The following is a 72,089-nucleotide window of genomic DNA, read 5'->3' on the forward strand; positions in this document are numbered from 1 at the left end:
GAACTCTAGAACCAATATTCACTGACCCTCAGCTCAATCACAGCCCTTCTCTACCTCCTACCCTACCTACATTGAGGTTGCATCAGAAAGCCCAAGGAAACAACACACCATCTTAGCTAAACACCCAACTCTAAGCCCTGGTTGCCCCCCCTTTCAAAGGTCACAGAGACCCCAGCTTCATGCTTGGAAGTTAGACCAAATCTTAGCAGCTAGTGTGTCTACAGTCTTTCAGTAGCAGAATTCTTCCAGGGCCTAGAAGCCAGGACACTAATAATAGTGCTGGGCAACCTCCACCAAGTGTCAGGAAAACAAAAAATGACAACAAAGAAAACAAAACAGACTCTGAACTGCCTGTGCCAGATCAGAGAACTAAAGGTCAGAGGGACAGGTCCCCAGGATAGGATGCTCACTATGCATGGAGGGAGCTGGGCAGCATTCCACCCACCTGAAGGAAGAACAGAGTCCATCTGGGGCCATACTGACCACCCACGGGTCAGTTGAGGCCGAGACCCAGCCTAATGAGTCATGAACTGTCCAATGTGAGAAGGGGCTGAAACACTTTGAGATCCAGCCCCCAAGAAAACCAAAATCAGCTATAAAGAAAAATTGGAGGGGTGAGAGTGGGGAGGGATGAATGGGCAGGCTGAAAGTACCAAAAATTCCAGGGACAAGAAATCTCAAAGGCTTGTACCATAAATGGATAAATCAATGGGAAAACAGTAACAACAAAGAGAAATATGAGTTAGTAAGTGAGTTCAAGATCCTACAAACAAATACTGAAAAGCAAAGGAAAATTATTCCATCGCTTGATAAGAAAGAGAACTCTGTGGAATTTGAGCAACACATTGAACAATAGCGTGCTATTCCTGAGTATTTAAATGAGAAGTGAGAAATGATAAAGCTATCTCTTTTTACAGACAATATATTGATATACTTAAAAACACCAAAAACTCAACTAACAAGATAGGGGAAGCAATAATTTTAAGAAAGTTAGTAGGACAGAAAGCAAAGCTACCTAAATCATCAACATTCCCATATATCATAAATAAAACCCTGCATAAAAGATAGCAAGAGATATCACATTAAAATATGTTGACACAGTCTGGGGTACAGAACTTATGTTCTAAACATTAAAACGAATGAGCAGAATCTGCATTGGCAAGCCTAGAGAGAATAACAGAAAGGGAATGCAAATTCATAGAGGTGAAAGACAATCTAGGAGAAGAGAAGAAAAAATAAAAATATTAAAAGAAGAGAGCTGCCCAGAATTTCTGAACATAGAAAATGAAATTCCAATAGAAAGAATTCACAAATGGTATAGAAGGAAAAAATCTAAGTCTGGGAAATCCAAGACACAGAGTAGATTAAACAATTCAATTAAGAAGCAGAAAGTTCTACATGTCATCTGGAAAAAAAGTCTTCAAGTAAAAAGGAAGAAAAAATATTTACATATTGCAAGATTATTCTGCACCCACTAGAAAAAGGAAGAGGGAATGGAATAATGTGCTCTAAAGAACAGTGAAGTTCAGGATCTAGTCCAGGGGGGCCTATCCTGCAAATCTGAATGAAATCACATAGGACAAACTATGATCATTCAATGATAAAGTAGAACTTGAAACATTTTTTAAAAGGAAACTAGACCTGAAGAGATCATTTGTATTTCAAACATTCCAAACAATATAGCTATAGGAAGGGGTGGCTAGGTGGTGCAGTGGATAGAGCACTGGCCCTGGAGTCAGGAGGACTTGAGTTCAAATTTGGTCTCAGACACTTCATAATGACCTAGCTGTGTGGTCTTGGGCAAGCCACTTAACCCCATTTGCCTTGCAAAAACCTAAATACATGTATATAGTTATAGTTATAGTGTTATAGTTATAGTGATAGTTACAGTTACACTTAGACTTACATTTTATACTTATAGTTGTAATTGTAGTTGTAGTTGTAGTTATAGTTATAGTTGTTAGAGTTATAGTGAGAATAAATAATTGCAGGTAGTGGTAGCCACAGAGTAACAATGGAAAACTGATGTTACTTCTTTCTGAAAGTACACAGAACCAGTAGAAGTTAATAGTGAAGAAGACAGGTCATTATGGACAAAACTAGGTAACACTTGTCTACAGGAGAATGTTTCTTGTGTAGGACATTATAACAAGGGAATGTATAAGAAATGGGGGAGGGGAGCAGGGAAATAGAAAGGAATGAGAACTAGAGGAATCAAATCAAGATTTATTAATTAGGTAAAAAAGAACCTCAATGGCTCAGAACTTTCAGCAGAGTAAGGGTTGACGGATTGGAGGTGGGAGAAGATTCCAGGGAAATTAAGCTTTCCCAATGGATAAAACCTGGGGATGAAAAGTTTAATAAGTCTACTTGTCCTGGGAGAAGAGAATTAGAACCCTTGAAGGCAACTGGTTCCTGTAGAAGTGGGAGAGCATGGAAACATGTAAGAGATTGCCAGGTAAATGTAAGAAAAAAAATCAACAGGGAAAGGCTGAGGTATCCTAGTATGGGATAGTGTTTTCTCTGAAACCTGCAATTATAGGCATGCTCTGAGAGTAGACACACTGAAAGGAGAATCCAAGGCTTAAGCCTTAAACAGCAGTGGCAGAAAGTCTCTTCTAAGGCAGAACCTAGATTATCAAAAATCTTGAAAGACTTAATTATGGGAAGAATGTAAAAATGAAAGATCAGATGGTTATAGGGGTCTTCGATTAGAGGACTGGGGTCTAGACTCTAGACTATGTCGAAAAGTAAAATGATGAAAAGAGTAAAAGGAAATATTTTTGGAAAGAAGTGCAGAGAATGAAATTTTAAAATTTAGTAAATAGAACTAGCTGAAGAGAGAAGATGGGAGAATAAATCTGATGAGGAAAAAAGGGAAGAAATATATAACTTGATAAAAGCAAGAAAGAGGAATTAAAAGTAAAATCTAAAGGGAAAGTGGTAACAAATGAGAAGAGAGGATGAGGGAGGGAAAGAAAGACAGCAGGAACAGGGTCACCTTGGGAAAAAACCAGCAGATTAAAGGAAAGGAAGGAGGTTAGGGATGATTCAAAGCACTATGTAATAAGCCAACTTCTGTCTCCATTACTCCTATTTCATTGTGCGTCCATTGAACTGTCCATCTTCAGTTCTTTTCCTCACTAAACGTACTGTTAGACCAAATAGAATAGTTATCTCATTTTATAGCATAGACTTAATAGGAAGCATTCTTCATCCCATTTAGTATTTCTGAGTTGAATGGTTAATCATAGTGGATTTCATTCATGAGGCCTTGCAATGTTCTGGGTCAGGATGAACTCTAAAATGTCACCTGGAAGAAGAAGCATTGAGATTCCCAGATCCCACCTGATAAGCACAATGTAGCATTTCTACTATTCAAACCCTAGCCAGGTCATCCTCAATGACACTGGTATGCTCAAGTCAAGACATCATCCTTGTGATGTCATTGGGCCTCTTTCAGGGAGGACCTCCAATAATAGCAATGACCTATATAACACTATTTTTTCCAGAGAGGGAATTGAATCAGTAATTCTATGATTCAGCTCAAGTTAATAACTAGCCAACAGACCATTATCTTGGACAGAGTATGTGCTTAATAGAAATCTATTCAAATGAATCAAATTAAACCTCTTCCACGAAACAGGTATTTGGTACAATGGATAAAGTGTTAGATTTATATTTCTGATGTTCTGACTAGAAATCCAGCCTCATATACTTACTATCTGTCATTTAACCTCTTTGACTCAATTTCCTCAGTTATAAAATGAAGGTAACAATAGAACATGCCATATAAGGTTGCTGTGAGGATAATATGATATATTTATTAAGTGACTTGTAAACCATAATGCTCTATAAAAATGCTAGCTGTCATTATAATTATTACCATGCTCTATTAGCTTGGGGCCATTGCCCAATCTCCTGCCCTAGCCCCCTCTGAAAAACCAGGGAATAATAATATTACAACGTTTTGAACAGTTAGAAGAAACAAAGAAAATGAAAGGATCTCAAATCATTGAAACCACTCTCCTAAAACAATTCTGTCTTTGTTCCTCTGACCCTAAGTCTGACTTTTCAAAGTCTGCACTGGAGACTAACTTGTCATACTTCTGAAAGGTTTACTCTATTGGCCACACATGAAAGCCAATCACTCTACCAAAATGAAAATTTTCTGCTGCAATGCCCAAGCAGGGGCTCTCTGCAAGATCATAACAGAAAAAGGAGGAAGGGAATCCCTTTAGGCTATGAGGCAAGTTGGCAAATTAAAACTGTCTCTAAAGCATAATTCTATCAGTGGCATAGCTCTATGTGTGTGTGTGTGTGTGTGTGTGTGAGAGAGAGAGAGAGAGAGAGAGAGAGAGAGAGAGAGAGAGAGAGAGAGAGAGAGAGAGAATTCTCACTGCAGTGTTTAATGGAGAGGAACTTTATATTATACACAAAATTAAAGATAAATCAGTATTAAATAGACCATTGCTTTCTTTTCTATCTTTAAAATAAAAGTTCTTTGAAAATCTAATGTCCATAGCCCATGTCCATAGATTCTAAAAGCAAATAAACAAACAAAAAAAGAGTCGAATCATTCAAAGTCAGCCTTAATGAAACTGGAAGGTGGGCCAGGAGAGAGAGAGAAATGGTGTCTAGATGCTTCAATCCCTCTTGATTAAGTAAGTATCTGGGGGAAAGAGCTGGAGGAAGAGGAAAAGAAGATGAGAACATCATCCATGTGGTGGGCTATTCATATAGCACCTACTACGTATCAGGCAAATATTATCTCATTTGATTTGCACAAGAACCTTGATTCTGACATGTAATATCATATTAAACATCTATCTCTTCTAGAGAGGAACAGCAGCAGAGAAATGGATTCCAGGTGAATCCAATTTTGTGAGACTGATAGCAAAACCCCATTGTGTAAACAGGAAAATAGACCTGTAAAATTGAGATGACTTCTTAAAAATCTTGTATTAATGATTTTTATGCTTATATTATGGTAACTTCTAAAAATACCGACAGATTGAATCTTCTCAAGGAATGATATATATATATATATATATATATATATATATATATATATATATATATACATATACATTTATACATGCACACAAACATAGAAATGTGCATACATGTCTATATTGTACATTCAGTACATGAAAAATTTTGTCTGTGGCTAGTTTTAGAAGTGATCATAATGTAATCATAAAGGTCATCAAAAGAACAAATTTTTCCAAAGAAGTCAGTTTGCCTCTATAAGTCTCTGTTTCAGGGTATGAGTATGAAAGATCTTGAATGTACCTTCATATAATAATACATATCTACCTATCTATCTACATATCTATCTATCTATCTATATGTATGGGCGTATGTTTTCAGACACACATACACACACACACACACACACACAACCTATCCTACTGGTAAAAGTCTTCTTCATTTTTTTATTTGTTTCCCAGCATTTTTTTTATTAACGATATTATTTGAGCTTTACAATTTCCCCCCCCCATCTTACTTCCCTCCCCCCACTCCCCCATGGAAAGCAATCTGTTAGTTTTTACTTTGTTTCTGTGGTCATTGATCCAAATTGAGTGTGATGAGAGAGAAATCAGATCCTTAAGGAGGAAACATAAAATATAAGAGGTAGCCAGATCAGACAGTAAGATAGCAGGGTTTTTTCCTAAATTAAAGGGAATAGTCCTTGAACTTTGTTCAAACTCCATGGTTCTTTATCTGGATACAAATGGCACTGTCCATCACAGACAGTCCCAAATTGTCCCTGATTGTTTCACTGATGGAATGAATGAGTCCTTCAAGGTTGATCATTGTCCCCATTTTGCTGTTAGGGTGTACAGTGTTTTTCTGGTTCTGCTCATCTCACTCAGCATCAGTTCATGCAAATCCCTCCAGGCTTCCTTGAATTCCCATCCCTCCTGGTTTCTAATAGAACAATAGTGTTCTATAACATACATATACCACAGTTTGCTAAGCCATTCCCCAATTTAAGGGCATTTACTTGATTTCCAATTTTTTGCCACCACAAACAGGGCTGCTATGAATATTTGTGTACAACTGATGTTTTGACCCCTTTTCATCATCTCTTCAGGGTATAGACCCAGTCGTGGTATTGCTGGGTCAAAGGGGTATGTTCATTTTTGTTGCCCTTTGGGCATAGTTCCAAATTTCTCTCCAGAAAGGTTGGATGAGTTCACAGCTCCACCAACAGTGTAATAGTGTCCCAGATTTTCCACAACCCTTCCAACAATGATCATTATCCTTTCTGGTCATATTGACCAGACTGCGAGGTGTGAGGTGGTACCTCAGAGAAGCTTTAATGTGCATTTCTCTAATAATTAATGATTTAGAGCAATTTTCTTATGGCTATGGATTGCTTTGATCTCCTCATGTATAAATTACCTTTGCATATCCTTTGACCATTTGTCAATTGGGGAATGCCTTTTTGTTTTAAAAATATGACTCAGTTCTCTGTATATTTTAGAAATGAGTCCTTTGTCAGAATCATTAGTTGTAAAGATTGTTTCCCAAATTATTACATTTCTTTTGATCTTGGTTACAGTGGTTTTATCTGTGCAAAAGCTTTTTAATTTGTTGTAATCCAAATCATGTAGTTGGATTTTGGTGAAAAGTCTTTCTTCTTATTAGTTGAGATGAATGTCCTGCCAGGTGTGATGGGTGGGGCAGTCTTGGCGGAGTTGGCAAGGAAGTTTCAGATTTTAGCCTGTCCCCCTTCCAGACTCCTCAAGTAGCAAGTTGCTTTGGATGCTTCTCACATCCAGTTGGATCTCGCCCCAGGAGAAACTGAGGACAAGGAAGTGTTAGAATTGACTAGTTCCTCTCATATCTTCCCAAACTCAAGCTATGGCACCAAATACAGTGAACCCATATGACAATTTATGCAACATTCTGTTCTAGTGGTCTTGACTACAATGAAGAAAAATATCCATCTCATCGGTTTTAGGGGCTGGAACTGAGTTTTCAGTTGCTCAGACTTCAACTTCCTTCTAGTGACTTTTGATCTATATTATTCTAGCCACTATGAATTCTGCTTTAATTTATATAAATATTACATTTTTCTGGGAATTACTCATTTCTAGCTGAGTAATAGTAACCCATTACATTTTTAAATCCCTTTGCTCAATCATCCCCATTGGTTGTATACTCATTTATCCAATTCTTTGCTAATGCAGATAGTGTTGCTAATATTTCTGTAATATGCTGAGTTTTTATTTCTATCTTTTGTATCCTCGGTGAGATTTTGTCCAGAATGGGGATCAACGATAAAATAGCAATTACAGGCAATTACAAAGGGATAGCCAGGATGGATAGAATAATTCATTGCTTTCAGCATTAAAGATATCTTTTTAAAAATACCAATTTCCCATTGGTAGGCTGTGAGATAAAATATCAGCCATTTTCATTTGCATTTTTCTTGTTATTTGTCATTTATAATTGTTATTTTTCCAAATTGCTCATGCACCTTAAGAACTGATCTTTTGGGGGATTGTCTTTAACTTTATAACCTCATGTTAATTCCCTATAGATCATAAATATTATCAGTGTTGTTTGATGCAAATATTTCCCCTATTTGATCTGATCATTTGATTTCCATGTTGCCTGTACTAACTAAAAACAAAACACAACAATATTTTATCTTCCACAATGTCCACTACCTTTTGTTTCCTGAATGTAAGAAAAAACTTCTTGGGAGTCACATAGCTAGTACATTGTGAAACAGCAATGTGGCTTCAATATGAGTGGTTTTTTCCATGATAGACCCTTTTTCACTAATACAATGTTGAAGGGAGTGGAAAGTTTTGTTTTCCTTGCATATACATTGTATCCCAAAAGTTTTAAAATCTAATAGAATATATTTACACTAAGACTTTGGGGATACAGAGCATGCATGCATAGATGCTTGCATAATATATGACAGATCACATTTGCATTCGTGTATTATCCATATCCATAGACTTGTTTGTTTGCATATGTATTTGATCTTTGTATTTCCATCTAATTCATTTCCTTTGTAAACCTATGTATTATATTTTGTGCATTCAAGAATAGGATTCCAAGAAAGGGTCTATAAGCTATACCAGATGGGTCCAAATGGGTCCATCAAACACACACAAGCATATACACATAGACATACACCTACATACCTATATACATGAGCACAAAGAGTTTAAGAGCCCTCATTATTCCAACACAAGCTTTGAGAGACAGAATGGTATAGAGAACTGACCTCAGAAGCCAAGAAGACTGGGTTCAATTCTCAATTCAAGTATATACATAGTTTGAGTGACCCTGAACAAGTCACTGAAACTTTCAGGGTCCCAGGCAACTTTCTAAGATTGTTAATTATTGATTGGGAACCAATCTGTATTGGTTGTAAGGGATTTTTCCTGTAGCAGGAAAATCATAACTCTGGATCAAAACCAAAAGAAAATATAAAGTTCCAAGAGTCAGTCTAGGGGCAGCTAGGTGGTGTAGTGGATAAAGCACCGGCCTTGGAGTCAGGAGTACCTGGGTTCAAATCTGGTCTCAGACATTTAATAATGACCTAGCTGTGTGGCCTTGGGCAAGCCACTTAACCCCATTTGCCTTGCAAAAACTTAAAAAAAAGAGTCAGTCTAGAATAGTTAATGGAAGGTCTGTCTAAGAGTCAGGGAGATCCTGGTTTAAAGTTGCCAGGTGGTGCAGGGGATAATTTTTCAGACATGAGTCAGGAAGACCACTGAGTTCAAATCTGGTCTCAAACTAATTACTAATTATGTGAACCCTGGACAAGTCACCGACTGTCTTTTTCTCAGTTTCCTCATTGTAAAATGAGCTGGAAAATGAAATGGCCAACCACCTCTATACCTTTGCCAAGAAAACCCCAAATGGGGTCAAAAAGAATCAGAAACAAGTCAAAAAATGATTGAATTGTAACAAATCTGAGCCCCTTAGCTGTTTTGACCTACTCAAGTCCTTGAGCCTTTCTGTACCCTTAAGTGCTAAGGTTTTCAAATTGATGTGAGTTCTTACAGCAAGAATCCCTTGGTGTTTTCTTCACCAGTGAAATCCCATGTCTGAAAAGAAAGCTCAACATTCCTGCAACAGAAAATGTAATTTTAAAAATAAATGCTATTGATTTATTTTTTAGTAGCTTAAACTTAACATCCAATGAGAGTATGATGTTTTTAAGAAGGGGAAAAATTTAATAAAATTGATCAATACTTTGAAGATATCCAGAGTGACTCTTGCTCAGATGAATTTGGAGTGCTTGGGAAATGTTGTTCTGTCCTTTTCAGGAGGAACAATAGGGGGAACATTAGAACAGAATGAATGAAATGACCCTGTTTCTCAGAGTAGCACTTTGGTCTGGCTTTTGGTTCCAGAATTCAACTGTAACCCCATCCCCTTGATGAAGTGGTCCTCCTTCTTGTAAATGCAATACTGTCTATAAGAGAATAAATGACCCATTCAATTTCATCTTCTCCAATAATTTGGGTCATCTATAATCCCCATGCTCTCATGAATTTTCTAATGCTTTCTGCCTTCTAGTTAATTCCTTATTGCCTAAAATAAGCTCATTTCTCTGTCATTTTCAAAGAGCTCTCATTTTATCTGTCTATTCCCAGTTTTTCTCATTCTTTACATCTATCCACTTTTTTTTGAATAAACTACTGGAAAAGTTCATCTACAATTGAATTATTCACTTCCTCCCCTCTGTAACTCTTTAAGGTCTGATTTCTAACTAAGCATTCAATCGAATCCACTCTCTTCAGTGTTAATGAGAACCTCTTCATTGGAAAATTCAAAGCCTTTGTTTCACTCGTTATCCTTTGATGAAGCCAAGCATCCTATCCTCCATGATAATTTATTGTTTCTAGTATTCTACAACACTGGACTCTGCTAGTTCTCCTTCTTCCTGTTTTTCTGCTTTTCTCAGGTTCTTGTACTGAATTTTCATCCATGTCATGCCCACCTCCAAATCTTAGTCAAGGGCCTTCTTCTCTTCGTCCTTTATATTAGTTTACTTGGTGATCTCATCAGCTCCCATGGATTCAATTAGCATCTCTAAACAATGAGAGTCATAGCTAACTTTCCAGCCTTAACATCTCCATGCTTAGATCTCCAACTATTTATTGGACATCTTGAACTACCTCCACTTACTCAAAAAAAAGTCCCTCTTCTTTCTAACTTCCCTATTGTTCTTAAGAGCATAACAATCAGACTAGTCATCCAGCTCTCAATATGGGTACCATCCTTAGCTCTTCATTCTCTCTCATTCTTTCAGTCTGTTGCCAAGACCTTATACCATATTTCTAATGTATTTCCTTCTCTCCTTTGTCAGTGTTACAATCCTAGAAAAAGGCTCTTATCACTTCATACCAGGACTATTGCAATAACCTGCTGGTTGATGTGCTGGCCACGAGTATCTTCTCAAAGTAGGTCATCCATACTCTATTCAATAGTCAAAACACTCTTCCTAGACTTTAAATTTTACTTTATCATCTCCTCTCATGCATACATAATCCAGTAGCTCCTTATGAAATCTTCTCTTTTAAAGGTTTTCATAGCCTGAACACTTGCTAGAGTCTCAGTCTTATACCTTACTCATCTCCATGTGTGTTGTGTGACACTGGCTTCCTTGCTACTCCTTAGAAAAGACTCTCTATCTCCATTTTACTTGTATTCTCACTGACTTTTGTCTGGAATATTCTTTGGCTGTGTCTCTATTTGTTGACTTTCCTGCTTACATTCACATCTCAGCCAAGATCCCCCAAACCTTCAGCAAGATGTATTTCTCCCTTCTTATAAATGATTACACCTTCTCCTGTGATCATCTACAATTTATGATATAAATATACACATAGGAATGAACATATAAACATTTATACAAGTCATATTTAGTGTGTAATATATCATATACATATATGATTATAAAAACATAGAGATAATAGAGCTATATAATATATAATTATATATATATATGCATAGTCTATGTGGGTATATGTGGGTATATATACTCATACATATTCACACACACATATAATCCCAGACACCTGCTTTTGCCTTTGTTAGATCATCTTAGCCCGATCATCAGCACTTAGCTGGATCATCAGCACTTAGCCCAATATAGATCACATAATAAATACTTAATGTCAGCTGTGGGGGGATGTTGGTGAAAATGCCCTATTATTAAGAGTCAGCAAGGTCTTTGTTTCATCTCTTCAGACCTCTATAGCTCATTGCAAGTGAACCTGAACTCAATACAACTTCAAAAAGTGTGTCCCCTCAATAGTGCACTCCAGATTTGGGATGGGTTTTAGCCTCCCAGTTATGATGATTTATTTCTCAGAAAAAAACTTTTCTTATTCTCCAAGCCACTAAAGCTTGAATTCTTGTAAACATTGGGGAAAGAGAAGTATGGTAATTAGCATCTGTAGCCCCATGATGGTTGGAAATATTACCTAAACACTATTTTCACAGTTTAGCTGAAGTATACAGTAATATGGACAAGAAGAATTCATTCAAAGGCCCAGGCAAAAGCTAATAAGTTGCTTTGGAATGAGAAGAGGGTTTTTTAAGGTGACATTATGGAAAATTCCAAATACAGAAAGGATAATCTGATTGCCTCTATTCCAGATTTCAACTTGTTGCCTACCAAATTGATCTGATTATCAAGGATGACCCCAAGTTCCACAAGGGGAATCAGTCAATATATATTTATTAATCATCTACTGCATCCTAGACACTATGCTAACTTCCAAGGATTAAAAAATACAAAGGATAGTCCCTGTTCTCAAGGCACTTGCTGTCAGATGAAGGAAACTACAAACAAAGATACACAAATAAGAAACATACAGGATGAATTGGACATGATCAACAGAAAGAAGACAGTAGCATGAAGAAATTCCAGAAAAGGTTTCATACTGAGTGGGATGAAGTCTGAGATTTCTTCAGTAAAATATTATAGATTGAATTTGGTTAACTATGTGCTCCTCCTCCCTTGACAAAGTAAACTTCTGGGATATTGTTGAAGAGTGGACTGGCCTCACCTTATCTGTTGATGTCCAGAGAATCATTCAATTCCTAGGGCTAAAGAGATAATCTGGTTTAGGTTTGAATTTTATGCTCTTTCCCCTAGGGTAGTTTTCGTGTTTAGATTGTAAGACCACATTCCTTATTAATGAGGATGGGTCAGTGTGTATGTGTGTGGCAGGCTGGGGGGAGAATCCAGTTAGGATAAATGTGATTCTTGGGCCTTTTGTTTTTTCCTCAGTCTCTCTAATTGATTGTGGCCTGTTCCTTGAGAAACAAATAAAGCCTTCTCCTCATACCTTGAGAGATCTCCAAAATTTATTTAAGTGACATTTGTCTCACACAATACTTTAGAAGTCAAGATTCTATCTGGGATATAAAGGAGGTCAAAAAATACAGGAGATACAAATGGAGAGGGAGAGAATTCCATTAGGGAGGGACAGTATGGGAAATTATGAGAATTGAGAGAGGGTATGTATACCATGAAGACCAGCAAAGAGGCCAGTGTCACTGTATTCCAGAGTATGTGGAGATAAGGAATGAGCATATTTGAAAGATAAGGGAGGAGATACAGTCACGAAAGGCTTTGGACACCAATCAGAATTTTCTGCTTTATCCTGGAGATAATAAGGAGCCCTTCAAGTACATTGAGTATAGTTTGTCAGATAAGTGAGGGGTGGACTGAAGTGGAAAGAAATTTGTGGATAGGAAAGCCATTAGACTTTTTTATTTTAAAAAAATATAATTTACAGAATAAAAAAGCATTTCCATAAAGTACAATAAATAAGATGATTGCACTGAAAAAATAAACATACCATGCACAACTTTCTATTCTTTTCAAATATAAAACAGAATCATCATGTAAAGTCATCAGACTCTTGCAATAGTATCTATGACAGGGGCTGAGGGCTTCCTCCAAGATAGAAGCAGGATCAGAGCAGAGAAGATAAGAGAGATAGTACAAGGGTCAAACTTGGTGACACACTGGCTAAGGGAAGGGGAAGAGAGTGAGATGTCAAAGGAAATACCCAGGCTGTGAGTTTGGAAGGTTTGCGGCATCCCAATCATAACTGGGGAGGTAAGACAGGGAAGGAATTGGGGGGGGGGATAACGAGATCAGTTTTGGACAAGTTGAGCTTATCCAGTCTGAGATATCTAATAGGTAGGTGTAAGATGTAAGACTAGAAGTGAGCAGAGAGGTCAAAGAGGTATCTTTGAAGAAAACAGTTAAAAAATTAGCTCAGACACCAGATTGTAAAGAGAGTAGAAAGGAAAGGATGTGGAGAAAACTCTAGTAGATGCTCTTCTCTAGGTGTTTGATTATAGAAATGAGAAAGGATGGGATCACAGCTCTTGAGAATGGGTGAAAGAAGTGAGAGATTTTTTCATGCTGGTGGAGAAATGAGCATGTTTGTAAATGACAAATTAGTTAGAAAATAGATATAATGGAGGAGGAAATCTGCTGGGGAGGATGGGATAAAATGGGATCACTTGTGCATATAGAGGCTTACAGTAAGGACAAAGGGTCACCTTGTGTGTAGAACAGGAGTAATGACTGAGAGATTAGATAAAGGCCTCTGGGACATAGAGAGGGGAGGAGAAGCAATAGTTTCTGCAAATGGTCTCCAGGTTTTCAGTGAAGCACAGTCAGTATAGAGAGTAGGGAAAAGGGGGGCTTTGGGGGTTTTAAGGAGGGATGAAAAGATTTAGAAAAGTTGCTCTGGTGAGTAGTTTAGGGAGTTCATAAAGGAGGTGTAAATGGATTCCTTGCTGCTGCCAGAGTCCTCTTAAAGGTCATGAACCTCAGCCAGCAATGGACCCAGTCAGCATCAATTTGTGACTCTCTTGAGCATCATTTGGAAGCACATGTGTAGATGTGAAGGCAGTGAAGAGTAAAAGTCATCCAGGGCACAGTCTTCATAAGGCAAGATTGGCCATAGGGTTAAGGGGGAAAAAGAGATTCAAGGGCAAAGGACAGTGTAGATTTGAACTGGTCAACTAAAGGTTCAAGATAGGGCAAAGACAAAGTTTGATGACTATAAAGGTGATGGACTAGAAAATAACTAAGGGTTGGAGGGATTGGAGGACCAGTAAGGATGAGTGGAGGTGGAATAGTGTGATCTGAAGAGGTCATTTCAGAGTTCATGGACACGTGAGTGGGAGCCACATAAAGGAACTGTGAGTAACAGAGGTCCAGGGGAAGAACATCTCATGGGAAATTAGTTACTCAAGAACTGGGCAGTAAGAATCTTTGAAGGCGTATTCATTTGTAGTTTGCAGTTCCCTTGTTCTGAGGGCAGGAGTTGAGGAAAGAGATGAAGACTTTAAGGTAGGCGTGAAACACCCTGAGGGAAAAGGGAAATACCCTGGTCAACAGTTCTAATTTTGAAGGAGCTGTAAATATAGATTGAGTGACCTTCAATGAAGAAAAAGTTACCAATTCATTATGGTAGAGGGTGATCTTATAAATGACAATCTAGAGTCACATAGCACATTTGGGCAGTGTGCAGCTGCTGGCTGCTGGGGATACCGCTGCAAAAATTTCATCATTTCTGATTTCAAGGAGCTGCTATCCTTATAGGGGGATGTAAAATACATAAGAGAATGATGATAGAGATAGGATATTTTGGTCCTGGTTGTCACACATTCTATGAATGGAAGGGACCTCAGATCTATCAGGTTCAATCCTTTCTTTTTACCATAAAGAAACTGAGGATCAGGGATATTCCATGTTTTGCCTAAGAACACACAGGACTTTTAACTCAGGTCTAATAATTTCATCATCTGGTTCTCTTTTACTAGATCTAACAATTACATTAAAGCATACAAAAACCTCCAAAGGTCCAACAGTTCAATTGCTTCTGATTTCTTCAATCTCTTTGAAATGCCACTTCCAACTAGACTGTTCATAAACCCAAAGCCTCTTCTTATTAAGAAGAGTTGGCATCCTGAACCATTGCCTAAGCTGCTACACTGGATCAGTCCGCAATGTTTAGCTCACTGAGAGGAGAGAAAGTCAAGGGCAGAGATACCTTGGGATGATCCATAGTAAGTATTCTTTTGAAATGAATAGAATCACAAAGCACCCAAGTAGTATGGCACCTTGGAAAGAAGCCAGGGCAACCCCATCATTTTCCAGAGGATAAATGCTATCCTCAGATGTATCTAATTCTGACCTTTTTCTCTCCAACTGAGCCTGAAAAAATCCAAGGACTCCCACATCAGAGAAGGAAAAGAAAACGAGTAGACTGTGTGTGTGTGTGTGTGTGTGTGTGTGTGTGTGTGATCATTAAATATTTCTCTCTGTGATTTCAACAATTCCCATGAGTTGAATGAACATCTCTACCCAGATGACTCTCACTTCTGTTTTTCTAACTTTACTCCTTCTGCTGAGCACCACTCTCGCAACATCATTGTGCCTTCAGCAGAACTCCATCCAGAAATCCCAGTCATCTCAAATTCAACATTTACCACACAGAACTCATTACCTTATACTTCTTTTCAACCCTGCCTTCCCCTAACGTACTTTTTTCTCTGGAGGACAGCACTATCTTCCCTTTGCAATATCTCATCTCTGAGTAGTTGCTTGAGTCCAGGGACTGTTTAAGGTATGATTTATTTATGTACATATCTAGATTATTTTAATTCTCTATTATCTATAATTAATTATTTATCATACATTATATAACATAATTATTACACTGTTACAGGCTGGTAGAACACACACATATCATCATTGCAAGTAAATTGTCCACCTGTATCTTTCTGAGATATCAGTAGAGACCAGACAAGGGTCAGGTTCTCAAGCCTACTGTCCAGTTAAGAATATATATGTCAGGGGAGGTTAGATGGCACAGTGGATAGGGCACTGGCCCTGGAGTTAGGAGTACCTGGGTTCAAATCCAGTCTCAGACAGTTAATAATTACCTAGCTATGTAGCTTTGGACAAGTCACTTAACCCCATTTGCCTTGCAAAATACCCTAAAAAAATGTGTGTGCCAACAGGGCAACAATCAGTCACAATTTTGGGATATCTGCAATGGAAAATACCATCTGTATCCTGAGAAAGAATTGCGGAGTTTGAACAACGACCAAAGACTATTACTTTTAATTTAAAAAAACCCCAATATTATCTTAATATGTCATTCTGCTATATCTCACACAATATATTTCTTCCTTAAAAGATATGACTTCTCTTTCATCACATTCAACTGAGTTCAATGTGTACTATGGGAACGAGGTAAAGACTAACAAACTGCCTTCTGTGGAGGGGGGGAGGGAAGCAAGATTGGAGGCAAAATTGTAAAACTCAAAATAAAACCTTTCTAAAAAAAGATAGGATCTGTGGCTCTCTACAATGATTCATTGATCTGTTTTGGAATTTTACCACAGACAACTCATTGACACTTTGCCATTTTTAATTGATCAATTATAAACAGAGAAAGATTTTTAATAAAAAGAATGTATGCACTCCAAATTCCATCCTTTCAGCTATATCTCATGTGGGAAAAACCCATTCCTTTTACTTGGTCTTTTTCCTGTACAGATAGGTCAATTAGAGATTATCTATCACAATGGTCCAGGTAAGGGTTCATGATAGAGTCCATGAAAGGAGACAGTAGAGGATAAAAATGAGAGATACTCTTGTGGTTAAATTGATGAGACCTAGCAATTGTTTCAATGTGGCTGGGTGTTATGGGTGCCTCTGATGATGTGATCCTAGGTGACTTAAAAGCATGGTAGCACTCTCAAGAGAAATTGAAAATTGACGAGGAAGGTATGGGTTTGGGAAGAAGATGAAAATAGTAAAGTGTGAGATGGGGTCATGAACTTCTGAGAATAGTTATATGGATCCATCCATAGATCCATGAAAAGAAGCATCCTTTGGCATGGTCTTGAATGTCGCATTCTACTCTGAGGAACCTCCAACCACAACTCTGATCACATGGATCATGTTTAATTATGGTTCAGTAAAGCTAGTAAGAAAATTCTCTCCTATTAGTGAGCATCCACACTGTGATTCCTCCAGGCTAAGATGATCTAAATATTTTACTTTGGAAATAACCTCAAGTGCTCTGGGTCCCAGACCCCCAGTGTCTTTGTCCTTTACTTTTTTGTGTAGCTTCTTTATTGTCTGAATTGCTCCTTCTTCTTGCCAGGTGGTAATGCTATGTCTAGCCAACACATTGACATGGATAGTTCTGGTATTGGCAACCAGGTCAAAGAACCTTTCAGAGCATGAAGCTGAGGACAGTAGACACAGACCTTGAAACAGTAGTCAAGAGCACTCATGTAACTCAGTGAGTCCAAGTCTTTGTCTTACAAATATGAAGACCAAGGCATTTATAGCTTTTGAAGTCAATGGATAGGAGATCTAGGCATATAACCAAAGCCTCCAGGGTCCCAGAATGTTATTTTCCTCTATGCCATGCTCCTTGACCTTCTTAAAATCCTGAAAGAAAAGAAGAATTTCTCTGTCTGGGCAAGTCATGGGGAGACTCCTATGAGCTCTCTTCAACTCTCCCTGGATGTACTTTGGAAAGTAAAATCGTTCTGTTCTGGGGTTCAGAAGAGTCATTCCAGTCTTTTTTGTGAGGACAATATCCCCCAGGAGATAACCCTACAAAGCGAATCTGCCCACTTTGCTGTCTCTGTGTGTTCATCTGGAAAAATAATTAGGATTCATTTATATTCTTAGAATTCTCCTCCTTACATTAAAAAAATAAAAAACAACTCCCATCATATGTAATTGGGTAACATTAGGGAGTTGGACAAGACAAGAAAGCAAACATCCACAAATCTAGTTCAAATAATGAATTCTAAGTAGAGAAGAAACACTGTCAGTCGTGACCAATAATGTTTGCAACTGGAGCAAGTGAGAGTAGGGAATGGGGGAAATTGGAGGTTGGTTCGGATTATTGTGGTTTGCTGGGGGTTGGGGAATGGAAAGTGCTCCTAAAGACTGGTGTCCTAGGCCCCTAGGGAACAGAGTGAAGGAAATGAAGGTGGCAATATTTAGCAGATGATGGAAAAGAAAGATAGCTCTGGGACCAAGGAAGGAGTGGGACAAATCTGGGAGAGTGTATGCCTTGGAATATCCTGGGATGATGGAGGAAGCATCTAGTCTGCTCATTTTCTTTTCTTTCTCTGATGTAGGAGTCCTTAGATTGTTTCAAGGTCAATTGGAGCAGTCCTAACTGCCTCATGTTTATTATGGTTTTGATCACCAGGTCTAGTGATAACCAACAAATGAAGGAAGGAAGGGAAGGAGGACAGAAGGAATAATTGTTAAACAGTTGTGATTTGTCTAGCACTGTTCTGAGGACTGGGAATGCAAATATGAAGGTAAGAAAATCAAAATGGTAGCTGGGGAAGGGCAATTTCCCCTGGGGAGTCTTAGACATTGGGAGTGAAACAATAGGGCAGCCAATTATCATGTAGTTTTTTTGGTTTTGATTTTGCTTTGTGTCATTGAGGAAGCAATAGTGTTCATTGGTTACTCTTTCTAGAGCAATAGAGCAGAGTTGTTTGGGATATGAAACAAGGTCTGATCTGGGACTGGCTAGCTATTAATTGTGTGCATTGACTATAATTGAGATAGTTGAGTTGAAGGGGTGAAGTTAAAAAGAAAAGATTAATTCCCTCACCAAAGTAATTAGGGGCTTAATTTCTGGGAGTCCAAATCAAGAATTCTGATGGGAATAATTATGGTAACATTAGAGAAAATGGCCAGAGAACCCTATGATCCTACAGCTTGCTGGGATGGAAGGAGAACTTTCTTCTTTACAGGCTGGTCCTAGTGTGAATGTCTGCTATGTTACCAGACTTCCAATTGTAATTTTATGTTCTAAAAACATAAGCATTTATTCTATACAGACATGGTCATTTGAACCCAAAACACATTTAGAAAAATACAGAAACAGGGGCGGCTAGGTGGCGCAGTGGATAGAGTACTGGTCTTGGAGTCAGGAGTACCTGAGTTCAAATCCAGCCTCAGACACTTAATAATTACCTAGATGTGTGGCCTTGGGCAAGCCACTTAACCCCGTTTGCCTTGCAAAAAACTGAAAAAAATATACAGACACACACACACACACACAAAATTGGAAATGCAATTCTCCATTTTTAAAAAGTGGAAATGTGATGACCTAAGAACTACTCCTAAAGGAGGGCTTGGGCTGATACTGGTGGAAGGCAGTTCTCCCCTGCTTTCAGAAAGAGACCTTGCTTTGGATACATTCTCTCCCTAAGCACCCCGTGAAGTTGGAAAAACTGAGCTCATCATTCTCATTTTACCAAGCACCCAAATTATGCCTGAATGGTTTGCCCTCCAGCTCTTGAGCAGCTTCAGAAATGGGCTTCAAACTCAAAGCACTCGGGTCAGCTTTCTTCTCCACATTGTTGCCTTTTGCTTCTACATAAATAGAATGGAGAACAAAACTTGTTAAGAAGTGAATCATGGCATAAACCTTCCCATCTGCACTTGTTTTGAGTTACAAGAACAAGTCAGAATAGCCTGGTCACTGACCAAGTGAGTCATTCATTTCTTAGGCTCTTAGGTTTTTTCTTTTTTTTTTTCAAGGCAAACAGGGTTAAGTGGCTTGCCCAAGGCCACGCAGCTAGGTAATTCTTAAGTGTCTGAGACCGGATTTGAACTACTCCTGACTCCAGGGCCAGTGCTTTATCCACTACACCAACTAGCTGCCCCCTTAGGTTTAGATTTCAATGATACTGAAAATACAAGCTAAAACAAGCCAGTCTCATGCTATTTGGTACCATCTGAATTTAAAACTAAAAGAATCCAAATAAACAAAAGTTTGGACCAGAAAGTTCTATTTCAAAATAAAGTCCCTCCTTGGGGGGTAGGGGGAAAGCTCAGTCTGACCTTTAGCTGCTATCTGCCTCTCCAGCTCCTTCTCATCACTCCTGGTTCTACCCTCTGGGGCTCTGTCAAATGAAATTATTCTCCATTCCAGAGTAAACTTTTGGACACTTGGCCTCAGCCACCATGGGCACTCTTAGTCTTCTCTTCACTAAACCCTCAATCTTCTTTTTTTCATGTGATTCCCATAAAGAATAACCTCTTCTTTTTATATCAAATCCAGTTAAATGATGTCATTGATGAAACAATGTGCCCAGACCCTAAGTAGAGTCCTCCAGACAAGTTTAGACCAGCCCAATAAATAATCATGCTGCAATCTCCTGAGTCTGTCATCTGCCAACTTCCCACCAAATGTACCCTCAGGTCATAATCCCTTTCTCAGCTAGTATATGGCACTGTAGTCTTCTACTGAGCACCTAGTCCCAAAACACACTGATATCAGAATTGAGCCCAATACCTCCAAAGCAATTGCAGCCTCTACACCTCCATGATACTCTATTCATACTGACTTCTACTCTCCTAGTCTATGCTCTCCATTGACAAGAATCCAAATAATGTTGGTTCTTTGCTTTGGCCTCAGCCTCCTCTTTCTAGAAGAGGAAACAAAACCTCCTTTGATCTTTTTCCATCCCCCATGACTTCCATGATGTACAGAATTTAGTAAAACTGGCTGCCATTGGCCTTGGGTTACAAGCTTCTTTTCTGAGATGGGGGAGGAAGATGGGCCAGTCAGATACTAAAAGCCCAGCAGGAGATTTTGTGTTGGCCTGAATTAGTTAATTCAATGAAATGCACTGAACAGAAAATTGACCATAGAGAAAAATGGATGGACTCCTTCAAGCAGTACTCTGTGGTTATTGTTGAACCTCAATTATCATTTCAGATTTGTCCCCCAAAAAGGTGAGCACCAACCATCTACAGCCAATCACTCCCTGGTTTCTTCTGGTTATGAATAATGGATCCACCAAGAGAGGGGTGCATGAGGAGGTGGAGTAGGGGACAACAGTGACATTTTCTCCAGCTTGCAGGGTAGACCACATTCTCTGAAAACCAGTGCTTCATCCTTGGCTAGAGGAGAGTGCCCTAGAAGCCCTCCTGTTCCCATTGTCAAAATGGCCCACTGTTGGAGTAATTCTCGGCTCAACAATCAGATGCACTCTCAGCTGTTCATCCTGATGATCCTCTTGGCAACTAAAACATTGTGTGTTTTTTTCTCTTTCCATTAATGAGATGGAGCATATTATTAGGATCTATCCCAATGTTCATGAATAAATTAAATCAGACCCAGCAGCAGCAGGAAGAGAAGAAGCAGCAATTGCTGCAGTAAAGTACTTTTGGCTTGGAAAATAGGGTGCTGTAGGGTACAGTGAAGTCAGGGGATGTGAGGTCCAGGTCTAGCTTACAGCATAAGTAGGAGCCAATGCTTTCCCCTGTCTGTGACTCAGTTTCACTCTCTGTAAATGAGGGAATTGTAGTAGATCATTTCTAAGGATTTTTCAACTCTGACATCTTTTGGTTTCTGTTCTTCCTAGGGTCCTATTAATGGGCAAGGGTCTCTAACACCTAGGGTAGTGCTCTATTGCTGCTCAATCTTGGCAGGTTTCTCCCAATGAATGAATTAGTTAATTATCCCATCTTGCACACTTGGAACTTGAGAAGCCATGGGCTAGCCATGTCCCTTTCCTTCAACTCCAGTTTTTCATTTGCTAGATGAGAGGTTTGGACAAGTTCTATTTCAAAAATGTGGTCACTCTCCAGGCTCCTTGAATACAGATATTCTCCTGGAGGTCCCAGTTTTAGGATGTAAGGAGGATTCTCCTATCCAGGCTAACACTACCCCATTCCCCAAGGAAAAAGTCAACGGGGAAGATGACTTAATATGTATAGAAGTCATCATGCATTTAAGTTGTTGTTGCTTTTAAGGCATTAAGAGGAACTTTCTGCTTGTTTGTATTTGCAATAATTTTCCTTTGGTGTGGTCCAGAGAGCACTTTGAATTATCTGATGCAGGCAACTCAAAATTAGTGGACTTTTTAAGAAAAGGTCTCAGCTCATGCAACAACCTCCATCTGAGTGAGTGAAAAAGTCATTTGGTATTCCCTGAGGGCCAGGAGGGATGATAAAACTACAGACCTTTTTCTATGATATAATGCAAATAGGTTCAATGAATTTTACTTTGAAAAATACTTTTAATAAAATGTTGCAAAATGACTTGCAATGATCATCTCTCCCGATCAGGATGCTACTTAATAGAGGAGATAGCATCAATATGGCAGACTAAAGGTCTCGGCTTCCTTATTCAAAAACTGAGAGAGTTGGATTAGATGGCCTCTCCTGTTACTTCCAGGATTGGGGGTTCTGCAATAAAGAGGGGCTTGTTCTCCCGTTTTTTTCTGCCGCTAGACCTTCAAGACAGGTCAAATAAATTAAGTGGACAATTTGAAAAGGAAAGAACTGTATTAGTGTGCTAAGGAAGACTGCATGCTGATAGTAGCTTCATCTCCCAGGAGCTTATATAGCGTGTTCAGACTTGCTTAGACTACACAACAATTGGATGAGCAGCATCTGACAGCTTTCAAATGGACAATGAGATGAAGTCTGTTCCTTTGATATTTGAAATGCTCTTCTTTGGTTATTAGATGTAATATTGGTAGGCATCATGTGATTAACTTCTCCTGGCCATAGGATGGCTTTGTGTTGCCAGTCTAAACAGGATGGGGGGCAATTGAGACATATATGATTACTGTTTGTCCTTCATTATTGGAGGACCATGACATCAGGTAGGTTATATCATGACAAGCACATGAATTGGATTTGAGGGAGGGGAGGCTGTGCTCAGTCCCCAGCCTCACTGTCTCCTCCAGAGCCATCTGGGTCCAGTGGTCAAATATGAATCAGGGCAGCTGGAGATGACCCAGGATGAAGTGACTGGTCCAAGTGTCTGAGGTCATATTTGAACTCAGATCATCCTGACTCTAGGGCTGGTGCTCTGTCCTCTGCACCACCTACTATTCAACCAACTGCAGGCTTCAGTCAAACAGTACATACTGATAACAAGATAGCTTTTCTTCCTTTCCAGGATTAAATTAGATAACATTTTTGAGTTTTTAGCACAGAGCTAGCCCATGGCTATAGAAATGCTTAACCTCTGCCTGTCTCTTTCCTGGCTCTCCCACCCTCTCTCTATCACCCTAACAAAGGAAAAATCATTTCCCTTCCCCAGCCTCCGTTTCCCCATTGATCAAAAGAGGAGATGGTGCTAGAAGACCTCTAAAGTTCCTGCTACCCAGGATTGTAATCCTAATAGTTTCTGGAATAAGAGAGGAATCTGGAACCCTGCAGCCCCTCCCCCCCAGACATATATACTTTTTTTCTTTCCAGATGGTTGATGTGATGCAGAAATTCACTAAACTAAGATGACCAGTATTGATTAAATACCAATTTTGTGTTGAGTTTAATAATCCATGAATGGATCTATGATCTCATGATCCCACTGTCAGGGGGTTACCAGACCTTTGACTGGGGGGGATCAAGTTCAGCCCTTTTAGTCAAAATATGAATAAACTGAGGTTCATAGAAGGTAATCTACTGGCCCAAGTTAGACAAGTGGTGAGGAACAGAAGGACTGAAAGCTAGGTTCCCTACCTCCAAAGTCTGTTTCCTCCACTTGATCTTCCTGCTGAGTAGGACCTCCTACAGCCCTTTCCCAGAACATTCATCTCCCCCTGCGCCACTGTCCTTTCTCCAAGAATCTATACCTTGCTTGGGCATCATGCCACATATAGGATGTCCATGACTAATGACCTTAGGAGGGGGACAAAGCTTTACATTTAACACAAATTCCAATCTAGCACAGACTTAACTACCTCAGGGAGATCCAGAAAAGGAAAAAGTCAAAAAAAAAAATAAAGGAAAGCAATAAAGCTGTGATTTTTGTACTCAGCTAATTCTGAGCTAAGTGTCTGAGATAATTCAGCAAGCTCTTTGGGTCTTTCTGAAAAGAAGCTATTTGCAAAAAGGCAGATTTCAGGTTGATAGAAGCATAATCTTCCTAACAATGAGAGCTAGGCCAAAATGGAATGAGCTTCTTGGGAGATAGTGGGTTCATCCTCCCTGGAGGTTTTTAAGCAAAGGTTGGCTAATCTATGTCCAGGATTTTGCAGTAGAGTACTGTTTGGTAGGTGGAAAGGAAATGATCATTGATAAAGCTCCTGAGCGCATTTTATAAATATTCCCTCTTCCCCCCCATAAGCAGGATGGTATTATTATTTCCATTATATAGTTAAGGAAATCATGGCAAGTAAGAGTTAAGTGACTTGCCCAGGGTCACACATCTAGTGTCTGGGAACACATTTGAGCTCAGGTTTTACTAACTTACTATTCTATTCACTGGTTTCTAGTATTTCAAGGGAAGATCAGACCCAGAGTCAAGGGACTTGGGTTCAATCTGTTTTTTCACCTATTCCTCTGGGCCTTGTTTATCTATCCATAGAATATAAGGCTTTGAGATCCATTAGTTTGAACCCCACTTTGAAGCATTGAGTATATTTTACATAGTAGTTATTAATAAAAGTTTTGATGACTTGATTGGATTCTATCTGAAATGCTGTGATTTTCTTATAAAATATTCATGAATGAGTTTCTAGACTAGAGCTATAATCTCAGGGATGCAGATGAAGGGCTCTTGGATTAAAGAATTTAGGAGATGGTAATCCCCCCAGGGAATAACAGTGTCTGGACCCTTTGGTTTTATAGCTTTTCCATTTCCAAAATGAAAACAAGCATGATTGGAGCCTGTAAACTGTGCTGAGCCAGGACCCAGAGAATGTTTCATCAGATTTCTGAATGGAATGATTGAGCTGCCTGTTCACTTTGAGAAATCTCCCTAAAGAATTGGAAAAAGTCAAACCTATGTACTTGAAATTTGACCTTCTTTTGTGGATTGAAAATAATTTTTGGTAGCCCAAATACTTGTTTACCTAAGTCCTTTTTTCTGTTGATGGAAATGGGAAAGAATTAGAGAGATACAATGAAGGACAAGAAAAATGAATAAAAATAGAAAGAAAAAAGATGGACAGCAAAGTGAGGGGGGAAAATGAACTGGGGATATAGAAAATCCAAGAATGAAAGAAGAATAATTAATCCACAAGTTCTGGCAATGGAGATGAGATTTTTTCCCCTAAATTCAGGAAAAAGTAGCTTCATCCAATATCTTTCAATCAAACGAATCAAATTAGTATAAGTATATGAACAAAAGGGGCATTTCCCAACATGAGATCTTTCAGGTAGTCCAAGTTGCAAATGTTCTGAAGATAAGGCAAAGAAAATTTTGAACAATCTCCAAAATCTACAAAGAGAAAAGTTGAACCAATGGCGGTTAAGGCATGGTCTGCCCAGCTGAGTATTTCCATACATTACAAAGGAGTCCTTTAGCTATCAGAATGATGGAATGGATTGTCATACCTAAAATACATCTATCTATCTACCTACTTACCTACCTACCTAGCTATCTACATATATCTATCTATCTATCTCCATTTATCTATCTACATCCATCTATCTACCTATCTACATCTGTCTATCTCTCTCTATTGACCTAATCTTTCTTTATCAGTCTGTCCATCTGTCTGTTTTCTATTCTTCTCTTGCTTTATCTCTGGGAACCAGTGAGGACCTTCAAAGATTGATGATGAAGCCTCTCTCCCTATCTTGACCTAGAGGTGATGAATTAGAAGTAACTAATAGAGTATACAGATTCCAGTGAGGTGAATGGGCTAATTTGCTTTGTTGGGGAGGATCAAGTTAGTAGTACAAGAGGTATAAGAGAGAGAAAAGGAAGGAAGAAAGAAAAAAAGAAGGAAAAATTAGATCAATAAAATATTAAAAAGAAAATGTAAGAAAAAATGTAATTCAAAAAGGTGCCCACACAGAAATTCCATTGCTATTATGCTCATTTTAATGTATCCTCAAAATGGACATCTTCTTGGCACAGTGGATAGAGTGCCAAGCCTGGAGTCAGGAAGACTGCTCATGAGTTCAAATCTCTACCCAGACACTTACTAGTTGGGTGACACTAAGGAAGTTACTTGATCCTGTTTGCCTTGGTTTCTCATCTGTAAAATGAGCTAGAGAAGGAAATGGCAGACAACTGCAGTATTTCTGCCAAGAAAACTCCAAATGAGGTCAGGAAGAGCTGGACATGACAAAAAATGACTAAATAACAAACAAAAAAACATTAAGCAGAAGTTGATTTTTGTTCTGTGTATAGTTAATTGTTCATGATTCTTGAGTCTTATTATTATCTCTTATATAATTAAAATAATTTTACTTTTTATTGTCAGGGTTGGCCTTCTGAACTACTCTTGTACTTTTCAGCCCTTTATCTAGGATTATATGAAACCCAAAGCTCTAGCTAAGGAAAAATACCAGGAAAAAGAACATTGCTGATTATAGCCAGTTACAGGCTAAGGCCCAGAGAGTCTCTAATAGAGCTACTTTTAGGGAAAAATGAGATAGAAAACAAAGACACTTGGAGTTGACAATAGGACGGTGTTTCAGAGCAATCCTCAAGGCCACTCTTAATCTAGTGACTGCTAATGATACAAAGATGTGTGAGCAAGGCAACCAAGTGGGCCCCAGAGAGGTTTGTTTACATTCTTCCTCCAGACAGAAACATCCAACCAAGGTGGTGGTGGGAGGGTTGTGATTCTGCCTTTGGCAGCAATCCCAGGGGGACACTTGGGCAACAGCATCATTCTATCACATCCCTCCCCTTGTTACTGTTGCCTCCTCATTAGCCAAGAGGCTGGTCCGTTGACTGCATGTTTTTGCCCATCCTGGGTCTGGATTCCTTTCTATGTGTCTGTGGTCGAGCTTTAATGAACATTGGCTCATTCACATTCAGAAAATCTCCTTAGCCCTGAGAAGAGGAGGTTTTGCTTTTTGTTGCTTTTTGTCCTAGACTGGCTCCCTTGGAGGTTTTCTGATTGTTCTGCTTGGCATCTAAATCTAATCTCGTTACTCCTCTCCCCCACCCCCCCACCCCCAGCTTAGGGATCAGACTGTTCAGCAAGTTTTAGTTTGTGTGCTTATGGATCTTTGGGGGCTCTGCTGAGTGCCAGGTGATGATTAACTCCTGTGGGCATCTGGGGAACCCAGAGGAAAGGGGAGGGAGTCATCTGGCTAACTGAAGAATGGCTGCTTAAGGAGAAAAGGGGATTGAGAACATATTTTATATGTCAGATAGCAGAGAATATCTTCTGACCAGTTTGCAGTAAAGATAATTGTAGAAACAGATGCCTTGAAAGGACATTTTGAAGGGGAAAACCCCAAATCATAATAACTGAAGTTTAAAGCTCATCATATCCATTAGCTTATGGTGGCCTCATAGCAATCATGTGAAGAAGTGATGGTGTGGATTATTGACCTCATTTTAGAGGAGAGGAGAGAGAGGATTAGAGGAACTAAATGACCTGCCTGGGATCCTCCAGCTAATGTAAGGGAGAGGCAGAAGTGGAAGCTCTAGCACATGTTGCCTCAGTCCCATTCATCCTGTCATAAACTTCTCCCCCATTAGACTGAACATTTGGAGAGAAGTAAACACTTAGACTTGGATAGGTGAGATGCTAACATGGGTAATAAGCCTCGGAATTAGAATTACAACTCAACACCTTTGAGTCCCAAACCAACAGACTTTCCAGTGTGATACTATCCTCACTGGAGTAGAGATGAATTCCTAGTCTCCATCTAGGAGACTGCTGCTCAAGAAGGCTGTAGTCCTAGGACTCACCTTGGAGATATCCTGTCCTGTTCCCCTCATCTGGAATTCCTTTTCTTGCCACCTTCCCTTAATGGAATCCTGGTCATGCTTCAGCATTTCATGACATCTCCCCACATTGAGTTTCATTGACTTTTGAAAAACGATTCTTCTAGGGCCATAGTGTACAATGCTTTCTATTGGGTTCCTTGTCATGATACAAATTATACTAGGAGGGAACCTCAGCAACTCTAAAGTCCATCCTAGGTCTTTCCAAGAGTTCCATGCCCAAGATGGCAGCCAAAGGCTCATGCCTCTTTGCTTTCATATTTACTAGATAGGAGGGAGAGGCGGTTACCATCTCAGACATCTCCTTTTAGTTCTTTGGGAGCTCTTGGGTACCAACTGGGATTTTGTGATAAATTCTTGTTTGTTTTCAGTGTGACTGTGCCTTTGTTTGTGTGACTGCTTCCTGATGGAAAGCAAACCTAAGTCTTCCCCCTTCATTTTCTACCCATTATTCCTATTTCTGCCTTTTGAGTATAATTACAATTGAGATAAAAGAAATATCCAAATAACCTTGAAAAGTTGAGATCTGAACAAATAGAAATGTTTTTGTTTGATCCTTAAAGAATTATTATTTTTTTTAGGTTTTTGCAAGGCAAATAGGGTTAAGTGGCTTGCCTAAGGCGACACAGCTAGGTAATTATTAAGTGTCTGAGGCCAGATTTGAACTCAGATACTCCTGACTCCAGGGCCAGTGCTCTATCCACTGTGCCACCTAGCCACCCCAAGAATTATTGATTTACTATTTTCATAATGCAAATATTTATAGATTACATTGATTCCATGAAAGAAATGTTTAATGTAATAAAGTAAAATCTTAAGTGCAAGTAAAGAAAGAGTGACTTTATATGAAACAGCAAACCACACTCCATATCTGTAGCCCTACTGCCCCATTTCTTTATTTTTGAAAAAAATTAATGAAAATCAATTTCTTCCCTCTCCCATCTTACTCTGCAGTGAGAAACAGAAAAAGAGATAGAGAATAGCTTCCTTATAATAAATATACATAGTAAAACAGAACATATTTCATCATTGGCATAAATGTATTTATATATTTTCATGTAATTACATATATTTGTGTGTATACATATATATGCCAACATATATATATATATATATATATATATAATATTGATCATAATATATATTATATTTTGTGGCTGTTCTTGAGTTATTTTTAGTCATGTAACGAGCAGGATATGTGAAACCAGAAAGTATGGATTTCTGTCTGAACCCAGTTTTATAAGCTGTATGACCATGGATGAGTTTGGCTATCTCTCAGCCTCAGATTTCTCATTTGTAAAATGGTGATGATATTTGCACCATGTAATCCCAGGATTTAGAGGGAGGAAAGCTCTTTGTAAAATCATCCAATCTTGTTAGGTATATGTTACTGCTATAGCATGTGGTGGGATTATTTATTATTTCATTTCTCTTTGAGTCACCCTCACGATGTCGGAGCACCAATGTTTTGTATATAGCAGGAATAAACTCAAAAACAGGTGAGTAATTGAATGATTCATGACAACAGGGAAACAAAATTGAATCAGAACAATTTAATGATGTACTTGAAGTATAATCCACTGCCTACACTGAAGAATGAGTCCTAAAAGAGTCAGTGAAAGAAGGAAACTACTTCAGAGTTCTGGGTCTTTTTTCTTTTCTTTTCTTTTTGGTTTTTGTAAGGTAGTAGGGTTGACTGACTTGCTCATGGTCACAAGTAAGTTTAAAGTTGGATTTGAACTAAGGTCCACCTGACTCCAGAGCCAGTGCTCTATCCACTACATCACCTCACTGCCCTTTGGAAAGATAATTCTGAATGAACTACTGGCTAACAATGTTTTTATCTATTTTGTAGTCCCCTTAAGAGTAAGACCACCAGAGGGACTCTGTATGCCCCTGCTCAGCAAAATGATCTTCAGTGTCCACTTTTAATTTCACATAAAAGGAAATAAGTAGTTCTGCTATAAACTGGCTTAGATTGTCCTTCAAATTATGTGTTATGCAAAATCTTACAACAACCATAATAATAATTTCCATTTATGTAATGTTTACTATTGGCCAGATACTCTGGTAAATACTTTACAATTATTATCTCATATGATCCTCACAGTAACACTGATAGGCAAGAAACCATTATTATTTCTCATTTTAAAGATGTGGAAACTGAGAATAATATACATCACTTGTCCAGTGTCATAAATCTAGTGTCTGAGGTCAGATTTGAATTCAGGTCTTCCCAATTCCAGCCTCTCTACTTCCTCCATAACTTCAAGTTGCATCAGGGATTGGGGGGGGTGTACTGGGATTAAGGGAATAAAACTTAAAAAACTTCTTGGGAGTTATTGACAAGAGATTTCATTTTCTGTATTTCTGCTATTTTTCAAGGAAGCGAGCTCTGGACATGGAAACTTCAATAGTATCAATCCCTAGATATATCAATTGAATTAGAAAAATGCATTTTGTTATAACAAATGTAATAGCAAACCTAGCTACATTTCAGTAGTTCCATGATCTCACCACTGTGCATACTCCTTTCCCACCAAGCCATCTATTTGCTTCTTTGGGACTCTTCTCCAGGCTTCCAAACAGACAATTACAAGCCATGTCTGTCTTTCTTTCATTCTTTTGAGATATCAATAGGACCAGAATAGTCCTAAGACTGCCATTCTGTGGTCTCTCTCTTTTTTCATAACTTGATGCTGTTGTTCAGTGGTTTCAGTTGTGTCTGATCCTGCTTGACCCCATTTGGGATTTTCTTGGCAAAGATACTGAAGTGGTTTGCCATTTTCTTCTCCATCTCACTTTATAGATGAGGATGCTGAGGCAAATAGGTTTAAGTAAGTTGCGCCCAGATAGTGTTTCAAGCTGGATTTGCATTTACAAAGGTAAGTCTTCCTGACTTCAGATCTATCATTGCCCCTTCCAGATCCTATTTCATGCCTGGTCTATGTTCATTTCTGAGCATGAATATTTAGGGAGAAGTCATTAAATTAATTTGTAAATGTGATTCCCTCCTTGCACCAGTTGAATAACCTGCAATTTTGTTTCCCCAAAGATCATGGTCATCCATGACTCAAAACCATAGAAAATAATCAGACTTAAAAATGGCATTTTCAGCCAAGGAACAATCACTTGGGGTTATTGAAAGTATTATCAGTTTCCCAAATGCAATATCACTGTCATTTTTTCCTCCTATACAATTCCAGGCTGAAGGCATTGTTTATTTTCATGGTTTGTTCACAGGATCTTTATGCTAATGGATTAAATCAATAGGATACATGGTTTGGTTTGGAATCATCCATGTAGTATTTCTTGTGTGGATTGTTAGACTAATAAATTCTATTAGGAGAGAGAATATATAAGTCTCTGGTCATACACAGAAAAAAATCTAACATCTATAAAATAAATATAATGTGGGAGATCAATCAATAGACAAATAAATTTTGTCCAAATAATAAAAAAACAATTTATTATTACTACTATGGCTAAGTGTGGGGGATGCAAATGCAAAATAAAAAAAGAAAAATAACCTTATAATCTAATGGAAGAAGATAATATTTAAAAAAATAACTAAAAGAGGAAGAGAAGAAATGGGAAAGATGATAACCAGAGTAGGAACTTATTAAAGAATCCAAAGTGGCAAAATAAGGTGGGAAATGAAGAGATGATTGGTCTGGGGGTCCTCATGAAATTAAGGTTTGGGGACAGTGGTCAAGGGTAGTGATGAAGAATGAGTACCTAAAGCTTATCTGAGGAAGCCTTATAGAGGAAGGAAGAACAAAATGGAAAATTTCTGTAATGGGGGGAGAGAGGGGGAGAGAGAGGAGAGAGAGAGAGAGAGAGAGAGAGAGAGAGAGAGAGAGATCGAGATCTGGTAAAGGCTTTTGAAATTCTCAGGAAACAAAGTTCTTTTAAATTAATAAAATATTTAGGATTTCTAAAGGAAAATAAATTGATTAAAACACAATTATCAAATACATTTTCAGTTAATCAAGCCTAGCTTAGGAGTTTAAGAACCCTCTGAGAACTTTTCAGTGCATCACTGCTAGGTACTATCTCTTTTGACATATTTGTTTTTCTTTCTTAAAGCTAAGCCAGTCCTTGGAAGTTCCCCAGGAGCACCATTCTCTGAGCTCTTCTAGGGGTGTGGGCTTTTGAATATTGGGTGCGGTGAGTGAGGGAGTAGGGAAAGAGGTGCTGGCAAAGTCACAACTTCAAATCAGTAAGGAGCACCACTTGTTCAAAGCAGATTACAAGGAGCCTCTAATTAATACACCCCCCATTAGGATTAACATAAAGTGTTAGACAGCCTCATTAAGGAGAAATAGCAGTCTGCTTTCCATAAGCAGTCTGTGATCCCTTGGAAAACCTGAGATGGATCCAGCCTATTTTCTAAGAGTTCCAAGTTCCAGAAGCAGACAGAAAGGATAGGTGGGAGCAGGGTGCTCTAGAGAACAGGGCAATCAATTTTATAATTATAAAGTTTCTATAGCAACCACTAAAATTTTAGGCTGATTAATGCACCATTATTTGAAGGCAATACAAAGAAGCCAACAGTTCCCCACCCTCCCCTACCCAAACCAACCTAGCTGTGAGGTCCACCTGGTTATTGGCAGTGCCCCTTTTAGAAGGCAGACTTGCCAGACACAGTCTCTCTGACTTGACTTGATGTCTTGAAGGGTGAAATTGGAGAAAGAACTTCACTCTTGTCCAGTTATAGTCCCCATGGTACTTAGAACTGTCAGAGTGGGCTTTTTATTATTCCAGGAACAAATGGGCAACTTATAGAGACACCAGAAAGATAAAGGTAAATGAACAGTTCTTGAGAAGTCTATCAGTAGTAGTGTCATGACTTGCCACTTTCGTCTCTGGAAAGTTCCTCCTTTGAGTCTTCAGGTCTGTAAACTGAGCCTTCCTCAATTATCACAAATTTCAGTAATGAGGCCACACAGGAGTCATCAATACAAAAAGAAAAAACATTCAATAAAGATAAAAACAGAATATAATTGACAAGAGAAAGATAAACAAGTAAAATATTTTCTGTTCCCAAATAAAAATAAGTATGATTTCCTATGCCTCTGGCATGGATACTTCCTAAGGAAAGATCACAAAGGAGTGGAGAAATTGTCCCATAGCATACATGTGTGTGGTTGGAGAAATTGCCGGTAGTTATCTCTTATCAGAATCTTTTGTAGGCATCAGAGAGGTCTGCTTTCACTTTATCTCTGACTTTCTGACAAATCCCTCAATCCCTCCCTGGTTGGGGGCACTGAGGCAGCTTCCTATGATGTGGATGATGTCTTGTCTCTGCCCCCATGGCAGACCACATTTTGCCTCTTCATCTCCACTTATGTCCAGTGACTTTCAAACATCCAAACAACCACCAGGACAACAGAACCTCCCCAAGCTAAAGGGATTTCATTTTGAAAATTTTGGCTAAATGAAGCAAATCTAGCATCTCAGTAGTGAGCATATGGCCTGCTGGGAGCTCTGTTCCACAGTATTCTTCCTTAATAACAGCCCCATGTACCTGGATAGGAATTTTCTGTTAAGGGCAGTGTGTCCCTGAATTTACTTGGGTTGAAGATTACCAGGAAAAACCCACAGATTCCCCAGAACTATCAATGCTCCTGATAAAGAAACATTTATAAATAAAAATGGATTGATGTCTTTATATACTTATAAGTATTATTTGTACATATATACCCGCATCCATGCATATATAGTGTTTCTATAGGTATGGATGTGGGTATATACTCCATATGGTTATAGATACACATGCAAACAGATATACAGATATAAACATGTGCCAGCAACTATATTAGGCACTCTATCATTCTCTCATTTTATCTTCACAACAACCCTAGGAGGTAGCTGCCTTCATAAGTCCTATTTTATAGATGAGTAAACTGAAGAAAACAAAGGTTTAGTGACATGCTTAGGGCCATGCAGTTCCTAAGGGTCTGAGGTCAAATTTGAACTCAAGTCTTCTTGACTCTAGGAACTATTATTTCATCAAATGTATATTTAGAGAAATTAGGAAACCAATCAGTCTTCCTATAAAGATAATAATAACACTCCTTCTTGATAAAAATTTAGCCACAAGTGAACCATCTGAACCTTGATGAATGCTCCCCTCTGCCTTTCATTCTTATTAGCAAGGATGTGCGCTACATCGATTGCCAAGCTAAGATGGATTCCCTTTGACCTGCCACGACTACCTCAAGACAGGTTGGCACAAGACAGACAAGATTTCATTCTGAAAGCATCTCACCAATTCTATTTTGCTCTGGATAATGTAAATTCTCTGTAAGGAGAGATTCTTTCTAAGGACTCAGAGGAGACAGTTTAACTGCTAGGAATCTTTCAATAGCAGAAGCTCTTTAGCTCCCAGGGGTCCTGGGGACTAAAAATAAGGCCAGCTGTTCAAAACAAAAGTTTAGAATGAGATGGTAGATCTAGTTTCTTTATTAAGAAGACTGAATGTAGGTTTTAGCTACATATGCATCTTTTCAGTTTTTGATGGCTCTGCAGAGACCTATGGAGAAAAAAGAAATTGAAAGGAAAGAAAAGTGACAAATCAACCTTAAAGTGATTATTAGTAGCAGTGAATTCTTTTTAAGTATGCAATATAAAGAATTCCTAAATGCTTATTAAATATGAGAATAATAACATTTATGTCCTTTAGATGGGTTATTCCTAATGAGCTATCCCCATCTCTTCGGAAGGACAGAACTGTGACAAATCTTAATATTTTTGTTTAAAGTATCAATATGTCAAGTTGAAAAGCATTTATAAAGGATTTACTATTTACAGGTCACTGTGCTAAGCAGTGGAGATGAGAATATATATATATATATGAAACATGGTTACTGTCCTTCCGAAGTTAACGTTGTCATGGGGAAGCTAAAATACAATGGGAGGTGGTTCGGGGTCGGGAGGGTTTGAAAATATCCACCAAACAATGGGAAGAAGAATTCTGGAATATGAAGGATGTCTGCTTTGAGTCTTCCTCAAAATTGGTGGGTCTTGTAGTTCTCTAATGATACAAGGAGGCCAGAGGGGCATAATGGGAAAGGCTGAAGAATAAAAGAATAATGATACTTAGCTACACAATCTGTGTTTTCAAAAAAAATTCATTATTTTCTGACCTCATAGACAGAGCTCACCAAATTATACACCTATCCTCTCCAACCCCATTCTGCTAGAACTTGGTAACAATGCCTCATTTCCCCAAGGCTTCCTGGTACCATCTCACACATGATATACAGCTATGTGAAAATGCCTTTAGGGTTGTAATTAATAAAGCAATTTAACAACCTTTTTTCTAAATTCCATAAATTTAAAAAACATCTGGATATTGGATTTCTTGAGTTAGAGAACATCACCATCAAAAAATCTGATTAGAAAACTATTACATGGGTATTTTGCTTTGTTCTTTTTACCTGTTCAATGATTTGCTTTGTTTTCATTTTGTTTTGTTTTGAGCACTGGTTCTAATATATTTAATTCTGTAGCTACTATTACAATTAAGCCATTTTACAAATGTGAGAAAAATTGTAGGAAGATAGATTTTAGAGAATTGTATGCCTGGTTGCAATGAGTACAAAATTCAAGGATAAAGAGGTTGCTATCTGGAATGTGCCATTGCTGTCGCTTTTTATATAAACTTGGACCCATTTTATAATGATTTCTTCTCAGGAAGGGTCAATTCTGTGAAATTTTCCTTTTCTTGGTCTCTGTGAACCTGAAATCTCCTCACTCTTCCATGAACAAGATTCTCCATCTCTTGATCACCCCCCCCATGCCTGAACTACTCTCCCTTTCTCACTATCTCTTGGCATCTCTATCTTCCTTCGAAGTCACTTAAAATCCCATCTTCTCCAGGAAGCCTTTACCAACACTGTTTAATTTTAGTGCCTCCCCTCTCTTAATTTTTCTCACTCCCAATCTATAGTTTGTTTGTATATTATTATTATTATTATTATGTTTTCTCCTCCATTAGATGACGAGCTTCATGAGAATAAGGATTTACTTGTCTTTCTTGGTATAGACTTGGTACACAATAACTTTAATGTTGATTTAATAAATGATTATGACTAACTAAAGCAAACTTTCCCTGGTTCCCTTATTTAGGCATACAGCATTCCAAAGATCAGGGTCACCCTTGAAATTAAATGTGTGGTATGATTCTTGGGGTTTCAAGTAGGAATCCTTGCCAATCTATTTTCTATTCTTCTATTTTTCCATATGAATTTCAATAGACTTTGGAAGGCTCAGGATTTTAGTATTCCCCCTTTTAAATGCAAATACTCTCTGGAGAAGCTGTACTTATCTTTACCAAACACTGTTATTGTAAAGTGACATTTTAGGAACAATTCTTTTTCTTTCTATTTTTTAAATATTTTATATATTTATTTATTTTCATATTATTACAATAGTCTTGTAAAAGTAAACATAATCACCTCTACCCCCACAAAGAAAGAGAAACCTCAAGAAAAATAAAGTGAGAGGAAAAAAAGCATGCCTCACTCTGTATTCAGATACCATTGGCTCTGTCTCTGGGATGGATTTCATTTTTTATCATAAGTAGGGGTAATTCTTATGAGCATCCTTTAGCCAGTTGGAAAGAATGGGACCAAGAGCAATGTTTTGTACCATAAAACTCCAACAGCTTGGATGGATGGTGAAAAAGAAAAGAAATTTAGAAGGAATAGGACTGTTTCAAAGCTGGTTTTCTTCTACTTCATATGTTTTACTGAGTGATTGCCTTTGGTCTCTTCAAAGTCTTCCTCTATAAATTTGTCTTTACCACTGAGGCCCTGATCACAGCTTCTGCCCTTTCTGTATTTTCTCTACCAGATGTAGATGGTAGAAAAATTTTGCCAATGGTCACATAAATAAACAACAAACACTAATTGTTTTTTCCCAGATCTCACTCTAAATTCTAAGATCCTAGGAATCCTTCAGAAATGATGCATCAAAACTCAAATTGTCCTTTCAAGTTGGCCTCTTGAGGAACTGGACTCATTCCACTGATGGCACCATTTCCTGAAATGTATTCTTGAAACATTGTGAAACTCCATTTGTATTTTGTTCAAATAACACATGGGGGCATCCTGTATAGAATGATCCATGTCCTGCCAGGCAGAATCATTAGGGTACTGGGTTCTACCTTTTTCTTAGTTACAAAGATAGTTCTATGGTAGGAAGGGTCAGAGAGTCTCAGGAAATAATTGGGGCTTTTGGGTTGGTTTGTTTTTAAAATATACTAAAGAACTTTCTCCTTTAGATTATGACTAATTTTTAACATTCTTTTCATTCTGTTCCCTATTCTCTCCTTTCCTTCTAATCTCCTCCACCCACAGAGAAGGCAATCAGAATAATAGCAATTTTACATGTCAAACCATACAAAACACATTTCCATGTTAGCCAATTGCAAAAAGAAGAGAAAGTAAGAGAAAGTAAAAAATGTACTTGAATTTATTGTCAGAGTCCAGCTGTTTTCTCTCAATAGAATTTTTTCAGCATGAGACCTGTGGAAGCGTCTTGGATTGTTGTAATGATCAGAGCAGTCAGATCTTTCACATTTGATTATCAGTACCACTTTGTTGTTACTATGCCTGATGATCTCTTGGTTCATCTGACTTCACTTTGTATTGGTTCATATAAATCTTATTTCTTATAGTGCAATAGTACTACATTACAATCATATGCCACAACTTGTTCAGACACTTCTCTATTAATGGGCTTTCCCTCAACTTCCAATTTTTGTCATCCCCAAAAGAGCAGTTATAAATATTTGTATTCATATAGATATTTTTCCTTTTTTTATTTGAGCCCTTTGGTATATAGACCCAGTAGTTGCATTGCATTTTTAAAGGCAATTTTAAAGCTATTTGGGCATAGTTCTAAAACATTCTCCAGAATGGTTGATCCAGTTCCCAACTCCAACAGCAATGCATTATTGTATCTATTCTTCCTTTCTCCTCCACTATTTGTGTGAGGTGTAATGTGGTACCTCAGAACTGTTTTAATTTTCATTTCTCTATCAAAGTTTTTGAATATTTTAATATGAACATAGATAACTAATTTCTTCTGCATATTGACTTCATAACTGACAATTTATCAATTGGTTAATGAGGAAGACAGAGTAAGGCTGATGACTTTGCACAGCTTTGCCTCACTTAAATCAAATTCACTTGCAAGTGAAGATATCACCTTTGTGATATCTTCGACCTTCTTTGAAAATGATGGCAAAAAGGAAGAGATGGAGAACATCACTAAAAACAAACTAGATGATTTTGATTACATTAAATTAAAAAACTTTTGCACAGACAAAACCACTGTAACCAAGATCAAAAGAAATGTAGTCAACTGGGAAACAATCTTTACAATTAGTATTTCTGACAAAGGACTCATTTCTAAAATATACAGAGAACTGAGTCAAATTATTTTGGGGTTTTTTTGTTGTTTTTAGGTTTTTGCAAGGCAAATGGGGTTAAGTGGCTTGCCCAAGGCCATACAGATAGGCGATTATTAAGTGTCTGTGACCAGATGTGAATCCAGGTACTCCTGACTTCAGGGCTGGTGCTTTATCCACTGCGCCACCTAGCCACCCCCTGAGTCAATTAAAAAAAAAAAACCCAAGACATTCCCCAATTGACAAATGGTCAAAGGATATGCAAAGGCAATTTACAGATGAGGAAATCAAAGCAATCCATAGTCATATGAAAAATTGTTCTAAATTATTACTTATTAGAGAAATGCAAATTAAAGCATCTCTAGGTACCACTTCACACCTCTCAGACTGACCAATATGACCAGAAAGGGCAATGATCATTGTTGGAAGGGATGTGGGAAATCTGGGATACTATTACATTGTTTTTGGAGCTGTGAACTCATCCAACCTTTCTGGAAAGCAATTTGGAAGTATGCTCAAAGAGCAGCAAAAATGTGCATATCCTTTGATCCAGCAATACTACTACTGGGTCTATACTGTGAAGAGATTATGAAAAAGGGTTCAAACATCACTTGTAGAAAAATATTCATAGCAGCTCTGTTTGTGGTGGCAAAGAAATGAAAATCAAGTGAATGTCCTGCAGTTGGGGAATGGCTTAGCAAACTGTGGTCTATGTATGTCAGGGAACACTATTGTTCTATTAGAAACCAGGAGGGATGGGAATCCAGGGAAGCCTGGAGGGATTTGAATGAACTGATGCTGAGTGAGATGAGCAGAACCGAAAACCTTTGCACACCCTAACAGCAACATGGGGGTGATGATCAACCTTGATGGACTTGATGGACTCCATCTGTGAAGGAGAATACCATCTGTATCCAGAAAAAAGAATTTTGGAGTTTGAGCAAAGACCAAGGACTATTACCTTTAATTCTGAAGAAAATCTGATATCTTATTATGTAATCTTGCTATCACTTATACTTTATTTTTCTTCCTTAAGGACATGATTTCTCTCTCATCACATTCAATTTGGATCAATGTTTATCATGGAAGCTATGTAAAGACTAACAGACTGCCTTTTGTGGGGGGGTGGAGTGAAGGAAGCAATATTAGGGGAAAAATTGTAAAACTCAAAATACATAAAATCTTTAAAAGGAAAATGATGGTCAAACACTCACAATTAGGGAAAGGCTCTTATTTTTATAAATTTGATTCTATTTTTCTCTATATATTTGAGAAAAGAGATCTTTCTCAGAGAAACTAGTTGTATTTTTTACATTATTTCATTGTCTATTGTTTTTCCTGGTTATTCCTTTTAATGAGACTTATTTTTGCTGCTTTGTCTAAGCTCATGATTGCTACCCCTGCTTTTTGTAAATCAGCAAAGCTTAATAGCTTCTGCACCAACTCTGTGTGTGTGTGTGTGTGTGTGTGTGTGTGTGTACTTCTAAGTATTTCTCTTATAAACAACATGTTGTTGAATTCTAGTTTCTACCCCTTCTGCTACCTGCTTCCATTTTTAGGTAAGCTCATTTCATTCCCCTTCATGGTTATGATTACTAACTCTTTAGTTCTCTCCATCCTATTTTATTCTGTTTTTCTCCTTTTTATCTCTTTTGCTTTCTAAAGTCTGTTTTGCTTTGGACAACTCTCTTTTCTAATCTGCCCTCTCTTTAATTACCTTCCCTATATTTTATGTTCTTCCCCATTTCCCCTTTTGGGTGAGATAGATTTATATACCCAAATGAGTTTTATATATACTTATAATTTTTAATAATATTACTATATCAAAAATTCATATATATATATATATATATATATCTCCCTTTGAAACAATTTTGATGAAAATGAGATTCAATTATTTCTATTCCTACCTAAAATTTTTTTTCATTATAAAAGATCTTCCTTGCATGGGTCTTTGTTATATGAAAAAAAATTCCCTATTCTCTCTCTCCCTTTCTCCACCTCCCAATTTTTTCCTGTTTCCTTGAGATCATCACAACATGAGTAACTCACACCCCTGTCTGTGTAGACCAAATGTCCTCAAAATGATAAAGTTCTTAGTAGCTACATGTGACTTATCTTTTATATTTATCTTGTTTCTATTTCTTTTGAGTCTTGTGTTCCAATGTCAGATTTTTTATTCAGTTCTTGTCTTTTCATCAGGAATGTTTGAAAGCCCTCTATTTTGATTAAATATCCATTTTTCTTTTTTTATGAATTATACTTAGTTTGTTGGGTAGGTTATTCTTGGTTGTAATCCTATCTCCTTTGTCTTTCAGAATATTATATTCCAAGTCCCATCCTCCACTAATGTGGAAACATTAAAACTTGTGTAATACTGACTATGGCATTACAATATATGAATTATTTCTTTCAGTCTATTTGCCACTTTTTTCTTTGACCTGGGGGGCCCTGAAATTTGGATATAATATTCCTGGGCATTTTCATTTTAGGATCTCTTTCAGGATGTGATTTGGTGGAAGCTTTCAATTTCTATTTACCCTTTGGATCTACTATTAAGGATAGTTTTTGTTTATTATTTCTGAAAATATGATGCATAGGCTCTTTTTTTAATCATAGCTTTTGAGTAGTCCAATAATTCTTAAATTATTTCTCTTGGATCTATTTTCCAAGTTAGTTGCTTTTTCCAATGAAATATTTCACTTTTTTTACATTTTGTACATTTTTTAGTATTTATTGATGTCTCTTAGAGTTATTATCTTCACCCGCACAAAACTAATTTTCTTCAGGGAGCTTTTATACCACTTTTTGCCATGGGTCTATTCTGCCTTTTAAAAGTTGCTATTTCTTTAGTGATTTATTGTGCCTCTTAAGACTGATTCTGTTTTTTTCCAAGGCAAATAGGGTTAAGTGGCTTGCCCAAGGCCACACAGCTAGGTAATTATTAAGTGTCTGAGGCTGGATTTGAACATAGGTACTCCTGACTCCAGGGCTGGTGCTTTATCCACTGTACTACCTAGCTGCCCCATGATTCTGGTTTTTAAAGTGTTATTTTCTTCTCTATCTGTTTGTGCCTCTTTTATAAAATTGTTGATTTTCTTTTCATAATATACTTCTATTACTTTCATTTCTTTTTTCCACTTTTCTTTTAGTTTTTTTTGCAAGGCAATGTGGTTAAGGGGCTTGGCCAAGGTCACACAGCTAGGTAATTATTAAGTGTCTGAGGCCAGATTTGAACTCAGGTACTCCTGATTCCAGAGCTGGTGCCACGTAGATGCCCCTTTTCCACTTTTTTCCCCTAAAACTTTAATTACCTTAACTTTTCCAAGAATTCTTGTTGGACTAATGTCTCATTGCAATTTCATTATTTTTAGCTATTTTCCAAAAGATCTTTTCTGCTGAAATTTCATCTTGTTCTTCCTGTCACTGTAGAAGATTTTTGTAGTCAAGTTCTTTCTGTTATTGTTTGTTTATTTTTCCATTTCTTCACTTTAAACATTACATTAAGACTGGAATCTGTTTTTGTAGAGGTGGTGAGCTCTGGCCCAAGCTGTGGTGCTATTTGAGCTAGTTCTATGAGGTATTTAAGTTTTCAGTTCTCTGAATTTGGTATGATCCGTGGAGTTAATGGTCACTCCCCTCCTGGTTTGTGCTCTCATCTTTCCCAGCAAAGGGCCCTGATCCATAATGGCGACAAGGATGAGTATTCCATTTGGCCTTGGAATGTTGACCAGGACTCTGCTCCCTTGTGACAAATCACAAGTTTTCTTCTCCATCCTGGCACAGTAACCCAGAACTGCTATGGGCAATAGAAGTGTCACTCAGCACCAGTTGCACCCAATGCCAGCCTAAAGTCACTTGTAGTTACTCTCTGACCAGTTGTTTTATTCCTCTTATGCTATCTGGGCTGGGAGCTTATGAAGTTGTTGCTGCTGCTACCTCTGCCAGGTCCACCATCACCCCACTCAGTGTCACACACCTGTCCTCAAAACCTACTAAATTATCTTAGGCTAAGAAAATGTCTCGCTCTGACTTTCTGTTACAATTCTGTAACTGAACCCCTGAACCATTTCAAAATTTGGTTTGAGGAGTTCATTTGAAATTGTTTGGAAGCGAATGTTAGGAGAGTTCAACTTCATTTCTACCTCTACTCTGCCCTCGTGACTCTAACCCTCCCCCTTTTATAAAGAACCATTAGATTTTTTTCCTAATTTTACAGAATTAGTCCATGAATCTGTTTTAAGCTTTCATAACCTCTTTTTTGGTCAGCTTGGAATCATAGCTCCCTGTTGTAGTTTGTTGCCAGGGAACAAGCTACCATCTACAATGTGGTTTTTCCAAAAATTCTACCAAAAGGATCTTAAATGATGGGGATAGGATCACAGGGTTATAGTTCAGATGTTGGGAGGAGGAAAAACTTGGGGATAGTGGATCTCAGAGACTATTTAATTCAACCACTATCTTTTACACAGAACACAGAGACCCAGAAAGGAAGAGTGACTTCTGCCAAGGCCCACAGGAAGTTATGTGACTAAGCTACTCAGTTATTTTTTCATTTGTTCAAATAAATAAGAGTCATGCTGCTCCAGAATGACACTGCTAATGGTTCTACCTGGTGGATTTTTCTTGAATTTCAAGAAATGCATCAAGATGGATTTAATCTTTCTTTTAAGTGGAATTAAACATAAAGGCATTCACTGAAAAATGAACATAGCAGTAGAGCCAAGATGGTGGTGGAGAAGTAGGAAGTACAGTCAATGTCTGCCGTGCAACTCCTCCTTACATGTTTAGAAAATCTACCTCACTGAACAATGATTGGAAAATGGAATGAGGAAAAAATTAAAGTGAGTTATTTTTCTAGCCCATGTAGAGCAAAACAAAAAGTAGCAGGGAAAGCAGGACCACAACACATGGAACATTCTAGTAGAGGGGGTTCCTGGGCGCCCAGTTAAGACATAATTGTAATTGTTCTCAGATGTAGAAGAAGCTAAACTTGGGTGGAGTGAAGGAAAAAGGATCCACTGGCAACTCTGGCACCCATTGCCTATGGATGTTGGGTCACTGACTTAGGGCATGGGACTTGTAGCTGGTGGGGCATTGAGAGTGGGTGACATTTCAGGTTTTAGACTGTTATAGCCCAGGAGCAGAGCAAGGTCTCAGTTCCAACATCTAGCCCAATCTGAAGCCTGCTGAGAAAATTCATGGTGGAAATCTAGACCTGAGGGAAGCTACAGTTCTGCACTGGGAACTAGACAGGCTCTGTCTGGCAGCTTCTATGGAAATTCCAAACAAGGAAAGTCCACAATCCCATGGCTTGGATGTGAATCCACATTGTTTGAAGTCCTATGACATCTTGGGAACATCACCTCCCTTCCTTGGACCTGTTTTCTTGTCTGGAAATTCAGAAGATGGTCCTGAATTAGATCTCACAATGAATCTCATCAAAAATAACCTTTAAAAAGGATGCCATTTAAAAAATTAATTCAACTATCTTGAATTGATCTTAAATAGTACCTAATATACAAAGTGCCTACTCTGTAGTAGGCATTGTGTTTGGCAGGATACAAAGACAAAGCAATACCTTTCCTTAGGCTTCTTATTTTCGAGAGATGGCATGCTGAGATGATCGCTGCTGAAATCTAAATCTTGAATTCATGAATGCCTTTGTTACTGAGAATTCAGCATTTTGGAGTTCAAATTTCTGCTTTGCAATTAGAGGAGATTGTCAGGAAATCAAATATTCCCCCAAAGCTCTCATACTTACAAATTTGAATATGACCTGGGAATTTTCTCCTTCCCCCCAAAATAAATGCTCATATTATGTTCTACAGAATCATGCTTTTCTTTATGTTAATACGGGTTAAAGCATCCTTTGTCTCAGCCAGTTACAGAAGATTTGGGCCTGGAATTATAACCAAAAGGGATTAACTTCAGATCCTCTGGAGGACTAATCTCCTAAAAAACATATTCATATGATTTATTGCTTTTCAGCTCTACTGCTTTGCTTTTAAAAAAGATTGCCTCAGAGCATACATTCCCATCAACACTGACAAGGATATACCCTCCAAGGAAAGGCCAGTCTCTTGTGGCTTGAGAAAGAAAGGAGAATCTTGGCCCCTGGCACCGACAGAGATACTTGAGGAGTCCCCATTAACCAGGGTATGCAAAACCAGCCAAGGAGAGAGAGAGGGAAGCTTTGATTCTTTACAACACATCATTCACAAGCTGGCCATCGCTCTACAACCATGACAGAGGAGGAAAATGGGGACCTCCGGTTTATTTTTCCTAATGAATCCATGCTATAGCAGGAGTGTTTATCCCCTATGAATGTGGGAGAGAAACAAAAGAAATGATGATCACTCATCTGATATGGGGGAAAATCTTAGGAGATTTTATGTTATTGTTGGTGCTTTAATTTCAAATTTTCTGGCCAACTGATCCCATGTGAGACCAGAATATTTTCTTCATATGAATAGACAATCTTAGCTTTTCAGATATAGACTTGGTGACTTTTCACTTTTACCTAGTAAATGAGTTTAGTTGGTGACTAGATGGGGGGGGGTCATGGAGGGATAAGAGCATTAGATAATCTTACTCAATTAGGTAGAGTTTTCTGTACTAAAATATCCCATGGTAATGGAGGTGGTAGTGGTCCTAGGTAGAGGTTTGCTGGGGATGGAGCTTTGAGATCAGAATTTAGGGCAGGGGCAGCTAGGTTTCACAGTGGTTAGAGCACTGGCCCTGGAGTCAGGAGAACCTGAGTTCAAATCCGACCTCAGACACTTAATAATTACCTAGCTGTGTGGCCTTGGGCAAGCCACCTAACCCCATTGCCTTGCAAAAACTAAAAAAAAAGTTTAGGTCAGATATGGGGTCCTCAGGCTCAGTGTATTAGTTTTACACATTTAATTGTTCAGCTTGCATTTCAGATAACTCTGTGTCCAGGCTCTGGACAGCTTCAGGATCTGATAAGAAATTCACTCAACCATCCAAGGAGCCTGGATACAGCCCATTTCACAGAAGTCAAGAAGTCCATGACAGAAATGTAAAGATTCTGACCAATTCTGTAACTGAATCCCTGAACCATTCTCATAAACCTTTTCTTGCCACCTTCTTGTATGTATCTTGTATGATCAACCTTTGACAACTGGGCAGTATAGGATATAGAGCACCAGGTCTTTACCACAAGAGCAAATGAATGATGGAGTGAAAAAACTCAGGACAAGAAAATCCAATTCACTGCTTCTTTTCCAGCTCCTGGCCTAAGCTTTCTGGTATGAAGCAGGAGGCTTATTTGTATGGCGTACAATAAACCGGAATGACAGCTGTGGCCTGGTTCTGTGAACCTGCAAGAACATGCAGATGACGGTGGCTCAATCTGTCCAGGAGATCAGACAGCACAGTCATGTTCAATTTGGGGAAGGGAGATTGGGAAGGGTCTGAAACTGAAAATCTCTGAAATTGCTTCAAGAATCAGTTCCCCCTGCCCCTTCCCTAGAGCCTGGCTTTAAAGATTTGTACTCAACGCCAAGAGCTGAGGCATAGATCATGTAAAGAGGGAAGGGGTAAGTGCTCTCTTTTACCATTGGGGATGGTTCTGAGCAGAATGGCCAAACCAGGGATCTCATCAAGTTAGGGAGCCACTGTTGCAAAGGCTTCATTGGACAATTCTCATCTTTACATGGTCAACTCATGTACCACTAAGAAACTTAGGAGGTAGACTGGGCACTGAAAGCTTACCTTGTCTCATAGTGATAATATAGTGAATATGCTTCCAAGCTACAGTCTGGTTACAGCTTGTCCAGTCTTCACAGCACTGCCGCACTGTTACTACTACTACTACTCCTATACTGCCACTACTATACTACTGCTACTCTTCCTATTACCACTGTACTACTACTATTAACAGATTGTACCACTACTACTATCACAACTACTGCTACCACTGCTACTACCACTATCACTACTACTTCTACTACTACTACCACCAACACTACTACCACTACTACTACTACTACTGCTACCACTACTACTACCACTACTAGAGTTGTTGCTGTTGCTGTTCTCCACTATTAATGCTAATGCTGTTGCTCCTCTACCATTAATGTTCATGCTTCTACTACAGCGGCTCCTCCTCCTCCTCCTCCTCCTCCAATTTTGGAGGTTTTCAGTTTCAGACCCTTCCCAATCCCCCTTCCCCAAATTAAACATTACTGTGCTTTCTGATGTCCTGGAGAGATTGAGCCACCATCGTTTGCGTGTTCTTGCAGGTTCACAGAACCAGGCCATGGCTGTCATTCCAGTTTATCGTATGCCATAATCCTCCTTTCATAGGACTTGAAGGAATCTTGATGTAATGATTGAAGAGGTTGCCTTGAAGCAATGAAAATGTGGTTCTTCATGAACAAGTCACTTAACCTTGCTTGGTCAGTCCCTGGCTGAGATCTCTGTACCTTAAGGAGCTCTAGCTTGGTTCTTTTCATGCTCTGTTGACTCTGGACTATTATTTTTTCTCCCTTTTCCTTCATCTTCCTCATTGTCTTCCCCAGTCTTCATCCCTAACCCTTTGCCCAGTACCTCTTCAAAATTAGAGCTTAATACAGGTGCCTAGTTACATTGAAAGGAATCTTACCTTAGAATTTCCCATAACAAAACAAGTGCAGTTCCAATAGCTTTTCCTAAGTCTCAGGATTTTGCCTGTCAGCGTATTTATGAGCTGACCCCCAACAAGAAGATGTCCAAAGCATTGCTGAATGTAAGAAGAGCTGAGAGCCTCCTAATGGTCAAAGGCCCCAACTACACAGAGATGTTCTGGGGCCACCTCAACAAGTGATTGTGGTGTTCAAGGTCAAATTGTTTATCCAGAAGACTACTGCTGCAAGCAATTTTTAAAGGTACAAATTAGTGATAGCATGTGCTGTGTTAATTACATCTAAAAATATTCCAAACATTTTTCCTTTAGCACTTAAACATCTGTTCGTGTAGGCAAAGGTTCTCTTGAATTTCACTGTAAATTAAATGATGTTTTCCTTGATAACAGTGGAGAAGACAATACATTCCTCCTAAGCAAGAATCTTGAAAAGGGTGACTGAGATCAACAGAGGCAAGGGGGAGAGGAAACTGGCACAGACTTGAGGGCCAAGCATTTCTCGTTTGACTTCCAAGGGCATGCTGGGAAAAAGAAGAAGAAAGAAAATGAAAGTTTTGATGTAAAAAGAAAAAATAAGCTAATGTTTTATAGAATGGAGAACAGGGGAAACAAAACAAAAGATATTACTCAGAAAGACACAATTTGAAGACTATTAAGATAATTCATAAAGACTTGGAAGGGACCTCTGCAATCATCTAGTTCAACTTTTCCTTTTTATGGATAAAGAATCAAAGGACCGGGGCAGCTAGGTAGCACAGTGGACGGAGCACCGGCCCTGGAGTCAGGAGTACCTGGGTTCAAATCCGGTCTCAGACACTTTATAATTACCTAGCTGTGTGGCCTTGGCCAAGCCACTTAACCCCACTGCCTTACAAAAACCTAAAAACAAAAAGAAACAAATACAAACAAAAAGAATCAAAGGACCATAGCAGTTCAATGACTTTCCCTTGGATTCCTAGATTATGAGTAAGCAGGGATTCCAACCCTGGCTCTCTGACTCCAAACTTGTCACTCTTCATCCCCAATAGACTTATTCCCACTAAGTAGGATGGCAAAAGGTACCTTATGGCTGAATGATATATCTTAGTACATTGAAGAATGCCTTTGATGATAACATATTTCATTTTGTTGATAGGGTATATATGCATTTCCTCAAGAAATGATTGTTTCTGAAATATTTTATTGTATTTGGGGGGGCAGATTTATTCCTAAATGGTAAAATATCATATTTTTGCTTACAGTAGAAAAAGCTTTCCTTCCAGCCTTCTATACATTAGTAATCACTGTATCTCAAAATTCCATTTGGATAAACAATTCCTTCTCCAGTATCCTCTTTAAAAGGTAATACATTGTGTTCTTTTTTTTAGGTTTTTGCTAGGCAAATGGGATTAAGTAGTTTGCCCAAGGTCACACAGCTAGGTAATTATTAATTGTCTGAGACCGGATTTGAACCCAGGTACTCCTGACTCCAGGGCCGGTGCTGTATCCACTATGCCACCTAGCCACTCCTTCATTGTGTTCTTTCAAAGAGCCTACCAGTTTCTCAGACCAAGGGCAGATCTGGTCATTGAATTAGCTAATCAGAATGTAGGAACCATGAATCCAGGTCCTCCTACCATGGCCAGGTGGCAGCATTACATTAATGGCTACAATAAATGTTTGAATCCATGCTAACATGCTAGATAGGCCTCTAGCATGTTAGCATTCCTCCTGCAATCTGCTCCCCCTCTCAAGAAGAGAAGAGTTCATTGTTCCATCAGGAGAGTCTGCCTCCCCAGTAGGGATGAAAAGAAACAGCATCGACCTCCCAGTCTTTTCTAGCTAGAGACATGATTGATGGTGATTGGTTCCTAAAGCGGTCAGATACTTCATGTGTGCAATGCTCAGAATAGTGGATGTGAAAACAATTTCAGAAGGTTTCCCTTGCTAATTAATCTTATTGGATGTTACAGCTTTTGCTTCAGGGCCTTTTGAACTCCGCACATACATTTATGCAAAAACAACATCTTCCAAAGTTGCCTCTGAGAGCTCACGCTTTCCCCAATTGGACATTGTCACTGGTTAATTCTACATGTCTGTGACAGGTCACACTTGGGTCTTTCTGACCAGAGGAGCACTCAGAAAAATTAAGACTTCAGGCAACATTTTCTTCAACCGTGATAGAGAGAGAAAGAGATATAAAGGAAACTGCTACACTATCTTTTTTGGCTCAAGGAAAAACTCTGCTTTATTTATATGGGAATTTTGTAATGTTTTAGTTATTCCTACTACTCCTAAAATAATAGAAAACACATTGTATAATGAGAAGAGAAATGGGAAGGAAGTCAGAAGATCTTGATATAAGAACTGACCCTAGAATGGACAAGTTACAAGACCAAGATTAAGTCATTTATATTCCCTGATCCTTAGCTACTCCACGAGGAAAATGGAAGTGATAACACTTTTCCTATCCAATAGGGTCCTTTGACCTCTGGCTGCAAGAGTCACAAATTTTCTAATCTGTATATCTCTGAGAGGAGGAGAGAAATTTAATAAATAATAGCAACATGCATTTACATAATAAGGTTTGCAAAATACAGTACCTATGTTACCTCATTTAAGTCTTGTTCTATAGATGAAGACCTTGAGTTCCAGAAAAGAAAGGTGACTTTTTCAGGGTCATACATCATGGTGCCTTCCTCAGAATCTGAATTCCAATAATCTGTCTCCACTGTCAACCCTCTATCCATTATGTCATACAGACTGGAAATTCCATTAATGGCATCATTAAGGCCACATTCAATATGCACTAATTAAGCTCCTACATAGGGTTGGGGATTGTGTTAGGTTGTGAAAATACAAAAGGGAAAATGCATTAGTCTCTACTTTCAACATTCTATTAGAAAAATCAACATACACAATCACTGATCTTCTTTATGATATATTTAGCATTAATCAAATAATTTCTTATTATCCTTTCCCTAAAATTTTAGAGGAAATATAGCATAACCAAATACAGGAGACACCACTAGAGACACCCATCACAGAGCAATGTAGGGAGAGCCAGGGAATTCATCAGAGAGGTCTCTGAGTCATCCCTTCTCCCACCTTCCAAAAAAACAACTCTGCAGAAGGAACAAGATGCTCAGGTTCAAGGTTGTCTGTCTCCCTGCTCTTCCCTGCAGTTTTCAGATGGGTTTAGAGCAAGATGGACACATGTATCTCCATCAATGCTTTCACCAAGTGCTTCCTGCCCCTAGAGCGAATCTTCTCTGGCTTCCCATTCCCTTGATTCAACAAATATCAAAGAAGCATCTGCTAAGTGTTCTGCCTGCTCTGTACTAAGCTCTAAAAAAACAGATGGGGCAGAAAACACCAAAAATCCCTACTTACTAACAACAAACATACATTGGAAAGAAACAGTACATGCATATATCGGTATACATATATGAAACATGTATGTAGATTTGTATGCAGGCCTATATAAACATGAATGAACACATGATTGTGTGGGTGTGGGTATCCTATCTATCTCACAGAAATATAAGACACTTGTGTCTGCCCAGGCAGAAACATTTGATAAATAGAAAAGGTTTCATACTGAAGGTGACTTGAGCCAAATTTGGAAGTGGTGCTGCTGAGAAGGAAATCTATTCCAGGTCATGGGAGATGCTGAGTGCAAAGGCAGGTAGACAGGAAATGCCACACCCTGTGAGATAACTAGCACAGATAGAGAAAGACTGTTCAATAGCACCATTGTGTCCCTAAAGAGAAGTGAAACCAAGGTGGTTTGCCCAAGTGGTGAAGGGTTTTTGATGCTTAAGATCGAGTTTGGGATTGACTTTAAAGGGACTTGGAACCACTACAGTTTATCAGGTAGGGGGCATGACAAGGTTAGACCTGTGCTTTAGGAAAAATCACTTTGGCAGCTGTGTTGAGGATGGATAAGAGAGAGAGCAGAGAGTGTTGGCAGAGAGACCAGTGCTGAGGCTATGACAATAGTCCAGATGAGAGGTAATTAGGGTCTGAAATGGGGGGTTGGCTGTGGGAGTCAAGAGAAACAGATGGATGGGCACACTGTTTTGGTGATAGGATTGCCAAGACTTGGCTGTCAGACTCCAAGTTACAATGGTTTGCTTATCAGCTTCCAGGGAGGGAATTTCTGAACTGCAAGTCTCCATCCCAGATGAAATTATATCTGAACTATGTTCTCTTCTCCTGCAGAAATAAGAGTCACAGTAATAGTAGTTCATTTTGCTATGGTCTAGAAAGGCAGAGTTAGCAAATCAAGAGGAAAATTGAAAACCTGATTAAAAGCAAACAAATAAATGAACCCAAGTTGCTTAGATGACTGCTTGTTCAGTGTAGCATGAAGCCTATTCACTGTCTCCACTGATGATGTTTTCTCCACGCTTTATGAGACTTTATAGTATCTCAAGACCCAGGTTTAGACAGTTGCTCATCTTTTCAGGCTTGTCTTATGACTGAATTCTTGGGCAAATCTGCTTCCCTCTCTGTATTTCCATTGTAAATGCCTTACCAAATCTGTCACCAAGAAATGAAATTTGTCTTAGGATATTGGCATCATATCTATGTGTTAAGGATCATATGAATGGTGTCCCCAGGTCTGTTTTACTTCTTCAACTTCAGTTGACACTTGTGCAAGATTATAGACACATAATATCCCCTGCCTCGGCCAGTTCTTTAGTAGTGGATTGGGATCCTGAAGCTCAATTTAGTTATCTTGCTCCATGTCTCTGATAAAAGTCTAGACCTGATGAGAACACCTTAATAATTACTTACTGCATACTTTTAAAAATCTAGTCACTTTTTAATGTGCTAAGGCTCAAATAAAGTATGAAATTCTAAAATTCAATAGATGAGAAGATGGGCTAAGGGGGTATCTGATATTCAAAGACTTTAAGGAGGTGGCCATATTCTTGCCTTTTTAAAATTTCTGCGGATACATCTGGTATAATTTACCCCCCCCTTTTAAAGAAGATGTAAATACACTATATCAACTACTTAACAAATGTTTGCATCATTTTATGTGACTCAATAGGACTTTAGTCTATAAGGTAACCTAGAAATCAAGTATCAAAGAGGTTAATGACTTGTGGAAGTCCTTAAGTGTCTAAAGCCAGTTTTGAACTCAAGTCTTACTAACTACAAGTTTAAATGATTATTGAACCAGGTCATTTAACTTCCCTCAAAAGATGTTTTTCTCCTTTTCTTGTAGAAAGGAATTATTTGGAAAGATCATGATGGAAAAACAAAAGATATTAATTTTATATCGTACATGAGAAAGAGAAGTGTTTTAGGGGGGCAAGATGAATTTTGAATACTACATTTGGCATCCTAGGTACTGAGTCAGTTCTGCCATTCACTCTTAGGTGACCCTAGAAAAATTACTTACTTCTCTGTACTTTAGTTTCTTCATCCAGAAGCTAAAGGGTTGGAACTAGATGGAGTTACTGTCACAATCAGCAAGGGAAATTTTTTCAAAGTCATAATATTAAAAAAAAGTCTTACATGCTAAATGTATAAGAAGTCAGTAGGTACTAACTTTTTTCCTTTTTTTGTATCACCAGTACTTTGCTCAGGTCCTAGACCATAGAAGGTATTTAATAATGTTAATTGCTAGACTAATCAAACTATGGAAAACCATTTTATAGAGCAGAAAAAATAATAACAAAAGTCATCTAGAATAATAAAATCTCAAGGATATCAAGGACATCAATGATACATAAGAAAATGGTCTAGTCATACCAGATCTCAAATTTTATTTTAAAGTAGAAATTATCAAAACAATATTGTGCTGACTAAGAAATGGAGGGGGTAAATCAGTAGAATACATTAGGTACAATTTACAGTAGAGTAAGTAACCATAATATATTATATGAATCTTTATGTATGTATATTTGAGTATAGATAGATGATAGATAGATGATAGATAGATAGATGATAGATAGATAGATAGATAGATATAGATCTATGATAATCACAAAGATCCAAACTTTTGGAACAAAAACTGCTGAAAACAATATGGAAGTTAGTAGGTATCAACATCTTCCATCATATACCAAAATCAGGTTAAAATAGATACATTATTTTCACTTGAATAGAAATACCTTTAAGAGAATATGGAATAGTTTTACCTAGCAGATTTATGGATAAGGCAATAATATAACACCAAAAAAGAGATGGAAAGCATTATAAAATGTTAAATAGATAATTTTGATTATAAAACATTAAAGTTTTTGCACAAACAAAATCAATGCAAACCAAATTATAAGAAAAATAGGGATAATTTTCTGCAAGTAACTCTGAGAAAAGTATAATTTCTCAAATATATAGAGAACTGAGGTAACTTTATAAAAATATGTCATTCCACAATTGCTAGTCAAAGAATATGAATAGGGAATTTTCAGATGAAGAAATTAAAGATATCTATAGTCATATTAAAAAATTCTAAATCAGGGGGTGGCTAGGTGGCACAGTGGATAAAGCACTGGCCCTGGGGTCAGGAGTCCCTGAGTTCAAATCTGGCCTCAGACACTGAATAATTACCTAGCTGTGTGACCTTGGGCAAGCCACTTAACCCCATTGCCTTGCAAAAAAAGAAAAACCTAAAAAAAATTCTAAATCATTAATGATTACTTAAATTCAAATTAAAATAACTGAAGCATCATCTCACATCTATCAGATTGGTTACTATGACAAAAAAAGGAAAGTTTTGGATGTCTGAGAGGATGTTTAAAAATCGGGGCACTAAATGTTGCTGGGGTTGTGAACTGATTCAACCATTCTGTAAATATGCCCAAAGGATTATAGAAGTCCCCCTACCCTTTTATCAGTACTGCTACTCTAGGTCTATGTCAAAAAAAGGGAAAAGGATCTATTTGTACAACAATATTTCTAGCAACTCTTTCTGTGATGTCTAAAAATTTGTCATCAAAGGGAAGTCCATCAAGTGGGGAATGTCTAAACTAGTTGTGGTATATGATTGTAATAGAATATCATTGTGGTATAAATAATCTCTGAAAAACAGGAAAAGATTGGGGTTGTCTAGGTGGTACAGTGGATAGAGCACTGGTCCTGGAGCCAAGAGTACCTGAGTTCAAATCTGGCCTCAGACACTTAATAATTACCTATCTATGTGGCCTTGGGCAAGGCACTCCTCATTGCCTTGCAAAAAACTAAAAAAAAAATGAAAAGACTTACATAAACTGATGCATAGTCAAGTGTACAAAAAAACAGAGAATGTTGTACACAATGACAGAAATATTGTATAATGAAGAACTGTGAAAAACTTAGCACTTCTTAGTAATACAATGATCAAAGACAATCCCAAAGGACTAATGACCGAAGTATCCAGAGAGCTGATCCTGTTTGAATTTAGATCAAAGAATGCTATTTCTCACTTTCTTTTTTTTTCCTTTGTTCTTTCATCTTTCTTTTTTCATTCTCCTTTCTTTCATTCAATTTGTTTTTATCTATTATGAAAAATGACAAATAGGAAAATGTTTTACATTATTGTACCTGTGTATGCTATATCAGATTGTTTACTGTCTCAGGAAAGGAAATAGGGTGGGGTGGGTAGAATTTGGAACTCAAAATTTTAAAGAAACATTTAAAAATTGAGTTCAATAAATGTTTATTGACTGGCTGAATTTCTACTCAGATGATAGACAATACTTGCCAGGTTGATCCAATGTGACCTCAGTAATTGTGAGAGGTTTTCTTCTCCTGGATAGATTTATGGTCTCTTGTTAGTAATGGTAGGATCCAAAGCAATGAAATGACTACTTATTCATATGCTGTAGCTTGGCACACTGGAAAGAAGCCTGAGATCCTAGTCAGAAGACAATGAGCTTGAATTCTGCCTTAGACTTTGATGTAGCGGAATTCAAGTATCCTTCCCAGGCTTCAGTTCTTCATGTATAAAATGTGGCATTGGACTAATTTGTCCCTGAGGTCCCTTAGGGGCAACTGTGCTCCTATGACCCAAAATACTGACCTGCCTTTCCATGTGCCTAGGCTATAGCACATCATGGTTCCTATATGCAGGGACTGCTGTCTAGTAGGCGTGCAGGACATAAAGGCCTTGGATCTCTTTATCTAATGTCTGCATTGGTCAGACAATATTCATTTCTAGTTACAGACATAAGGAGGTAGAGGAAATGGCCGAATTTTAATACTTTTCACTGTAAATGGATTAGGCCAGATCCTTGTTCCCCCACCATCGCTCTCCCCAGGCTTCCCAAGGAGGGAAGACTATTTTTTTACCTTTCCTGCAGCAATTTCTTATTTTCCTTTTGTATGCATATGTTAGAAAGCTGCCACATGGACTCCAGATGTGCCCATATCTCAAGGGCAAGGGAAGGGAGTCCTATACGTATTGCTCTGAAAGTGGAATCTCAATTGAATAACTCTATGCATCTCCACTTCTGTTCAGCAGGGACTATTTTTAACAAATTAGAGTTTCATAGAGCCTTCCTTTTGTGTTGATCTCTAGGCACGTGCACAAACTATTGATGTAAAAGTAATTGGTTCGGTTGGGGGTGGACAAAGCAATCTTGCTCTCTTCAACTCTAAACCAATTGCTAAAAATAAAAGCCCTTTGTTTTCAGGCACAGGGCCATCTTATCATGTTTTTTTTTTCTTTAACTAAGCACTTTTACAAACATTCTGATTCATTTTCACATTATATTTCAGATAAGGGAAAACCTGTATCTGTGAACATGTCATTTTGAAATAAAGAAATTCAGTGGAATTCAACTCAATAAACATTTCTAAAATAGCTACAATGATTTGGCCATCACTGGGCCAGATGTAACTATTACAAAGAACCAAATGAGAGTTCTTTTCTGCCCTGGAGGAAAGTATAAACTACTTGAAGATGCAACAGGCATGAAGCAAACAAGAACAAGTTAAATACAAAGTCATTTCAAGAGGGAGATGTTGGTAAGAACCTGGGTCTGTGCCAGAAAGATGTCATAGAGAAGGTAGTACCCAGGCTGTGCTTAGAAGTAACCAGGAATAGTGATGGAGAACAAATGGTGAAGGTGATGAATAGAGGACAGACACGAAGATTTTCTTCTTTTATTTTTAATATTTTATTTATTTTTCCAATTACATGCAAAGTGAGTAAGCACATCTATAACCTCCATTAGATTGTTTTCTGTCAGGGGAGGGGGGGGAAAGAAGGAAGGGAGGGAGAAAATGGGAAATTCAAAACTTTACAAACTCAGTTTGTTTACAATCATTTTTCTTGTAAAGTTTTGAATTTCCCATTTTCTCCCTCCCTTCCTTCTTTCCCCCCCCTCCCCTGACAGAAAACAATCTAATGGAGGTTATAGGTGTATAATTATGTTAAACATAAATCCATATTAATTATGTTGTGAAAGAAGAATTAAATAAAAAGGGCAAACCCTGAGTGGGGGAAAACTATGATACATCAAACAAAGTTTAAAAATTAAAAATAGCAAGCTTTGGTCTGCATTCAGATTCCATAGTTCCTTCTATGGGATATAGATAGCATTTTCCATCACAAGTCCTGTAGAATTGTCTTTGATTTAAAAAAAATAATCGTCTTTCATTAGTGTACTGCTGAGTCCATCAGAATTGATCATCATACAATGTTCCTGTTTAGTGTGTACTATGTTCCTCTGGTTCTGCTCACTTCACTCAGTATGAGTTCATATATGTCTTTCCAGGCTTTTCTGAAGTCCCACCCCTCATGATTTATTACAGAACCATAGGACTCCCTCACATTCATATACTCCAATTTGTTCAGTCATTCCTCGATTGATAGATATTCCCTCAATTTCCAATTCTTTGCAAAAAAAAGAACTCCTATAAATATTTTTATAAACATAGACTTTTTAAACTTTTCTGTGATCTCTTTGGGATACAGACCTAGTAGTGGAATTGTTGGATTAAAGGATATGAATGGTTTTATTGCTCTTTGTGTATAATTCCAATTTGCCCTCTAGAAAGGTTGGATTGGGGTAGCTAGGTGGTGCAGTGAATAGAGCATCGACCCTGGAGTCAGAAGGACCTGAGTTCAAATCTAGACTCAGATACTTAATAATTGCTTAGCTGTGTGACCTTGGGCAAGTCACTCAAAACCTCTTTGCCTTAAATAAATAAAATTGACCTCCTTATGAGGTTAATTAGGTTAATAATGATGCCATTCTTTCAGGGTTGTTGTGGGGATAAAATGAGATAATATTTATAAAATTATTTGCACAACATAGAACCCTATTTAAATATGTAATTTTTCCAGATATAAAAATAGTTTAAAAATTTTATAAAATGATCTAAGTTCCAGCAAAATATAGTTGGGGAGAAGGAATTGTAAAAATGTTTTTGAATATTACAAAGGTCTCTTTTTTCCTACCTGTATCCTCATTGTTATGCCATCAAATTGGGTCTAGGTAAGTTCATTAAAATTTCACATATACAAATATATATATATGTAATATGTGTGCATTTTAAAATATTGAAGAATTATAAGAATTATCATTAAACTACTAATATCCTTTTATTTGTTTTTATTCATGATATTTGAAGCATTTGTTTCCTACCCTTGCGCCCCATGTCTTTGGTATCTTCTCTTTTTGTTATTTTGTGTTCCTACCATTTAGTATGCCCATCATTATCTAGCACCACTTACTTCTTTATACCCCATGATTTAATGCAGCTGCTCTCCTCCTCTTTATTCTCCTTAATTCTATTTTTCTATTCTTTATAATCCATCTAAGAGGGTCAGGTGGTGATTCCATTTCCCTTGAGGTATTTTTTTGGCAAACAGTTTCTATCTTCTGTTTGTTATTCCCTTTGAAATTTCATCCTTAAATGACATTGAAATGACTTTCTTTAATGACACACCCTGCCAAGCTTTCTTTGAATTGGCATTGCCCTTTGCTATTTTTCTTCTTGTTTTGCTCCTGGTAAGACTTGCCCATCATGCTTTTTCATAAGGTTTGAAGAAGAGTTTTTATTATGACTTGATGCTGTTTTGGACAACCATCTTTCTCCTTTTGGCATAGAAGCCAGATAGTTACTAATGAAGTCATTTTCTGGTCTCTTTTGCTGTTTTAATTTATTGTGGTTAAACTTTTGGATTAAATCATTATATTCAGTTTGAGTGTCATTTCTGTGGACCATTTCCCATTTATTTCTAATGACTTTTTTAAGTAGTTCAGTGCTAAGATTTTATTCAACTGCTTGTGGTCTGTTTTTAGCAACATTTTTCTTGTCTTTTTTTAATCATTATTTTATTTACTAATCCCTATCTTATCTCCAAGTCAGATGCTGACTCAGAGGTAATTCCCCTCATCAAAAATAAGTTTTTTCAGGGGTGGCTAGGTGGCACAGTGAATAGAGTACCAGCCCTGGAGTCAGGAGTACCTGAGTTCAAATCCAGCCTCAGAAACTTAATAATTACCTAGCTTATGTGGCCTTGGGCAAGCCACCTAACCCCATTTGCCTTGCAAAAAAAATAAGTTTTTTCCTTAGCTGCTAAAATTGCATTGTTTGTGTTTGTGTTATCTGTTTCTCATACTACTCTTTTCTTGAAAAAAGTATTAATGATATAGATGTGTACTCTCTACTTTCTCACTTTTTCTTTCTTAAACCACACCTGTCTCTATTTCTCTCATTTTCTGCTATCTATCTCACTGAAGACACCACGACTTCCAGTGTCTGATTGTTTAATGTGCCAATGCTTAAGGATTCTTCATAGAAGTTCTCCAGCATCCCATCCAACTCGGATTGGTAGCTAAATGGCTATTCTTTATGTGGCCGTTCATGTGTAAATTTTTGCAATTGTTAGCTCTATGTAAGTGATGTCCCACTGAATATCCCCTGATGTGGTATATCATGCTATCTTCAGACATGGGGTAAAGCCATTCCATGAAATCTTTTCCTTGTCTCTTCAGGGCTTAGACACCATCCTTTTGCTTAGGTTCAACTTCCTTCCTTTTACTCATTTTGTCTGTAGCAAATGTCAAGGCTAATTGGATTCAGCTACTCTCTTTGTCAGTTGGATGGCAATGATCTTACTTTTAGAGTACCTAGAGTCAAATTAAAGTTTATAGACTGTCTAAAAATTATGTGATTCTTAGCCTTCTTTCAGTTTCCTCCATCACCATCACTACCGAAGCCAAGAAGCGGACCAAGAGGCATTTGTGGGTCTTGGTTGTGTGTGTGTTTCCCTGGCCAAAAAATCCAACACATATGCCTTGTTAGATTGGTTTATGGTTTCTCAAAGTCTCGGTCTATTGCTATGGTTATATACTTGAAACCCTTTTAGCACAGTGGAACCTGCCAGGCCTCCAAAAGCCAAGAATGCCAGTATGCTATAATGAGGAATCAAAGTGGATTCATAAATAGGCTTGAAATAGGCAAATAGCTCTGTCCCTGACAGCAAGTTAGGGAAGAGGCATGTGGGCTCCTAGGCCAGGAAGGAGGAGGATGTCTGGGGTGCTATGTGAATAATTGAACTTCAAGTTCTGTCTTCTTAACAACTTTTGTCTGGGTCTGGGTGGGAGGGGCATATTAGCATAATGAGCTATTCCTTCCAGGTTTTTTTTTCAGAAATTCTAAAGGAGTCAGAGTATCTGTCCTATTCAAGAAATGGGCTGGATTTTCTAGAATTGGTGCTTTAGAAGTATTTAAAAATATTATTGTAAAATCTAGTTTTATTTATTTGGAGGGAGTTTGCAAGGTAATGGGGTTAACTGACTTGCCCAAGGTCATATAGCCAAGTAAGTGTTCAGTGTCTGAGGTTGGATTTGAACTCAGATCCTCTTGACTCCAAGGCCAGTGCTCTATCCATCATGTGTCATTTAGCTGCTCCATGTAACCTAATTGCCCCCAAACCTAAGTTTAATAACCATTCCTATCTCAAAGGGCCTACTCCTGGAAAATGAAGTCAGTACAAGAGTTATCAGCCTCCCATAGTATGTATCTGCTAGTGAGATGCATCTAGGAGTGCAATCTCCCGCCAATCCTACATAGTAAATTGATTAATCCACATGAAGCAAGAATGCCAAGACAAGGAAGAACAAGGAAGAAAGGGTGATGGACTTAGTACTTAGTCATTTCTTCACGTTTGGACCCTGAGTCTCAGTCTGGTTCATGTGGTCACCACCAGGAAGGTGCATGCAGAGGACAGAGACTAATCAAGTTCAGAAAGAACCCAATAGCACTCATCTCCAGGAAGATCATCAGAAACTTGATCCCACAAGATCCAGAGTTGGGAAATTCATTTTTGACAATGAAGAATGATTTGGTCATGGAGAAGGCTGTATAGCCAGTGATCACCTGTGACCTTCTGTGAAGAGGGTCATTGACTTCCCTTTGCCTTTGCCTGAAGAATCAAATTGGTACAGTCTCCTGATTTTAAAATTGGGAGCTGAGAATTTACTAAGTGCTAGTGTTGAGCTTTGTGTGGACACCCTTTGATTCTGGTAGAATCAGCTGCCAAAATGGGAAAGCTACGCTCAGCAGAACTTAAAGATCAGGGATGTGGAATCTAATCAAGACTATTTCTGGTGTTGCCAGATATGACTAAGTTATGGACTCAGTCTTTCAAAGTATTGAACTGCTCATAACTGCAAATGCTCTCCCTGGTTTCAGGTCTTCTACAATCCATTGCACCAATGGACACAACTCAATAATTCAATCTCTTAGGTTTCTTTTGATGGTATATATCACTGACTCAACTTCTCTGTATCTCAGTTTCCTCTCATATCAAAGGAAGAGGTTGATCAAGATGATTTCTTCTCTGCATAGCCTTCTAGGATTCTTCATTTTGGTGGTGTGATCTGAGTTGGAATCTTTGCACAATTCTGTACTTGGAGGAGGAAAAGCTCTTCGCTCTTCTCTCTCTCTCTCTCTCTCTCTCTCTCTCTCTCTCTCTCTCTCTCTCTCTCTCCTATAACAATTGCCAGGCTTGCACATATTCCAATCCCAGCTGTCACTTCTTAAGCACAAAGATTAATCACCACTTTATTGTTCCATGCAAAAGCTAATAGCCTCTTAATTGTTTCTAATAGGACATTTTCAAAGGAGCCTTGCACTTTTCAAACTGCTGCATTTCCCAATATAGGCCTTCTGAGTTAATCTGAGGCTCACAGGAGGCCCATAGCAGGACCTTGAAGGTCCCTAGAAAGCCTGTAGAAGGCCCTTGGGAGGCCCATAACTGCTCTGATGCAGGGGGATTAGTCTAACTCTACTCATTGTCATGGTCAAGTGAAGGGTTTGCTTAACTTCTCAGGGCTAGCCTCAATTTTCCAAAGAGGCAGAGTGGAAATATGGATGCCCTCTCTCCTTGCCATTGAACAGAAACCAATCCCTAGAACCATTGCTCCTTGGCACACCTCAAGGATTGAGATTTCCTTTCTCCCAGCATCTAACCTATACCTGCCTCTTGGCAACATTTCTTCATTACTCCTAAAAATCACCTACAACAGACAGAAACTTTGGCTTTGAAATATGTCTTAAAGTGCCCCAAATCTCATTTCTGCCAAGCAGAATCCTAACTTCCAAGTATGCCGCATTGATCTAATACAGAGATTTTTCTCCTTCAGGGCAGGGAGGGTAGTTTTGTTTCATCCTTTGTACCTCTAGCTTTTTGTCTGACCCAAAATAAGAAAAAATGTTTGTTTTCTTACTGTACACCCTTTACCACCTCAATCTTTTCAAATTAATTACCACTAGGTTAAAAATGGTTGAGATTTATAAATCTCAGGGTTACATTTCGTTCATAACAGAGGGAAATTATTTTTTTTAGGTTTTTGCAAGGCAAATGGGGTTACGTGGCTTGCCCAAGGCCACACAGCTAAGTAATTATTGTCTGAGACTGGATTTGAACCCAGGTACTCCTGACTACAGGGCTGGTGCTTTATCCACTGCGCCACCTAGCCACCCCCAGAGGGAAATTATTAAGACAAATGGTGCAAGTTCATCAGATAAGGCAGAGAGACTGGAACTGGAAACTCTCATTTCAGAGTCCAAGTCTTTGGCCCAGGTCCAGCTTGGCTCTTAATTAGCTCTGGGATCTTGGTCTGGTCACTTTCCTTGGCTAGAGCCTCCTGGTTGCATTATTTGGACCTTGAGGATTCTGGGCTGAATGTTCTTTATGAGAAAGAAGGTGTTTAAGTAAGAATCCTCAAGCAATGAGTGGGGGCAATTTTTGTTAAAAAAAAGTTTTGTAATGTGCTCCCTAGAACTATCCATAGGTTATTCCCTACTCTATAAAGATATCATGACATATAGCCACCTCACAGGTGGGAATCTCATCAATCAAGGTACAAACTCTAACCTGGCCTTTCAGATACCAGCTTTGTTTATCTCCATTCATCAGTGCTAGCAAGCCTAGGACAAAACTCATCTCCCTAAAGAATCATTTCATGATATCAGAAACTTTAGGGTTCAAATAGAATCCAGGGCCCTGCATCTGCAGAGGCAAGATTCTGGCCATTTGGGTTGGGAGATTCAGTCTTCCAGCTACTCCTAAGATTCCTTCCTATATTGAACTCTTCTTGTCCTCAATTCCTGGACAGAATGAATTCTTTAAGTTGCCCAGCTCCTAGCATCTGCTATATGGGATCTGTATTTGTAAAGGACCTTCTCATCAGTTTGGACAATCTCCCCAACAGTGAAGATTGCCATCCATTCAACGTTCTGAAGCAGTGAAATGTTTAGTTTGGTCCTTCTTTAAATTCCCCTAAAGGGGTTTACCAAAAACTTGAGGAGAGAGGGAGGTGAGCACTGGATCACAAGTGCTTCAGAATATCAAGGTTTTGGGGGACTGAGAGGTGATAACTTGCCCTTTGCCTCCCAGTCTCAGCAACTGCTATAACAAGGCCTTGCCTAATAGTCCTCTTGAGATGCAAGCTACATCTGCTTCATGGAACTCTCTGGAGAGTAAGTTCTGTGATTATCAAAAGCTAAAGAGACATAATTTCTGGGCAATTAATCATTTTATTAATTATGAATGGTAAATCAAAAGAGAACAGTCATATGGCCTTCTCTCATAAACCAAAGATGTATTATGGTGGTGTCTTGATGATTATTTACTCTTGAAAGAGTTGGTGTTCCCAACAGGTGAAAATCAATTCTGGTTAACAATTATAGTGAATATTATGAATGGTGGACCTATTCCAGTGAGGGACTGGGAATGTGACTTTGATCTCCCAGCTTGGACACAGAGAATAATCTCTTCCCAGATCACCCCCCACCTAAGACAATCTAGACAAAGACAGGGACCACCTGCTCTCAGACCTGTCTAACTAGAACAGAATGAGCCCAAATTTATCTACAGTAAAGTCTCTTTACTTTTTGATCAGATCTAAACTTTCCCAGGTGGGAAAGACTTGCCCAACTCTTTTCATCTCATCATCAGTTCTAGTCTTCAAAGGCTTGCTAGATGACCTACAGGGACTGATTCCTAAATGAGGAAATAGAAAGGGGGAAAACTTTAGTTCTAATTCAATATTTGGTTATTAGCATAAGAGAAAAATAATCATTTCTCTCAATTGCTCCCTCCTGGGTTATTACAACTTGGCTAGACCTCTTTTTAGAACCTTTTTTTCTTTTTAGATGCCAGGACTTCCAGGTACCACTGTCTGCTTTCTTAAATGGATTTCATCTGAGAATGGCTCTGGCTAAAGGTCTTTTTTTAATATCTCCACATTTCAGAGGCTCCAGATCATCAATGAGGTTGTACATCTGTTGTCAGTCAATTTGACTATAAGATCAGTTCACTCACTTTCTCCACATTAACCTTATCAGTTTCTTTCTTAGAAGAGTAGCTAGGTATAATGTAGAAACTTAATAAATGTTTATTGACTATTTTCCAAATTTCTTCCCACTGTCCCTCAGTGGTGTTGATTGATCTAAAATGCCCCTCCAGGATCAGCTCTTCTACCTCAGCCCCAGATAACTCCACAATTTCCTCACTCCTTTAACTTCTCCCCTCTGATAGCCACACTGAAGAGTGGATCATTTAACTGCTTCCAGAACTTTCCAGCTCCCTCTCCTATTTCCATCTGCAGCTTTGGTTTACTTGAACTCTGGGAAAAAAGATTCTCCTCTAGTTTTCCTCCCCATCTCTCACCAACTTCTTTTTGTGATTTCTTCCTCCATTTGATTGCAAACTCCTTGAGGGCAGGGACTGTCTTTTCTTTTTCTTACTTGTATTCATAGCACAGAATACAGGCCTGGCAGAGAGCAATTTCTTGATATACTTTTATTGAATCCAATTGAATTATCATTAGTAGAAGACTATGGAAGCATACTATGCATCTTGTGGTGGTTATGGGTCTGATATTCTGTGCTTCATGGTGTCCTGACTTGCTTGAATTTGTTGTAAGTCATCATGCATCCGCTCTAGCAGCTTATGTCCTGGTACATTTTACACAATTCTTGTATATTTTAATATATTAGCTAGGACAGGTTAGTCAATACCTATCCTACCTGTTGAAATCATATGAGATTTTCAATGACTTCCTCAAGATGCCAGAGGTAAAAAAGTCTCAGAGATGGGAGTGGAGCTTGGGGCCTTTCATGGCAGAGCCAGTGATCCTTCCTTTGAATCAATCCCAACTTGCTAAGAAGCTGAGCTACAATACAGATTTCAAAGAGATTTTCTCGAAAGATCTTCAACATCATCAAATAGAGTGCTCTCATTTTTAGATGATTCAACTGAGGCCCAGAAGGAGCAAGGTTCTTGGTGTATGTTATACCAGCGATAAATGGCAAAACGGGGTTTGAACCAGGTCTCTGACTAAAACTAGGACTCTCTCTCCATCTCTCTATACATTATTTCAATGGAGCCTCATGATAACCTTGGTCATATTAATTCTCTGACTTCTATTATTTCCCTGAAGAAGGAAGGGGTTAGAATAGATGATATTTAAGGGCTTTTTCAACTCAAAACTCATGCCATTACCAATACATAGATAGCTCCTATGGGCATTATTATTTTCCTCAATTTGCATCCAATTAAGAGACGGGAAAAATAAAATGATTACACATAACTTAGAATCATCAATAAAACCAGAAAAAAACTCTGGGATTTTTTGAGGACAAACTAATAAAGCCTCATTATACAATCCTAAGAAGCTGCTGAACAATGCAGACAATAAAGCCCCTTCTACTCATGCCAGAAATGGATCCAATAGAACCCTTCCTACATAAGTGGGCAAGAAGCCAGGAAGGCCATGAAGCAGTGAGTGAAATAGAAGCTTTCCTGCATTATTCATTTTTTTTATGTGCTGAAGTAAGACATGCCAAAGTCCAGAAGAACTAGGGACACATTTAAAATATTCATGGAAGCGTAGGTGGCTGCCTGGAATAAACCACTCCAGGGAAAGGCATTCCTCCTAGGGTATTCAGAAGGGGTTCTGGCCACTCATAGATCCCCAGCTTTTCAGGGCAGGAAACCTCTTTATTCCTCTACCCAGGATGTGGGACTCCACTTGAGCAGATGCAAAGGGAAAATATTGTGTCACTGAACTCCCCCACCTGTCTCATGGCCCATGGTTCAGAGAAGTAATTCTGCCCTTATCCCACATGGCTCCTTCTGCTCAACTTTGGTTCTAATCTTTTCACTGATTTTGGTATCTCTAGTGGATCTCTGCCCCCAAGAGATCGAGGGTCAAGAGGAAAGAAGATGTCCATGAAAACTTCCAAGATATTATTTCTGCAATGGTCTTCCCTTTCAAAGAAATTGTACCTGAAGGCAGAAGCTCTGAGCTGGAATTTCATTTTTTTTAGTTCTGTAAGGTACTAGCAACCCCAATAACATATCTCTAGCACTTCCAAAGGTTGTCATGTGCTTCATACCCAGTATTTCTTTGAAGTCTTATGACAAGCATGATCAAATTACCTATCTGGCTTGTTTCCTCATTTGTAAAGTGAAGTGGTTAGACTGGATGATATCTAAGGGCTTATCCATCTCTAATCCTATGTGCCACCTATGAACCCTAGTGTTATGATTTTTCCCCAATTTGAAAATCATTAACAGAGATAGAAAAGTAAAATGATTACACATCATAGGACAGCCTCAAAAATAAGATTGGATTCCCAAGTGTCTCTGAATCCCTGAATTCTCAACTGGGAGATGCAATCACCCACTGGAGTTCTTTTCTGGTTGGAGCTCAGACTTGAAAGAGGTCAAGCTGTGTTGACTGCATTCCCACTTTTCTACCATTGTCTCTGTTTAGTTATTCTGTCACCCCCTTTAGTTGTGGTCTTCTTTCTTTAGAATGTAAGCTCCATTAGAGGGTAGGTGTTGGCCTTTTTCCTTGCCTTTGTCATTTGTATCTTCAGCATAAGGGAAGTACTAAATAACTCTCTTCTCTCTCTGTCTCTCTCTCTTTCTCTGTCTCTCAGTCTTCCATTAATATGCTTCCCACTCCAATGTAGTAGGAATATAGTAGGGCCCACTCCAATGGATTCCTTGCCCTGGCAGTGTCAATTCCTCTAACCATGGGCCGAATTGTGCAGTCATTTCCTCAGCTTTTTCACTACTGCATGAAGGCTGAGATACCAAATATAAGGAGAGATATAGAGATATATCAAACTCTCTTTGACAAAAACATTCTTGCATTTGAAAATGTGACCCTATCTGAAGTCCCTAAGTACTTTTCCCCATGCTTTTCCCCTGGAATGTCACTTGAGATTATAGTTATTCATGTATGAATTTCTTTTTTTCCTAATTTTACTTAAAGCTGCTTAGGAATATGAACTGGCAGATTTACTCTGGGTCTATTCTAGCACATGACAAAGGGGGCATACATAGTAGGCACCAAGGAAATTCTTTGTGAATAAGTGGGATCAAGAAAAACAAATTCATTTATAAGATGCTAATATAAATCAATTGGGAAATGGGATTCCATTTGTGTAATTCTATCCTTTACAAAATTTTAAGAACAAATGAATGAAAAAATTGTATTATATTCAACAAACACAAGAGCTACAGATTTAGGGATACCATGGGAACATAGCGTCAAAATCAGAAGGAGGATGGCTTAGTTTTATATCTTGCCTTGATATTAAATTTGACAAGTCAGTTCAGTTCTTCATGCCTAAGGAAACTCCCTAAAATGAAGGAGGCAGAGTAGAAATGGGAATAACCCAAGATTTGGAGTCAGAGTCTGTGGTTCGGATTGGATGCTTTAAATCTATGTGACCGTGGGCATGTCAGTCTCCTTGGGTTTCATATCTATAAAATTAGAGGCTTGAGCAAATGTCCTCTGAAGTTCCTTCTAACACTAACTCAATGATCCTTGACTTCCTAATCTATAAAGGGAGGGGATTGGAATATTTGTCTTCTAAATTCCCTTTATATACTATATTGATGATACTTTGACCTACTAGAAAGTTTGGATCTGCTTTTGGAGGAAACAGTTCTGATGTTTGGAGCTGTCATTTCTGATAAAAATCACAAATTCATTATGTGTGTTTCCATAATAGTATGATACATTATGATTCTATAATAGTATGACACGTTCATTGTGTTTCCATAATAGTAGTATGACACAGTATTCCATTATAGTATGGCATAACTATGGTAGCTCATTAAAATAAAAGCATAAAATAATGTTCTTTACCAGCTTACCTTACAGAATATTAAAAAAATTTTTAAACTATTTTCACATTCAATCTTTGGTTTGAACTGCACAATGGGCTAGGCATTGACTATTTCCTCAATTTCAGACAAGAAACTGAGGTTTCATTGAATGTTAGTGATAGATGGAAACACACAGATAACCTTGACAGGTCTTAACCTTGACATAGCACCTTTAACAATGAGATGAAGATTCATTGGCAGCTCCTGATTCTGCTTCTCAATGCCTATGTGACACTGGACAAGCCCCTTAAGCAATATTATCATTTTATTTTATTTTAAAATTCTGAATTTAAAGAACATCCATCAAAGAACATTTCACATCATAAATTCAGAAACGGATGAAGTGGGATCTTGATTTACATAAAACTATAACATGCAAATTAGGGGAACATGGAGAATTTTACCCTGCAAAATCCAGGGAAAAGAAAGAAGTGTGTGGCCACATAAGAAATATGGAGGATCAGAGAAAACAAAATGGAAAATTTTGAATTTCTTAAATTAAAAAGTTTTGAATAAATAAAAACCAGGCAACCAAAATTAAAAGAAATCAGGAAATTGGGGGGTTGATTTTTTTTATCAATTTTCTCTAATAAAAACTTCATTTCTCAAATATATATAGGAAATTGAGTCAAATTTATGAAAAATAACCATTCCTCAATTAATAAATGCTTAATGGTTAGGAATAGACAATTTTCAGAACAAGAAATTAAAGCTACCAACAATCACATTAAAATGCTCTAAATCACTATTGATTAGAGATATACAAATCAAAACAACTCTGAGATACCATCTCAGCCCATCAGAGTAGCTAACATGACAGAAAAAGGAAAACACTGGAGGAGATATGGAAAATTTGAGACACTAATGCTGTTACTTGTGAAGTTATGAATTGGTTCAACCATCATGGAGTACAATTTGGAACTATTACTGTATCCCAAAGAGATGAAAGAAAAGGGAAAAGTTTATTTGCACAAATATACTTACAGCATTTTTTGTTTTTGATTAGTATTTTATTTTATTTTTGGCTAACATTTGGAAATCAAGGAGATGACCCTTAATTGAGGAATGGCTGAACAAAGTAATGTATGATTATAATGGAATACAATTGTGATAGGAGAAACAACAAAGGTGGGGATGATTTCAGAAAATAAAACCTGGGAAGTCTATTTTGAAATGATACAAAGTGAAATGAGTAAAACCAGGAGAGCATTATACACGGTAAAAAACAATATTGTAATGATGATCAGCTATGAAGGATTTGGCTCCTTTGATCAAGGCAATGATCCAAGACAGTTCCAAAGGACCTTTAATGAAAAATTTTCTCTACTTCCTGAGAGAGAATTGTGGAAGCCTGAGTGCATATTGAAGATTATCTCTTTCATTTTATTTATATTTCTGTCTTTTATTAACATGTATAATATGTAACCTTTTGCATGAATTCATATATAACTCTTATATTATTTGCTTTCTCAGTGGGTGAGAGAGAGATGGGAAAGTGTAAAAGAATTTGTTGTAACCTTTTTTAAATGAGTGTTATAAATCAATCAATAAATAATTGAATGAATGCATGAATAAAAATGAAAAAACCTTCAAAATCAAGAAAGAATATTTCCACATAAAAAGTAGAAGAAAAAAATAGAATTTTATGTGGAAAATGTGGCTTTCTATTACATATGGCTTACTTTATTTAAATTATGTAATTAATTCCATATACTACTTTCAACACTGCTAACTTTTCTGTTTCCTACTGAATTTCCTTCTGTTCTCTCCTGTTCAGATTTTTAAAATGCTTCAATGACTTTCTTATTGCTTTGCTTAATTTTGTGGTTGGTGATATAATCACCATCTTCACCTCATTCCCAAATGCCATTGCCTCAAAACATTTTTAAAAAAGGAAAAAATACAAAATTTACAACAAATAAGAAGAGTCAAGCAAAGTAAATCAATGCATTTACCTTGCTAAATTAAATAGTATTTTATATACAGAACCTTCTATGTATCACCCTTCTTTAGTGAGGTGAGCACCATCAGTCCTCTGGAGCCTTAAATGGTCATTGCCATCCATCAGTACATATTAAGTGATCCCAATCCCTGTGCTGAGTTCTGATGGTCAGCACAAGATTACATTATAATCAGATGGTAGTCCTGCCAAATTCTTTGACAGTACTGAATAAATTATTTCTCTGAATCTTGTCACTTCATGCTACATCAGTTCATACAAGTCTTCAAAAATTTCTTTGAAATAATCTTTTCATAAAGCACAATAGCATCCCATTAGATTCACATGCCCTAATTTGTTTATCCATTCCCCAACTGATAACTTCTTCCTTAGTTTTCAGTTTTTCTTACAACATTTTCACTCTAAATATTTTTGTACATGGAGACCTCGTTCTCCATTCTTTGCTTTCTATTGTGGGGTTGACCTAGAATCAGTTGTACTATATATTTACATTTTTAGTGACTTTTGGGTTATGGGACAAAATTGGTTTCTAAGAAATGCTAGTCATAGGTCCACCACTAGTGCAGAAATGTACCTACTTTTTACATCATGCTAGCAACATTCCTGATGTTTTTTTCTTGAAGTCCTATTTTCAATCTAATGGGTGGGAGGTAGAAGTTTAGAGTTGGCTTAACTTGTATTTCTCTAAGTATTAGTGATTTGGATCACTGAAGTACCTGGATCACTTTCTTTGAGGATTGCTTAGTTAAGTCATAGGTCATTTAGCTGATGAAGAAGACTTCAATTCTTACTGATTTTAATCCATTCTTTATGAGTTCCTTCACTTTACAGATGAGGAAACCCCATCAGTTAGGAAAAAGAATACAAGTAGCAAAAGAATAGACATGACACAAATAAGTCTTCTAATGATAGATACTGGATTTCTTCTTCTGTATCTTACAGACTTTCACTTCTCAGAATTCAGGAAATGGAAGAGATGCTTTTGGTCATCTGGTTTAAGCACTCATCTTATCTGAAGAAATGAGATCCAAAGACATCAAATGTCTCCGCCAAGGCCATGGAGAGACCAGAATTTGAAATCAAGCCCTCTACCTCCAAATACATAATTGTTTTTTTCTCATTTCCTTACATCCTCTATTTTGTATGGGGGATAGTTATTATAATGCCCAATAATAAGCTCAGAATTATCCCTATACTCTTTCTAGGTCCTTTAAAGTCATTTTTCCTTAGGTCTAAATGAATCAGTATTTAGGAACAGTGGACATTTTTAAGGGCCTAATATATATATATATATGAAATACTCTGCATAGTCAGTCAACCTTAGTTCCTCTGATAAAACCAGTCCGCATGACCACCAGCAATGAAAAGTGGACCTGGCAAGAGGAATCTTTTTAAATGGAAAAGAAGCAAAATAGTTTTGGTCAATCAAACAAATATTCATTAAGAAAATAATGATCCAACAGAGAAGACAGAGAAGTGGTCTGAGAGGTAGGAGATGAAATGGGAGAGTCTTATCACAAAAATCTAGAGGATTTGGATTAATTTCTATGGGATGTGAGAAAGGGAATCAATAAGAAAGGATTACATTGCTGCAGTGAAATAAGCATAGTTGAAGGTCATAAGAGTTTTGGGTACTGCTTATCAGCATGATTGCTAGGTACCAAAAACGTGAATAAAACAGAACTCAAGTTTAGAAAGCAGACAACGCAAGGTGAAGTTGCGATGGTGGCAAAGATCAGAGTAGAGTGGAAATGTTCATTGGGTTAAGATTCAAAAGGGAGGAAAGGGAAATCTGTAGGAGTAATAAACCCAGAAAATCTGAGAAGTAGAAGCAAAATAAGGCCTTAAGGAAAGGGGCAAAACGGGGGCAATGGGAGATGAATCATAGAGAGAGCTCTCATGATAAGAAGTTGTGGCTAGGTTTTGTCAAAGTTTCTAAATAGGGAAGCACTAAAGCTGTAGGTGTGGATGTTTCCTTTACTATAGGTGGCTAAGATGAAGATCATGGGACCTAAAGAGGTTGAAGAAAAGTTGATTATGGAGTTTGAAGGAACATATATTCAGATATTATAAACCTGTAATAGAAAAGAAGAAAGGAAGGAGATGGGGAAGGAAAAGAACAGGTAGAAATAAGGAAGAGAAAGGAAAATATAACATGGGATTAGTTATTTGAAATCTCAGTGACCTGTTCTGACTTTATATCACTATCATATAGATAACACCTGGTTGTATATCTGTAGTTACCCTCCAAACTTTCAACTTAAAAAAAAAAAATCAGTCACAGAAAATTTGTCATTGACAGTAGCCAAAACTGTTTTCCATAATGAACCTAATTAATGTTTCCTTATCTGACTAAATTAATGATCTTTCTAAAAATGCTTTAAAGCAATGGTTTTGTCCCCCCTAGAGGAGAAAAACAAAACAACAATTGACTTGAGAATTTTATGTTATATTAGAACATAATTTTTGTGCATTCTTAAAGATAATAGTATTATTGCTAACTTATCATCTACCAATATTAAGAGAAGAATCAGATTTTAAGGGATGATTTTAGGAAATGATATAAACAGACCTCAACCTATAAATTTGCCAAAATTCCAGCCTTTTAAAAAATTGGGCTAGGGGAGGATGGGCTACTTTTATCTAAAGAAAACAGTTACAGTGGGTAGTTA

This window comes from Macrotis lagotis, chromosome 6 (genome assembly GCF_037893015.1).
Source record: "Macrotis lagotis isolate mMagLag1 chromosome 6, bilby.v1.9.chrom.fasta, whole genome shotgun sequence".
Lineage (NCBI taxonomy): Eukaryota > Metazoa > Chordata > Mammalia > Peramelemorphia > Peramelidae > Macrotis > Macrotis lagotis.